The 72,089-nt window shown below is 41.1% G+C and overlaps 2 protein-coding genes and 1 pseudogene across 2 annotated transcripts; all 3 read right to left on the reverse strand.

The window, feature by feature from the left end:
- Nucleotides 1-21,549: 21,549 nt before the first annotated feature.
- Nucleotides 21,550-38,038, reverse strand: LOC113167108 (annotated as a pseudogene).
- A 9,881-nt stretch (nt 38,039-47,919) lies between these two features.
- On the reverse strand, nt 47,920-49,002 carry LOC113167109 (trace amine-associated receptor 13c-like; the record flags this gene model as incomplete). Its single annotated transcript, XM_033326078.1, has 2 exons — nt 47,920-48,730; nt 48,860-49,002. Coding segments are annotated over 2 exons (954 nt in total), but the record flags the coding sequence as incomplete, so codon positions are not given.
- A 3,684-nt stretch (nt 49,003-52,686) lies between these two features.
- Nucleotides 52,687-53,879, reverse strand: LOC117152879 (trace amine-associated receptor 13c-like). The gene is made up of 2 exons (XM_033326081.1): nt 53,707-53,879; nt 52,687-53,497 (listed from the first exon to the last, which is right to left on the reverse strand). Exons 1-2 carry the CDS (start codon nt 53,877-53,879, stop codon nt 52,687-52,689), a joined length of 984 nt encoding a protein of 327 aa, XP_033181972.1.
- Nucleotides 53,880-72,089: the final 18,210 nt, after the last annotated feature.

Raw genomic sequence — 72,089 nt, forward strand, 5'->3', positions numbered from 1 at the left:
TTTCTAGGAACATGATAATTTATATGACTTGGGGGGGTCGACTCATTCAGACAGACATATTCATGTTTGAACTATACTGTCACAGGTCAGTGGAGGAAAACAACCACAACACAGTAGTTCTTCTATTTATTTCCATATTACACATTATACTGTTACCGTTCTCGCTTCATCCCCGTTCAGTTGGTTTTGTTTTTGTTTTGTCACCTGGTCTCACCCCACTCCAGCCACTTCCTGTTTGCCCCTATTTGAACTTCCTCTCCCTCCACTCTCCAGCTTATTAATTATCGATTCATTTTACCACTGTGTCCTGTTTCTTTATAACCTCACCTCACTCCTCTGTTTCACTGCTGATTTGTTGGACTTTGCACGTTTGTTTGTGCGCCGACTGGATTGCACTTCCCTAAACGTTTGTTTGTTTCATTCATTGTTTGTTCGTTGGTTGGATTACTTTGGACTTCATTCCTCACATGGTTGTTCTCCTGCTTTTTCCAGTGATTTTTGTTCGTCACTTTGTATTATTGATTTGTATGTTAGTTTGTATTTTTGCCTGCAGTAGAGCAGCGTTTTCTCTTCATACTTTGTTCCACACCTTTTTTGAGGTCACTTTAAGTTGTCACTTTGTACTCACAACTGTTTTCTCCCGTCCTGATGGTTTCCAGAGTCCCCTGTTTTTGTACAGGCTTGAAATTAAATCTTTTTTTTTTGCCAACCTCTCGTCTAGTTAGTCGGTTTGTAACAGTATACTGTATCTACTCAAAACATAAGTCTTCTAAAAACCTGGGGTTTATCACTGATGATCGCCTAAGTTTTAACAACCACATCTCCTCTGTCTCTACATGCAGATATGACCTTCTTAACATCACAAAGATCAGACCCTACCTTCTGGACTATACAACACAACTCAATGTGCAGGTTCTGGTCATATCTTGACTCGACTGCTACAGCATCTCACTACCTCTCTGTTACCAGCTGCACCATCAAACCCCTGCAGATGATTCAAGATGCAGCAGCACGTCTTATTTTTGATAAGCTAACAAGGAAACTTTACACCACTCTTCAGCTCTCTGACTTCCTGTAGCTGCTGCATCAGGTTCAAAGCCCCGACCCCAAGTTACAAAGTGGTAAACTGAACAGTACCGGCCTATCTGAACTCCGTTATCCATGTCGACAATTTCTGCAAGTGAACAACGTCTTGTGGTCCCCTCTTCTCACCTCAAAAAATCGCAGGCAGAACTTTTAGCCCTGTGGTTCCACGGTGGTAGAAGACATACCAACCTCTGGACACTCAGCTGTCTCACTCTCATTTTTCAACAGTCTGAACTCTTCTGAATGTTTCACTGCACTTAAAAAAAACTTTACACTGATACCACACGAAACTGAAGCAGCTCTTTCTAGAGAACTTTACTTTAAAGTTTGTCTCCTTGTACCTCACTTGTAAGTCACTTTGAATAAAAGGGACAGATAAATAACTAAATGGATGTTTTCAATTTAATTATTATAACATCTAATTATTCAATATCTTCTCTGGTAGAAGGATAGATATAGTTTAAACTGTAATGTACATACAATATACTGTGTAGAATTCAACTTCCTTACTCTTTTTTTTATCTTTGTAATAAAAGACAAACTGCTGAAAAACAACTGGCTTACAGTAAAGTTCACAACTTTACAGACAATAGTATATTGTCTGTATGCATTTAAAATGATTGCAAAGAAAGGGAGTAGTTTCTTCTGGTGTTTTGATTATGACAGAGAGAAAACTAAATGTAGACGTTTCTGTATAAAAAAAAAATTTTATGGCAGAAACTCAGAGATTCTTCTGCAGAGATCAACTGGAGGACAGACCTGACCTGTCACATGCACAAAAATAAACAAGATCACAAAATAACATCACAGTGTATCTATAAAATGTCAGTACTCTTGTTCACATCTCTTTTCAGTCACTGAACAGTTTCTCTTTACAGCACATTAACTTCACAGGAGTTAGGCAGCAGAATCTGAAGGGTGAGAATAAGTTTAACACATTTTCTAAACCAGGGGTAAAAGAAGGCGTAGATCACAGGATTTAGACAGGAGTTAAAATATACAAGGAAAAGAATAAACAGGTTAGTTGAAGAACCCATTAAAATATCATAACCAGAGAAGGAAACACAATAACATGGACAGTAACAGATGAGAAACACAGCCACAACCACACCAAGAGTCCTGGCTGCTTTCAGCTCTGATTTCTTCACAGTTACAGTCACTGAACGCTGCAGTTTGACAGCTGCAATGTGGGAGCGCATGGAACGAGCCTGAGACACAGCCACCACAAACACTCTCATATACAGAATGATGATGGAGGAAATGGGAACGATAAAGAACATCACAATGTCAACAGCTCCATTTATATTAATCACACATTCTCCATAGCAGGAGTTATACCTGCCTGGTTGTTTCAGGTTATCAAATAAAATCATAAAGATGTAGAAAAAAGAATAAATCCAACACAGGAGAACAGAGATTCGAACTCTGTTTGCTGTGATCTTTGCAGAGTAACGCAGAGGGTCACAGATAGCAACATAACGATCGACTGATATCAGCACCATGTTTACTGCTGAGGCACAGACAGTGATGAGAGGGGAAAAATTAAACAGAACACAGACCAGGTCACCAAGAAACCAGCAGGGTTCTAATAACAGGATTTGAAACGGCATCACGATGAGACCAACAAGGAAGTCTGAGACAGCCAGAGAGAGAAGGAGGAGGTTGGTGGGAGTGTGGAGCTGCCTGGAGGGAGAGAAAATCATCACAGTGAATATTATAAACACTGAGAGATAGAAATATTAACTTTATAAAACCAGCTGTGACAGATGAAATTACATTATACAGTGTCTAATTAATAAACTAGGATGTTGAAAGCTCTGTTTATCTAAATAAGTCTTATTACAGCTCCAACATGTATCACAACAATGAATCATTAAAGCTAAAACATGTAACTGTGCCTGAAGTGGGAGATGGAGATGATGACCAGCAGGTTGAGAGACACAGTGAGCAGAGAGATGGAGGACAGCACAGTGTAAATGATCAATGACTCAGATTGAGGACGTTTGTGTTTCTTGCAGGAGGTGTTGAAGAGCTGTGGAAAACAGAGTTCAGCTTTTTTCAGTGTCTCCATCATCCCAGAGAGAAGGAAACACTGGTTTACTCTGTCAGCCTTCAGAGTTCAGTATCATCCAGTTTTCTCTTTCTTGTTTCCCCTCCTCTTTTACCTCCTGCCTGTTTTCCAGTCTCTCTCTCTTGGACACTAACTTCCCCCCTCCCTCCCTCGTCCTGTGCTTCATCCTCTTCATTTACATTTTCAAATCCCTTGGTCTGCTTCCCACAGTCAGTGAATCACCTGCACTTTGTTCTGCAGAACAATGCTGTAGTTTAGTGTCACTTGGTGTCATTGGTATTGAGGAGTGTGAGGTGTCCTAGGACTGTAGGAGGACATTGGATGAGACATTTTCTCACTCCACCATCTCGACAGTGGCAGAGATAAAAGTTTAAAGACCAAAGACCGTTCATTCTCTCTTACAGGACAGTTCCCCCTGGACAGTACCAAAAACTGCACCAAGTTTGAGTGAAATGGAGGAAAAAGAGATCCTCAGAAAGTCAACTAGTGACTATGCATCACCATTTGTACTTGTGTGGAGGAAGAATGGAGGCACCCCCTCCCTCACCAGGCCGACTGTCTAGCAGCACTTAAGGTAACTGTCTATTCAGCATGATGGATTTGACGTCTGGGTTCAACAACATGCCCCTCCATCAATAAGACTCGACCTTTTCTACCCTTGTCGCCTGTTTGAGTACAACCGTCTGCTTCAGGGCCTCTGTAATAGAACAGGGTATCATAGTTCCTCCCTTTGTCCCATTAGTTGGTTTTATTTTTGTGTGTCCCACTTCGTCCCACTCACTCCTCTGTTACTTCCTGTTTGGCCCTACATCGACTTCCTCTTCCTTCCTTTGCAGCTGATTGATTATGGATTAATAATTAATAATAATTTTTTCTTTAGAAGCTCCCCTCACTCCTTTTTTCGTTGCTGGTTTGATGCATCATACATGGAATTTTTCCACTTGTTTGTTTGTCGAACTTTGCCACATATTTAAATTGGATCAATCAGAAATTCCCCCCTTTGTTTAATCCCAGACTGCTCCTCTGTTTGTTGGAGTTCTATTTCACACACTACACCCTCCACGAGTCTGGTTTGTTTGTTCGTCCCTCCGTCAGTTGGTCAAATATGTTCTTATACGTTTGTTGATTCCTCTGGACTTTTTCTTTGTTTGTTGGACTTTATCCCTGTTTGTAAATTTGAATTTTTGCCTGTTATGGCATTGACTTTCAGTTTTTACTTTGTATGTCTAGTTTGTAGGTTAGTGTTTTTCATCTGGAATATGTTCTGGGTTCTTTAGTTTAGTTTTAGTAGTATTGTCTGTTGGCTATCATCCTAACCTTCTCAGGAATATGTGCACCTGTAGTCACAGGAACATCAAGCTGCTCGGAGATGGTCTTAAAGCCTTTAACTTTAACATGTTTGTCTTAGTGTGGTACACACAATAAAAAGCACAGTGACCACTTTTCACCCTTTATATAAACAGACTGACTGATTTACAAGTGTGAAGAAACCTGTGAAGCTTATTACAGGGACACAGCGACACTGTGGTTAAATTATTTAACAACTTTTCTAGGGGTCCTATCATTTCTATCTTGACCAGTTATTTTAATGTGTTCTTCAATGTCTGTTTTCATTAGTTAATTTTTATGTACACATAATTTATTTAGAATTCTTATGTATTATTAATATTTTAAGATTAAAGTTATTGAGTGTTTCTTTCTTTAACAGAAGAGAACAAATTATTTAGTCCAGAGGTGTACATGTATTTTTTTAACCTATAATTTTCAATTTTAATTATTGTTACTTGTTGTTATTTTCAATTATTTATTATATTGTCTGGCCCAGGACACATATCGTTACTGTGGAAGCTTCAAATTCCTTGCTCTTGATTTTATCTCTCCTTTTCACCTCTGCCTGTAATTAAAGGCAAACTGCCACAAAACTTGACAGAAATGTTAAAAAACTGACTCAGTTTACGACTTAACTAGAAAATTATTGTATAAATATAAAATGATTGTAAAGAAATTTTCTACTACGGTTTTGATCATAACAGACATGTTCCTGAGAAAATAAAACTTTAAAGTATATACATACATTTAAAATCTTTTTCTGGAAGAAACTTGATTCATTTTCAATGATTGTATAACATCACTGTGTACATAAAGTACTCGAGTCCACATATCTGAACATTTTCTCTCTACATTAAATTAAAGTTACAGGAGTTAGGCAGCAGAATCTGAAGTGTAAGAATAAGTTTAACACATTTTCTAAACCAGGGGTAAAAGAAGGCGTAGATCAAAGGGTTTAGACAGGAGTTAAAATATACAAGGAAAACAATGAAGAGGTTAACTGAAGAACCCATAACGATGTCATTCCCAGAAAAAGAGACACAGTATGATGGACAGTAACATATAAAAAACACAGCAACAACCACACCAAGAGTCCTGGCTGCTTTCAGCTCTGATTTCTTCACAGTTACAGTCACTGAACGCTGCAGTTTGACAGCTGCAATGTGGGAGCGCATGGAACGAGCCTGAGACACAGCAACCACAAACACTCTCATATACAGAATGATGATGGAGGAAATGGGAATGATAAAAGCTAAAACAAGGTCAATGGCTCCATTTATATTAATCACACATTCTCCATAGCAGGAGTTATACCTGCCTGGTTGTTTCAGGTTCTCTGGTAAAAACAGAAAACTGTAGAAAACAGAATAAATCCAACACAGGAGAACAGAGATTCGAACTCTTTTTGCTGTGAACTTTGCAGAGTAACGCAGAGGGTCACAGATAGCAACATAACGGTCGACTGATATCAGCACCATGTTCACTACTGAGGCACAGACAGTGATGAAGGGAGGAAAATTAAACAGAACACAGACCAGGTCACCAAGAAACCAGCAGGGTTCTAATAACAGGATTTGAAACGGCATCACGATGAGACCAACAAGGAAATCTGAGACAGCCAGAGAGAGAAGGAGGAGGTTGGTGGGAGTGTGGAGCTGCCTGGAGGGAGAGAAAATCATCACAGTGAATATTATAAACATCTATAGTTAGAAATAGAAGTAGATAGAATATTTCTGAGAAATTTGAAATTTATGAAACCAGCTGTGACAGATGAAATTACATGTACTGTATCTTAATAAGAAGCTGGGATGTTGAATGCTCAGTTTCTAAATAAAACAGTCTTACTACAGCTCCAGCATGTATCACAACAACGAATCATTAAAGTTAAACATGTAACTGTGCCTGAAGTGGGAGATGGAGATGATGACCAGCAGGTTGAGAGACACAGTGAGCAGAGAGATGGAGGACAGCACAGTGTAAATGATCATAGACTCAGATTGAGGACGTTTGTGTTTCTTGCAGGAGGTGTTGAAGAGCTGTGGAAAACAGAGTTCAGCTTTATTCAGTGTCTCCATCATCATCAGAGAGAAGGAAACTCTGGTTTACTCTGTCAGCCTTCAGTTCAGTATCATCCAGTTTTCTCTGTGTCTCTTGTTTCCCCTCCTCTTTTACCTCCTGCCTGTTTTCCAGTCTCTCTCTCTTGGACACTAACTTCCCCCCTCCCTCCCTCGTCCTGTGCGTCATCCTCTTCATTTACATCTTCACATCCCTTGGTCTGCTTCCCACAGTCAGTGAATCACCTGCACTTTGTTCTGCAGAACAATGCTGTAGTTTAGTGGCACTTGGTGTCATTGATATTGAGGAGTGTGAGGTGTCCTAGGACTGTAGGAGGACATTGGATGAGACATTTTCTCACTCCACCATCTCGACAGTGGCAGAGATAAAAGTTTAAAGACCAAAGACCGTTCATTCTCTCTTACAGGACAGTTCCCCCTGGACAGTACCAAAAACTGCACCAAGTTTGAGTGAAATGGAGGAAAAAGAGATCCTCAGAAAGTCAACGAGTGACTATGCATCACCATTTGTACTTGTGTGGAGGATGAATGGAGGCACCCCCTCCCTCACCAGGCCGACTGTCTAGCAGCGCTGTAAGGTAACTATCTATTCAGCATGATGGATTTGACAGCTCATTGTCCGGTGTTTCTGGCTTTAAAATAGTCAGCCTGCGGAAAGTTCAGTCACCCACTCAAGGGGCACAAATTTACTGTCTAGATCGACAACAACCCGCTGGCTCACATTCTGACAAAGCCAAAGCAGATTGTTGTAAACTATGCTGGGTAGAAAGGTTGGCGAGCTATGACTTTAAAACCTCTTGTCAGAGACAGTGTTTGTAGGGGGTTGCATGCTGAGCTCCATGATAGTTTTTCATCTGAAGTCAATGAGGTACCAGGTTATTGCCTTTCGCCGATCCAGCTGATAGATAAACCCAGTGCACACATATTGAATGGGAATCTGGTACGAGAGACAGAGCAGTAAGCACGCTACATGACCTTCACCAGTCAGTACCATCAGAACAGGGAACCTTACCTGCATTCACCGAAGCAGAGCTCTGTGATGAGCAGCTAAAAGAGAGGGTACTCTCTTGTGTCCTGTATTTTTTTGAGAGAGAGCTGAGGCCATCCAGGAGAGAAAGAATGAAGCAGTCCATCTCTATCACAGGATGCTTAAAGCACTGGGATACTGGGCTTTTTGTGAGACATGGTGTGTTGAGCTTCAAGGGACCATACATCTGGAGCAGTTTCTCTTTTGGACTCTAACGTACCTTCTCCCTCCCTCGTTCTGTGCGTCATCCTCTTCCTTTACATCGGTGCTTCACAATTATTTTCTGTTACGCCCACCCCCAGGAGGAACTACACATAGAAAACTACACATATGCGCCCCCCCTAACACAGTTAACCTACCATTTTGTCCTCGCTCACGACATAGCCAAGTCGAGCACTGCATATCCTTCATCATATTTCCTCGTCTTAGCTTTTGGCTGACATTCGTCTCTCGACTTTCTTTTCATCCCTGTCAAATATTTTTCCTTGGTGACTCTTAAGGGTTTGTTCACTACACTTCTTCAAACCTCACGCTTTCTGCAGTAAGTTTGCATACTCTGTGCAATAACACCATAGGGCTAATACTCTGTGCACACACTCTGACACTGGGAGCGCCATTGCCATCTACTGTGCTGGATGTGCCATTACACTATCTTCAAGTACGGTCAAAAAGCATGTTTCCTGGGGTCACACGCGGTGACTGCTGTCAGATGACAGATTTACCAGCTGCACCATTAAACCCCTCCAGATGATCCAAAATGCAGCAGCACGTCTCATTTTTAATCAGCTAAAAAGGACACGTTACACACCTCTTCAGCCCTCTGACTTCCTGTAGCTGCTGCATCACGTTCAATGCCCTGACCCTCATTTACAAAGTGATCAACTCAACAACAACGGCCTACCTGAACTCCCTTATCCAGGTCTAGAAGTGAATGAGGTCTTGTGGTCCTATTACATCAACTCAAAAGACCCAAGGCAAAACATTTCTGTTCTCTGGTTCTGCTTTTATGGCATTAATCTGAAGTAACTGTTTCTAGAAAACTAAACTTCAAAGTTTGTCTTTTTGACTTAGATATCTGCTTTGGATAAAGTGTCAAATAAATAACTGTTAATTTAAATGTACAACAGTAATGGGCATGTATTTATCATATTAATAATGTTTTCAAATGAATTTTTGTAACGTCTAATTATTTATTACATTGTCTGGTGCTTTAAAACATATAGTTCTGTCTGCTTTACACCTTTGCCTGTAATAAAACACAAACAGTAAACAACTTGAAACAAATGTAAAAGAAGACAGGCTAATTTAACAACTTTATTGACACTAGAGTGTTGGTGTATACATTTGAAATGATTATAAAGAAAAAGAGTAGTTTCTTCTGGTGTTTTGATTATGAAAAAAGAAAAAAAACTGTTCTTCTCTGTAAAGTTCAAATGTTTTCATTTGACTAAAAAACCCTTATGCAAACATTAACTGGGGGGGTTTGTGTGTCCAAAACCTGCACATAAAGAAGTCACATCACTGTGCATCAATAAAATACCAGTGCTCATTTTCATGTTCATCTCTTTTCAGTCACTGAACAGTTTCTCCTTACAGCACATTAGCTTCACATGAGTTAGGCAGCAGAATCTGAAATGTAAGAATAAGTTTCCCACATTTTCTAAACCAGGGGTAAAAGAAGGCGTAGATCACAGGATTTAGACAGGAGTTAAAATATAGAAGGAAAACAAAAAAGACGATAGTTGAGGAGCTCAGAAAAACCTCATACCCAGAGAGAGAGACACCATAATATGGACAGTAACATAAGATAAACACAGCAACAACCACACCAAGAGTCCTGGCTGCTTTCAGCTCTGATTTCTTCACAGTTACAGTCACTGAACGCTGCAGTTTGACAGCTGCAATGTGGGAACGCATGGAACGGGCCTGAGACACAGCCACCACAAACACTCTCATATACAGAATGATGATGGAGGAAATGGGGATGAGAAAACCTAAGACAAGATCAACAACTACATTTACACTGATTACACATTCTCCATAGCAGGAGTTATACCTGCCTGGTTGTTTGAAGTTGTCAGGTAAAAACAGAAAACTATAGAAAACAGAATAAATCCAACACAGGAGAACACAGATTCTGACAGTCTTTGAAGTGATCGTTGCAGGGTAACGCAGAGGGTCACAGATAGCAACATAACGGTCGACTGATATCAGCACCATGTTCACTACTGAGGTACTGACAGTGATGAAGAGAGGAAAATTAAACAGAACACAGACCAGGTCACCAAGAAACCAGCAGGGTTCTAATAACAGGATTTGAAACGGCATCACAATGAGACCAACAAGGAAGTCTGAGACAGCCAGAGAGAGGAGGAGGAGGTTGGTGGGAGTGTGGAGCTGTCTGGAGGGAGAGAAAATCATCACAGTGAATATTATAAACACCTCAGTTAGAAAAAGTAATTTTATAAAACCAGCTGTTACAGATGAAATTACATTATACTGTATCTAATATAAATAATAAATTAGGATGTTGAAAGCTCAGTTTATATTAAAAAAAGTCTTATCAAAGCACCACCATGTTTCACAACATTGCAATTAATAAAGTTAAACATGTATCTGTGCCTGAAGTGGGAGATGGAGATGATGACCAGCAGGTTGAGAGACACAGTGAGCAGAGAGATGGAGGACAGCACAGTGTAAATGATCATAGACTCAGATTGAGGACGTTTGTTTTTCTTGCAGGAGGTGTTGAAGAGCTGTGGAAAACAGAGTTCAGCTTTATTCAGTGTCTCCATCATCAGAGAGAGAAGGAAACACTGGTTTACTCTGTCAGCCTTCAGAGTTCAGTATCATCCAGTTTTCTTTATCTTTCTTGTTTCCCCTCCTCTTTCACCTCCTGCCTGTTTTCCAGTCTCTCTCTCTTGGACTCTAACTTACCCCCTCCCTCCCTCGTTCTGTGCGTCATCCTCTTCATTTACATCATCAACCCCTTGACTAGTCTTTTTCTTCTTGCTGTAACAGGTGGGTTTGGTTTTGTTTTGTTTGGTTCATGGACTCTAATGAGTTTTGGCTCTGGGAAAATATAAAAAACCGTCAGAGTTCAACGACTTTTTTCAAGTTGTGCCTGTATCAACTTGGACTCAGTGATGAACTGGGTAGATGTTGTTGGACAGAGGTCAAAGGTCATTTTCACCTCATGTTTATCCAATTCATGCATAAACTTATTAGATCATGAATCTAGAAAAACCTGTGTAAACTACAGTTTCACTGGTCAATAAATGAAAACAACGCAAACACAATACTTCTAATTCACTTGTGGAACTGGAGTTACTCACTCCAGTCATCATTTGAAGCTTTTTAGCACAAAAACTTCTCCCCACTGCAATAAACTCTGTGAATGCAGAAGTAGTATCTGTAGTGTAACAATTTGTTTGACAGATTTTCTAAACTAAATTCTGCTTCATACTTCAGTCTTCAGTACAATCACTTTTATGATTTCTAGTGACATGGTTGGTTTCTTAGGGCTACTGCATTTTCTTAGTGATGGTGTCTCCAGTTTCACCATCAAACCTTCTACATGATCCAAAATGCAGCAGCACATAATCCCCCATCCAGGTCTACAATCTCTGCAAATGGAAAACATCTTGTGGTCCCCCCTCACCACAAGACATGGTGTGTGAGAGGCTCTGAACACAGGCTTCAGAGTGAGGATGCATGACTTTCTTCCAGGATGTGTTGAGGAGTCAGGACAGAAACTACTGAACAGCTTTCTGAGCAAAGTTCTGTGTCACACAGTTAATTCCCTCTCCTCCTGTCTTTCAGTCTCTCTTTCAGACACTAATCTTCCTTCATAGTCTGCATCATAGTATTCACCTGCATCATTTGAGGTAATTACTAATATCAAGTGATTTAATCTAGACTCTAGCCGCAGGGGTTGCAAGCCAGTGACTTCTGTGCCGGTCCCAAGCCACCGATGCTGTTAACCTACAGGGTGCCAGTGGAAATTTGACTACTGTTGGTCAAAGAAAGAGGGGAGGCAGAAGAGTTCGTGGTCAGAGAGAGAAGGGAAAAGGCAGGAGCATAGATCTGAGAATTGGGACTCTTAACATTGGCACAATGACAGGGAAAGGCAGAGAGCTGGCAGACATGATTGAGAGAAGGAAGGTAGATGTACTGTGTGTGCAGGAGACGAGGTGGAAGGGCAGCAAGGCACGTAGTATTGGAGGAGGATACAAACTGTTCTACCATGGTGTGGATAGGAAGAGAAACGGGGTAGGAGTGATCTTGAAGGGGGAGTTTGTAAACAGTGTTCTAGACGTGAAAAGAGTCTCAGACAGGGTGATGAGCCTAAAGCTAGAAATTGAAGGGGTGATGGTGAATGTAGTCAGTGGGTATGCGCCACAGGTTGGCTGTGAGTTAGAAGAGAAGGAGAGATTCTGGAGTGAGTTTGATGAGGTCATAGAGAGTATCCCCAGAGGAGAGAGAGTTGTTGTTGGAGCAGACTTCAATGGGCATGTTGGTGAGGGCAACAGAGGTGATGAGGAGGTGATGGGCAGGTTTGGTGTAAAGGAAAGGAATCTGGAAGGACAGATTGTGGTGGACTTTGCTAAGAGGATGGAAATGGCTGTAGTCAACACTTACTTCCAGAAGAGAGGGAAGACAGAAAAGACGACCAAGTGGTGGAAGCCAAAGAATGAAGAAACATGTGAGGAATTCAGGCAGAAGTTGAGACAGGTTCTGGGTGGTCAGGATGAGCTTCCAGATGACTGGGAAACTACAGCAGAGGTTATCAGGGAAACAGGTAGGAAGGTGCTAGGTGTGTCATCTGGAAAGAGGAAAGAAGGTAAAGACACTTGGTGGTGGAATGAGGACGTACAAGAATGCATCCAGAGGAAGAGGTTGGCTAAAAGGAAGTGGGATGTAGAAAGGACTGAGGAAAGTAGACAGGAGTACAAGGAAGCGCAGCGTAGAGTGAAGAGGGAGGTGGCAAAGGCCAAACAGAAAGCTTACGATGAGCTGTATGACAGGTTAGACACAAAGGAAGGAGAGAAGGACTTGTACAGGCTAGCCAGACAGAGAGATAGAGATGGGAAGGATGTGCAACAGGTAAGGGTGATTAAGGACAGAGATGGAAAGGTGCTAACAACCCAGGAGAGTGTGCAGAAAAGATGGAAGGAGTATTTTGAGGAGCTGATGAACGAGGAAAATGACAGGGAAAGAAGGGAGGAAGATGTGGATGTTGTGGAGCAGGAAATAGCAGAGATTGGAAAGGATGAGGTTAGGAAGGCTCTGAAAAGGATGAAGAGTGGAAAGGCTGTTGGTCCTGATGACGTACCTGTGGAGGTTTGGAAGTGCTTAGGAGAGACAGCAGTGGAGTTTCTAACCAGTTTGTTCAATAGGATTCTAGAGAGTGAGAAGATGCCTGAGGAATGGAGGAGAAGCGTTCTGGTTCCTATCTTTAAGAACAAGTGTGACGCGCAGAACTGCAGCAACTATAGAGGAATAAAGTTGATGAGCCACACAATGAAGCTGTGGGAAAGAGTAGTGGAAGCCAGGCTTAGGAAGAAGGTGGAGATTTGTGAGCAGCAGTATGGTTTCATGCCCCGTAAGAGCACCACTGATGCTGTTTTTGCTTTGAGAATGTTGATGGAAAAGTACAGAGATGGTCAGAAGGAGCTGCATTGTGTCTTTGTGGATTTAGAGAAGGCGTATGACAGGGTGCCGAGGGAGGAGCTGTGGTACTGTATGAGGTTGTCTGGAGTGGGGGAGATGTATGTCAGACTAGTTCAGGACATGTATGAGAGAAGTATGACGGTGGTGAGATGTGATGTAGGTCACACAGAGGAGTACAAGGTGGAGGTGGGACTACACCAAGGATCAGCTTTGAGTCCCTTCTTGTTTGCTATGCTGATGGACAGGCTGACAGATGAGGTCAGACAGGAATCTCCCTGGACAATGATGTTTGCGGATGACATTGTAATTTGCAGTGAGAGTAGAGAGCAGGTAGAGGAACAGCTGGAAAGGTGGAGGTTTGCTCTGGAAAGAAGAGGCATGAAGGTCAGTCGTAGTAAGACAGAATACATGTGTCTGAACGAGAGGGATCAAGGTAGAAGTGTTAGGTTACAGAGGGCTGAGGTGAAGAAGGTGCAGGAGTTTAAGTTTATCTGACTGTGATCACAACTAACTGCCATCTCTCCTCTTCTTTTTCTCTCTATTTTCCCTCTTCCTGTCTCTCTGTCGAGCTTCACGTCATTCCACCCTCTGCCCTCTGGACCTGTCTGACTCGTCCTGATGCCCAACTTCTGGCTGGAGATCTCGTCGCCTTGATCCATGTTTGCCCTATGGGATGCGTGTGGAGAATGGAGTTGGTCACACACTACTCTAAAAGCGCTCTACAAATAAAATTGAATTGAATTGAAGTACTTGGGGTCAACAGTTCAGTGTGATGGGGAGTGTGGAAAAGAGGTGAAGAGACGAGTGCAGGCAGGTTGGAGCGGGTGGAGGAAAGTGTCAGGAGTGGTGTGTGACAGAAGAGTGTCAGCAAGACTCAAAGGAAAGGTGTACAAGACAGTGGTGAGACCAGCTCTGCTCTATGGGTTAGAGACGGTAGCAGTGAGACAGAGACAAGAGGCTGAGATGGAGGTAGCAGAGATGAAGATGTTGAGCTTCTCCTTAGGAGTGACCAGGTTAGACAGAATAAGGAACGAGTACATCAGAGGGACGGCTCACGTTGTCTGAGTTAGCAACAAAGTCAGAGAGGCCAAAGAGGAGATATATGGATGTTATAACAGAGGACATGAGGTTGGCTGGTGTTAGGGTGGAAGATGCCCATGATAGAATTAGGTTGAAAAGGATGATTCGCTGTGGCGACCCCTGATAGGAAAAACTGAAAGAAAAGAAAACTGCAATCAAGTGATTTCTGTAACTAAGAGACTTCTGCACGTCACACAACTCTCAATTGCTCCAGTTTTGCAGATGGCAAACGTCCACAGACGTTCAGGACTCACAGAAAGCCACTTCAGAACAGTCCAATCATTTATTCTCAGCCCTTCTTGGATGATTTTAGCAGTCTTTGGGTTATTATCCTGATGGAGGACCATGACAAAGACCAAGCCTTATGACACTGGGATGTACTTGGCCTTTGATTTTACCTCTAATCTATTTAGATTTTGCTCTGGTCTCTGGTCTCACGTCTAGGTAGTTTGGCCAACATCCTGTGAACCTTCAACCTCCAAATACAATGTGCAAGTCACAGTAACATCAAGCTGCTTTTAGATGGTCCTATAATCTTTAATTTTAAAAATGTTTGTCTATAATCACTGTGAATGCTGTGAAAGCTATGACTTTAATGAACCACTAGTGTGATCCAAGTGGACCCTTCAGCTTGTCGGACAGAATCTCGGACCAAATTCACCATTGGGGCTAATGGGAGAGCTGAGGGGGGACTCCCGTCACTCTGAGGCTCACAGAGAAAAAAACAATTTGTCTCTCAGCTTTCACAAATAACTTATCAGAATCAGGACAAGTTTACCTACTTTTCTGTGAAAGAATTATGTAAAAAGAGTGAAAATTGTGGCTGTGCTGACAGTTTATTGAGAACGATTCTGGTTTTAAAAAATCCGCCTCTCCACTCTAGCTGAACCAACATTCCATCATTCACTCACATTACAAAGTCCAAAATCAGTCATTATGGTAAAACCATAAAAGATATTTAAAAAACTGAATGGAAGATTAAAAGAGCTGAAAAAGCTGAACATTTTGTTACCTGAATGATTTCTGTAGCTGAAAGTATGCTGTAGTTAAAGTAGCTAAAGATGAAAGAAGAGGAAGTTGAAGAGTTTCTGAAGAGACTCTCCCAAAGAAATCCATTATAAAAAATTATTTAAAAAAGTTTAATATTATAAAAAGTATAAAAGTTATAAAAATTCTAAATGGAAGCACACTAGCCCTTAAAAAGCTGAAAATTTTGATACCTGAACGGTTTCTGTAGCTCAAAGTATAAAGGAGTAGTTGCAGCAGTAAAACGTACGGAAGAATAATAATAAAGATTTGGAAAACAATACTGTCAATACTAAACAGCATTCATAGTGATTAATTTATATAAACACATGTAAAATATTGGCTGAGGGCCACTATTGGCTACAGAACCTCCATTAGTTCTTTACCACAGGTACTGACTCCATAGTTGATATCCACCAGTCAAAACACAGCATGTGACTCAATGTTCAAAGTAATACTAACATCGCACTAAGTCCAAGCAGCCACCAGTTAAGACTGTACAACCAAATGTATGTGTAATAAAAGGAACAGAGAGAGTTTTAGTTTTTTCCCTTAATATTAGAGGATGGATCAGTGGAGGCAGAAAACTCTCGAACTGTTAAATGCAACGAAGAATTTAATGAAAAAGAAATTATGATTACGTGTATTGGATAAACTGATATGTAGAAGATGAGAATCACAGCAAATGTTTTGTCCATGCAGCTTTTCACTTGAGTGACTTTATTAAAAGGTCACAGCTCTTTTCATTCATTTAAAACTTTATCTCCACAGCACATCAGCTTCACATGAGTGAGGCTGCAGGATCTGAAGTGTAACAATGAGTTTAACAGATTTTCTAAACCAGGGGTATAAGAAGGCGTAGATCACAGGGTTTAGACAGGAGTTAAAATACACAAGAAAAACAATAAAGAGGTTAGATAAAGAACCTGTAATAACATCAAACCCAGAAAAAAAACACAAAGTTAGGTGGACAGAGACACATGAGAAACACAGCAACAACCACACCAAGAGTCCTGGCTGCTTTCAGCTCTGATTTCTTCACAGTTACAGTCACTGAACGCTGCAGTTTGACAGCTGCAATGTGGGAGCGCATGGAACGAGCCTGAGACACAGCAACTACAAACACTCTCATATACAGAATGATGATGGAGGAAATGGGGATGATAAAACCTAAGACAAGGTCAATAGCTCCATTTATATTAATCACACATTCTCCATAGCAGGAGTTATACCTGCCTGGTTGTTTCAGATTATCATTTAAAATCATAAAACTGAAGAAAACAGAATAAACCCAACACAGGAGAACAGAGATTCGAACTCTGTTTGCAGTGACCTTTGCAGAGTAATGCAGGGGGTCACAGATAGCAACATAACGATCGACTGATATCAGCACCATGTTTACTACTGAGGCACAGACAGTGATGAAGGGAGGAAAATTAAACAGAACACAGAGCAGGTCACCAAGAAACCAGCAGGGTTCTGATAACAGGATTTGAAACGGCATCACAAAGAGACCAACAAGGAAGTCTGAGACAGCCAGAGAGAGAAGGAGGAGGTTGGTGGGAGTGTGGAGCTGCCTGGAGGGAGAGAGAATCATCACAGTGAATATTATGAACACTTACAGTTAAAAATAGTAATTTTATAAAACCAAATGTGACAGATGAAATTACATTATAGTGTATCTACATAATAAATTAGGATGTTGAAAGCTCTGTTTATACATAGAAAAAGTCTTGAAAATGCACAAGCATGTATCTGGAGGGAGAGAAAATCATTACAGTGAATATAATAACACTGAGAGTTATTAGATGTTAAAAGCTCTGTTTATATTTTAAAAGTCTTACAGTTACAGAACCAGCATGTATCACAACAAAATATTATGAAAGTTAAACATATCTGTATCTGTGCCTGAAGTGGGAGATGGAGATGATGACCAGCAGGTTGAGAGACACAGTGAACAGAGAGATGGAGGACAGCAGAGTGTAAATGATCATAGACTCAGATTGAGGACGTTTGTGTTTCTTGCAGGAGGTGTTGAAGAGCTGTGGAAAACAGAGTTCAGCTTTTTTCAGTGTCTCCATCGTCATAGAGAGAAGGAAACACTCAATTCAATGTGTCAACAAAGAGTGACCAACCGAGGACTGAGGGGAGCTACAAAGGAAAGGTGAACATAGAAGAAGCTGATCCATAATTAGAGCTGAGGTGGTCCAAATATGGGCATCAGGAAGTGGCTGGAGAGCCGAGCCACAGAGTGAGACCAGGTGAGAACAGGAAGTACACAGAAAGAAAACCAACTGAACCGGGATGAGGCAGAAGTTGTAACAGTTCATGCTCATCAACTCTATATCTCAGGAAAAAAAGGAGAGGAATTTCTTACATCTCCCACAAACATCTGTTTGGACTGAAGCAGAAACTTATCAGATCCTGAATCTGGACAAAGTTTTTAAGTGTGTCCAACCTGGTGGACCTAATTTTTCTGGTGTTGTAGACCACTTTGCAGTCATCATTGGAACAGTTCACAGACTGGAATTAGAGGTTTACAGGAAACCCTCCTACACTGACCAGTTGCTTTTGTTTGACACATATCGCCCACTACAACACAAAAACTTGGCCTATTAAGGCAGAATCCTGTTCCAGACAAAAAAAACAAAAACAATGGAACAGATGGAGTCCCAGGTCCAACCCCAAAACCCTTACATGGCTGGGGTTTCACACAGCACAGCATACCCGTCTACTTTAAATCCACCAATACTCTCAGGCAGAAACTCGTCCACCCCAAAGACCGGAGTCCAAAACACAGAATGAGCAATATAGTGGATGCGGTCCAGTTTTAGCTGACAAGCCTATTCAGGCCAAGGGGTGGCGTGAAACCAAACCTGGAGTACAAATGTGTGGACTCCAACCAAGAAGCTACTTGATTAGTGGTCAAATGATTCAACCTAACAAGAAGGAAGTCCAGTTGCCATGACTCAACTTCCAGATTACAATATCAAAGGTTAGTGGAGGCAAACAACCACAACACAGTACTTCTAGTTCAACTGAGCAACTGGAGTTTTTTTCAAAGTCCCTTTGAATAAAAATAAATGATAACCAATTCTAAATGTACATAATTAATACATAGTTTACACTCTTCTGTTAAAGAAAGAAAATGTCACAAAGGTCACTAAAATATCTTGAAACTGACAAAAGTAATACATAAAAATTTACCAACAATTGACTCATAAAAATCAGACATTACTTTTAAGTTGTGGTTCAGGAGAGGCAAAAGTGAGGGTCACCTTAACTTAATATTCTTCTATTAAGTCCACTTTGGCTTAAACAGTGACTGATGGTGTGATCTGACTCTGATGTACCTTGACCTTGGATTTTACCTCTAATCTCTATGGAAGTTGTTCTGGGTTCTTTTGTGGTCAACACCACGATAAAAACAGCACAATAACACTTTTAAATAGACAGATCGACTGACTGCAAGTGTGAAGAAACCTGTGAAGCTAATTACAGGTCACACACTTCAGTTGAACATCTCCCAGTGGTGAAATTATTTTACATCTTTTCTGTGTGAAATGTGTGAATTTTATTAGTTAATGTTTAGTATTTGTTTTGTACTACTGACATTTAGACGTTATTTCAATGACTCTTGACCTTTTTTTTTTTTTTAATGAAGGGGGTACCAACAATTTGTTCCACGTGTTTACTTACTGTGCAAAGTTCTACTTCCTTACTCTTATCTTTTATCTCTGCTTTTAACCTCTACCTCTAATAAAAGGCAAACTGCAAAAAACTTGACACAAATCTTATAGAAAACTGGATTAGACTACGACTTTATTGACATTAAAATATAATATAGTTTATATGTTTTACACATATAAAATGATTATGAGGTAAAGGAGTAGATTCTTCTAGTGTTTTGATTATAACCGACATGTTACTGAGAAATCTTAATCTTGAAGTTTGTATATTTAAAATAATTTTATAGCAGAAACTGGGAGATTTTTCTACAAAGACTAACTGGAGGGCAGATCTGACCTGAAAGGAGTAACATCACTGTGCATCAAAAAAATAACAGTACTCATGTTCACATCTCTTTTCAGTCACTGAACAGTTTCTCTTTACAGCACATTAGCTTCACAGGAGTTAGGCAGCAGAATCTGAAGGGTAAGAATAAGTTTAACACATTTTCTAAACCAGGGGTAAAAGAAGGCGTAGATCACAGGATTTAGACAGGAGTTAAAATATACGAGGAAAACAATAAACAGGTTAGTTGAAGAACCCATTACAATATCATACCCAGAAAAACCGACACAGTATGATGGACAATAACACATGAGAAACACAGCAACAACCACACCAAGAGTCCTGGCTGCTTTCAGCTCTGATTTCTTCACAGTTACAGTCACTGAACGCTGCAGTTTGACAGCTGCAATGTGGGAGCGCATGGAACGAGCCTGAGACACAGCAACTACAAACACTCTCATATACAGAATGATGATGGATGAAATGGGGATAATAAAACCAAAGACAATGTCGATAGCTACATTTACACTGATTACACATTCTCCATAGCAGGAGTTATACCTGCCTGGTTGTTTCAGGTTGTCAGGTAAAAACAGAAAACTATAGAAAACAGAGTAAATCCAACACAGGAGAACACAGATTCTAATAGTCTTTGCTGTGATCTTTGCAGGGTAACGCAGAGGGTCACAGATAGCAACATAACGGTCGACTGAAATCAGCAACATGTTCACTACTGAGGCACAGACAGTGATAAAGGGGGAAAAATTAAACAGAACACAGACCAGGTCACCAAGAAACCAGCAGGGTTCTAATAACAGGATTTGAAACGGCATCACGATGAGACCAACAAGGAAGTCTGAGACAGCCAGAGAGAGAAGGAGGAGGTTGGTGGGAGTGTGGAGCTGCCTGGAGGGAGAGAGAATCATCACAGTGAATATTATAAATATCTACAGTTAGAAATAGTAACTTCACAATACCAGCTGTAACAGATGAAATTACATTATGCTGTATGGAAATGATAAATTAGGATGTTGAAACCTCAGTTTATATAAATGAGTCTTATTACAGGACCAACATACTTAGAACAAATAAAAATTAATATTAAAGTTAAACATGTATCTGTGCCTGAAGTGACAGATGGAGATGATGACCAGCAGGTTGAGAGACACAGTGAGCAGAGAGATGGAGGACAGCAGAGTGTAAATGATCAATGACTCAGATTGAGGACGTTTGTGTTTCTTGCAGGAGGTGTTGAGGAGCTGTGGAAAACAGAGTTCAACTTTTTTCAGTGTCTCCATCGTCACAGAGAGAAGGAAACACTGGTTTACTCTGTCAGCCTTCAGAGTTCAGTATCATCCAGTTTTTTCTCTCTCGTTTCCCCTCCTCTTTCACCTCCTGCCTGTTTTCCAGTCTCTCTCTCTTGGACACTAACGTCCCTCCTTTCTCCCTCGTTCTGTACTTCATCCTCTTCATTTACATCATCAACCCCTTGACTAGTCTTTTTTTTCCCTTTGCTGTAACAGGTGGGTTTGGTTTTGTTTTGTTTGGGTTCATGGACTCTAGTGAGTTATGGTCTTGGGAGTATGAATGCAGACTCAGTATCTAATTAAAATGACTAAAACTTAACTCATAAAATTAGACATTGCTTTTAAGTGGTGCTTCAACATAACATGAATAAAAAGAAACTAATGAAACTGAACAAACATGATGGTCTCCTTAACTTATTTTTTGTTTTAACATGGTTAAAAGTAAAAATTTACATTCCTGATTTAAAATTTTATTCGTTTTCACTGAGATCTATGTTGCTGCACATAGCCTTGTTAGTACCGTCTAAGGTTGCTTAACACCTAAACGTTTAGTTTGATTAAGTTGGACTCAAGTTTGTTTTTCCTCTTGGTGTGGTTTGTTTTGTCTGGTGTGAAAAAGGCACTTGCACTCGAGTGTGCACTCACAGGCCGACCATACAAAGTAACAAACCATGAAAAAGCAGGAGAACGTTAACAAACATACAAACCAAACAATAGAAAGTATCAACTAAAAGGCACTGCAAATGGCAGGCAAAAAGAAATGCAAACTTAAAAACGGGAAAACAAAGGAAGAGTCAAAGGTTATCCAGCAAACAGACATGACCTGACTGACTAATTGACAGACAAACAAACAAACTGGAGTCATGGAGGGTGTAGAGTATACGTCACCAGGAGCGAGGACAGGATGGCTGCAGCAGCTGGATCGAGGGCAGTAGCCGAAGCAATTGCTCTGACCGGCACTGGAGTTGTGACAGGAACCGGAGCCAGGGCGGCTACGGTGAAAGGAACTGAAAGCGTGACTGGAACCGGAGAGGATACAGTGACAGGAACTGGAACTGGAGTCATGGCAATGACAAGAGCCAAGACAGTGGAAGTGGCCGCAACCAGAACTGGAGCAGCTGACGTAGCTGGAGTGGAGGCGGCTGTGCCCATGAGACTAAGGGCTAGATCTGTGGCCTGTGGACTCTGATGGAAAAATATAAAATGAAGCTAATTGCCTAAAGCTTGCTCAAATGGGATTGTTTTCTCTATATTTTTTTTTGTACAAATATTTTCTCTAAGGTCTTAAACCTTGTACTGTAAAGTGCCTTGAAATAACTTCTGTTGTGAATTGGCGCTATACACATAAAACTGAATTGAATTGAAATTGAATGCAACTGGCAAGACAAGCGTAGTCTCTGAACCCTAGCAAGCCTTGACCTGGGCCCAATGACCTTTTGGCAGGTCAATCTGTGACTTGTGATTCTGAAGCTGTGGGTGGATCGGCTGCTGATTAACCTTCTGATGTTGCCTTTAGGCACTGTGCTTGGCTATGTGCAAAAGTCAAACAACAGTGGAAGGACGACTTCGGGCTTCAACCGGAAAACATGAAAGGTCGGGAGGATCCGAAGGAGTCTGCAGGCACAGACGGACTGTCACCAGGTTGATGGGGAAAGGGCCAATGAATGTAGGAGCGAACTTACGATTCTCCACTTGCCATGGGATATCCTTGGAGGAGAGCCACACTCGCTGGCCGAGTCTGTAGGCTGGAGCCTGTCTACATCGCCGTTTTTTGTCCAATGAGGGTGGTGCAGGCACTCCTCCAGGCTATGTGACAGCTCCTCACTGATTCCCATGTAGCTGGAACTAATGATACCTTCTCCTGAACATCAAATAGAGGCTGGTACGTATAAACCACCTGGAATGGAGTCAACCCAGTGTCAGCCGTTCTGTCTGACCATTGAACTGAGGCTGGAATCCAGAGGACATATTGACAGAGATCCCCAAAAAAACGATAGAACTCAGTCCAGAAGCGAGCGGTGAAGTGGGGTCCTCTGTCCGATACAATGTCTCTAGGAAGGCCATGGAGACGGAACACATGTTGCACCAGCAGGTCCGCCGTCTCCTTAGCTGATGGGAGTCTGGCCAGAGGGACAAAGTGAACCAATTTAGAAAACTGATCTATCACAGTCAGGACGCTATTTAAGCCTTTCGACAAAGGAAGTTCAGTAACACTGATATGTGGGACCATGGCAGATGATGGATGGAGAGAGGATGAAGGTATCATGCAGGTGAGGCGAGAGGAGTGGCACCAGTCTAAAGCGGAGATTGTCCAGAACGTACAGTTTGTTAGGAGGACAGGCGAAAGGTGAAGGAGTGTGTGCATTCAGTACCTCATTCTCTATGTAGGAAGAATGAAGTCAGGTGAATCAGGGGTTTCCATGTGTTCAAAATGTTGTGACAAAGGGTTTGGTGTTGAGGTTGTCTAGACGATAGGAAAAGGAGGAGTTGAAACGACTGAAGAATTCCTCTCCCTCTCTCTGGACTTCACCCACCAGCCACTTCTCTCCCTCTGCTCCCAGTCACTGATTGCATATTGGCTCCACCTGTGCTCCTGTCTCTACAAAAACTCTCCTCAGTCATCTCCCTTCTGTCAGATCGTCATCATTACCCTGCCAGCTACATAACCCACCTGCTAGAACCTGCTTGCTAAAGCCTGCCTGCTCTCAGCCCGCCTGCTCTCAGCCCGCCTGCTCTCAGCCCGTTTTCAGCCCTGCTCCTGGCCATCTTCCTCAGCCCTGTTTTCTTCACCCCTTCAATCATCTGGACTTAGCCCCTCTGAACTTTGAACATTCGTTACTTGGTTTTCTGAGAGTGTTTTCCTGTCATTGAGCAGTGGTTTTCTTTTGTACTTTGGTTTTTGGTATGTTACTTCGTACCCCTTTTTGTTCTTTGTCTTAGTGATTCTGGTAGTTTTTTGTAGTGTCTGTTGACACCCCCCCTTAGTTTCCCCTTAATTAATGACAGTTGTCAGTAGAAAGATGAACAAGATCTGAGAGCTGAATAGGGATAAATTATATGGCCGAACAGGTGCTTTTACCTGCATAGGTTGTGAGGATTGAGTTGAAAACCCAGGTTAGTTGCCAGTTGTTGGTCCATGAACTTGAAATCCGCCCAAGAGTCAATGAAGGCCAGGATGGTGATCGCCTTATCTTGAGGCTGCAGTGAATGTCCGTGAGAGGAGGAGCCTGGCTTTCAGTGGACATGAGGCTACCCGATGTGATTAACCTCCGCATTACAAACACTGGTTGTTCTTTAGGTGTCTCTGCCGCTCCTCCACACTAATCCGGGTCAATCCGATGTGCATTGGTACTGAGGAGTTGCTGCAGGAACTAGTGGAGGGACAGTTATGAGGAAAAGATCCATGAGGTGGTGAACTGCGAGAAGTAGGGTGTGTTTTAAAGCGCTCTCCGACTAGTTCTTTAATCCTATGATCTATGCGAATAGAGACATCGATTAACCCATCTAGTTTCTCTTGGAAATAATGGGCCGCCAATTCGTCTTTCACTTTCTCACTCAATCCTTTATAAAACATGGTAAATAATGCAGTGTCATTCCAATCACAAAGAGTGGCAAGCTTTCCGAACTCAATGGAGTATTCAGCTACTGACCCGGCGTCCTGTTTAATCTCCACCAGCTTGATAGGCGCCTCCTTGTTTGGTTTTGTAGGATTTAATATATTGATTCGTTCATCTGAAAGGCTCTAAAAAAGGAACAGGTGGCTGCGGCACAGCTCCACTCCGCCATAGCCAAGGCTCTTGCGGGTCCGGTGAGTAGTGAGATTACAAACCCCCACTTTGACTGAAAAACAGAGGGTTGAAAACTGAAGTTGATCGTACATTGGGTGGGAAAGGGTCTGCAGTTTTCAGGATCCCCGTTATAAGGTGGAGGCTTGTTTAGAACCAGTTCAAAAGAAGGAGAGAACCAACCAGCTCTGGACCTGGAGGTAGTTGGGATTCCTGGGAAGTCAGCATACGGTAATTTTTCTCCCACGCCCTGAATAGCCTCAGAAAAAGTCTCTAAATGACTGCCAGTGTCCGTAAGAGCTCCTTCTACCTGGCCTTTCCATGCCTGGTTTCTATCAGAGAATGGGGTTTGTTGCCAGATAGTTCTATCATATGATCCGACTCCATTGCCAGAGACCGCACACACAACACGAGTAAGACAAGGAAGGCTTATTCACAATGATAATGCAGTGTATGAATGTGAGGAAGCAGCAGCCAAACTGAGCTGTCGTGAGTATGGTGGTCTAGTCTTGGTGGGCGGTGATCGAGAGGCAGGGATGAGTGAACCAATGAGGAGACAGGAGTTGTAGATTGTTAAGTGGTGAAGGCTAATAGTAGTGAATATGGTGGACTTTCTAAGACAGCCGACAGCAGAATGAAGCACATTTAGACTGGGAGCAGAGGAGGAATGATATGTTCTGAGGAAAGAGCTATGATTCAAACACAATGGGTTAATGAAAAACTAATTACGAAGTAACAGTTTACAGTTCTCTAGAAATCCCAGGTGCAAAGTTAGAAACCCAGGTCATACACAGGAAAATACTCACGGTACCAAAGGGCAGAGCAGAGGCAGGCTCAGATCAGGCAGGTTCAATCACAAGAAGTCAGTCCGAATGAATGCTGGATAGTTTGTCTCCTCATGTTGATGTGAGACTATCTAGCAAGGCTGGGAGGCACATGGACCTGCTCCAGTAGGAGTGGCACAGGTGTGGAGAATTAGTAATCAGTAGTGAAGGAGAGAGTGGAAAATTCAGAAAAAGACAAGCAGGCAGGTTATCAATGATGATCAACTTAGCTTTACTGACCACATCTCCTCTGTCTATGCATCATTCAGATTTCAGAAATCCACTGAAAACAGAACGTATCTGAAGCTTTCTCTGAACTTCTACCCCATGAAACACAAACAGCAGTTTCTAGAGCACTACACTTCAAAGATTGTCTCTGTGACTTAGATGTTTGCTTTTTACCTCACTTGTAAGTTGCTTTGGATAAAGTGTTTGATAAATAACTGTAAATGCAAATGTACATCATTGATGTCTATGTCTATGTCATTTTGTTTTCATTTTAATGATTATCATCACATCTACTTATTCATTATAGTATCAGGAGACATATAGTTTGTGTTTCAACTTCTGTGTTCTTTTTCATCTCTGCTTTTCACATCTGCCTGTAATAAAGGGCAAAATGCTAAAAACTTGACCCAAATGTAAAAGAAAACTGGCTAAGTCTATGACTTTATTGACATTAGAATATTTGTGTATACATTTAAATTTATTATATATATATTATATTTAAGAAAGAGAGTAGATTCTTCTGGTGTTAGTCGAGGCAAAAAAACACTAGTTAAGTCTTCTAGTTCACTTGAGCAACTGGAGTTACTCGCATCATAAGCAGCTTTTTAACAACAAAAATTTCTCCACTGTAATAAAGTCTGTGAATGCAGAACTGGTATCTGTTGTGTAGCAATGTGTTTAAAAGATTTTCTAAACTAAATGCTGCTTCGTACTTCAGTTGGCGGTGTCGCAGATCATGTGAAATTGAAGCAGCTGTTTCTAGAGCACTTCACTTTAAAGTTTGTCTACTTGACTTAGATATACCTGTCTGTACCTCACTTCTAAGTTGTTTTGCAAAAAAGTGTCTGACACTTAAATGTAAATTTACGTAAATAATGTGTCAGAGTTTAAGGTAAAGGGGCGAGGCAGGTATGAACTAAAACAGGGTTTATTTACAGGAACTACACAAAACAGGGAGCTAAGGGGGGGCAGACACTACAAAAGCAGGCAGAAAACATGAAGACAAACTAACAACATAAAACTACCAGTGAGGCAGGGAACAAAGTATCAAAGCAAGAAACCAAAGTACAAAAGAAAACCACTGCTCAATGGAAGGCAGACTACTTACAAAATGTCCAGAGTTCAGAGGAGCTTAGTCCAGAGGACTCAAAAGGGGGAGAAACATGGCTGGGGAAGATGGCTAGGAGCATGACTGATAGCAGGAGCAGGGCTGATAGCAGGCTGGGAGCAGGTTCGGTAGCAGACAATTAGCAGGCAGGAGAATGACAATCTGACAGAAAGGAGATGACTGATGAGAGTTTTTGCAGGGAGAGGGGGACACAGGCAAAGCCAATGTGCAATTAATTTCTGGGAGTAGAGTGAGAGAAGTGGCCTGTGGGTGGAGCCAGAGAAAGAGAGGAGGAAAACAATATGTACATGGACAGAACAGTCCTTTCCATGTACATATGGATAAACTGAAAAACTCAGCCATTTTTCTAGGCAGCACTAAGATGACAGAGCTTGTGTCATCCTGTTCTACTCCTGTTTTGGTAGCAAGGATAATATTGATAAGAAGAGATGTGCTTGTGTAAAGCTGCTTTGGGACAATGTCAATTGTAAAAAGTAAAATGAATTGAATTGAATGTGGGGGAGTTCTAGTAAAGCTGGTTAATATTTCTGCCAGACCTGTGCTCTTGAGACACAATGGCTGATGTTTACCCCTGCATGTCTGTGGTGGACATGAATGTTGCTGAACAGCCACAAAATCCCTTGGTCTGCTGCCCACAGTCAGTGAATCACCTGCTGTTTATTCTGCAGAAGATTAGTGTAGTTTAGTGGCACTTGGTGACATTGATATTGAGTAGTGTGAGGTGTCAGAGGGCTGTAGAAGGAGATTGGCTGAGACATTTTCTTACACCACCATCTTGACTGTGGCAAAGCTAAAGGTTTACACCTATCAGACAAAAGACTGTTCATGTGGGAGTGGTACTTCTTGGATTTTTGGAGAGTATTCACAGTGACAAGGGTGCCAATTTTGAGAGTCAGACTTGTCAGGCTGGTAACCAGTAGCTGGACTGAGAGATGTCATCCATATATATGCAGCCATTACAGTTGCACAACCTTTTGAACCCTTTTGATCACTGGAAGCAAGCGATTTCTGTAACTAACTAACTAACTAACTTTATTATCCTGTTGAAGGACTATGACCTGTGACAAAGACCAAACTTTCTGACACTAGGCAACACATTTTGCTCTAGAATGCCTGCACAGATTTAAGAAACCATGTACCAGAGAAGGTGCAGAGTTCCTTTCTTTGTATTCCTTATTCCTTATGTCTGTGAACATAGAGCTGATGTGACTTGACAAAAAGTTCCATCTTATCTGACCAAGACCGTTCTCCCAGAAGCTTTGTAGTTTGTCAATATGCTAATTATATTGCATCGACTTTGATGGTGAAATCTGACTCTGTTGTACCTTGACCTTGGATTTAACCTATAATCTATGGAATATGTTCTGGGTTCTTTAGTTACCATTTGAATTCTCTGTTGGCATTACTTCTCAGTAATATGTGCACCTGTAGTCACAGGAACATCAAGCTGCTCAGAGATGGTCTTAAAGCCTTTACCTTTAACATGTTTGTCTTAGTGTGGTACACACAATAAAAAGCACAGTGACCACTTTTCACCCTTTATATAAACAGACTGACTGATTTACAAGTGTGAAGAAACCTGTGAAGCTTATTACAGGGACACAGCGACACTGTGGTTAAATTATTTAACAACTTTTCTAGGGGTCCAATCATTTCTATCTTGACCAGTTATTTTAATGTGTTCTTCAATGTCTGTTTTCATTAGTTAATTTTTATGTACACATAATTTATTTAGAATTCTTATGTATGATTAATATTAAGTTTAAAGTTATTGAGTGTTTCTTTCTTTAACAGAAGAGAACAAATTATTTAGTCCAGAGGTGTACATGTATTTTTTTAACCTATAATTTTCAATTTTAATTATTGTTACTTGTTGTTATTTTCAATTATTCATTATATTGTCTGGCCCAGGAGACATATCGTTACTGTGGAAACTTCAAATTCCTTACTCTTGATTTTATCTCTCCTTTTCACCTCTGCCTGTAATTAAAGGCAAACTGCCACAAAACTTGACAGAAATGTTAAAAAACTGACTCAGTTTACGACTTAACTAGAAAATTATTGTATAAATATAAAATGATTGTAAAGAAATTTTCTACTACGGTTTTGATCATAACAGACATGTTCCTGAGAAAATAAAACTTTAAAGTATATACATACATATAAATACAATAAAATACATATAAAATCTTTTTCTGGAAGAAACTTGATTCATTTTCAATGATTGAATAACATCACTGTGTACATAAAGTACTCGAGTCCACATATCTGAACATTTTCTCTCTACATTAAATTAAAGTTACAGGAGTTAGGCAGCAGAATCTGAAGTGTAAGAATAAGTTTAACACATTTTCTAAACCAGGGGTAAAAGAAGGCGTAGATCAAAGGGTTTAGACAGGAGTTAAAATATACGAGGAAAACAATGAAGAGGTTACCTGAAGAACCCATTACGATGTCATTCCCAGAAAAAGAGACACAGTAAGATGGACAGTAACATATAAAAAACACAGCAACAACCACACCAAGAGTCCTGGCTGCGTTCAGCTCTGATTTCTTCACAGTTACAGTCACTGAACGCTGCAGTTTGACAGCTGCAACGTGGGAGCGCATGGAACGAGCCTGAGACACAGCAACTACAAACACTCTCATATACATAATGGTGATGGAGGAAATGGGGATGATAAAGAACATCACAATGTCAACAGCTCCATTTATATTAATCACATATTCTCCATAGCAGGAGTTATACCTGCCTGGTTGTTTCAGGTTATAAAATTAAAACAGAAAACTGTAGAAAAATAAATGAATCCAACATAGGAGAGTAATCTTTGCAGGGTAACGCAGAGGGTCACAGATAGCATCATAACGATTGACTCATATCAGCAACATGTTTACTACTGAGGCACAGACAGTGATGAAGGTTATTAAATGATACAGAACACAAACTAGGTCACCAAGAAACCAGCAGGGTTCTAATAACAGGATCTGAAACGACATCACGAAGAGACCCACAAGGAAGTCTGAGACAGCCAGAGAGAGAAGGAGGAGGTTGGTGGAGGTGTGGAGCTGCCTGGAGGGAGAGAAAATCATCACTGTGAATATTATAACACTGAGAGATAGAAATATTAACTTTATAAAACCAGCTGTGGCAGATAAAATTACATTATACTGTATCTAATTAATAAATTAGGATGTTGAAACCTCTGTTTATTTAAAAAAGTCTTATTATAGCACCAGCATGTATCACAACATTAAAATTAATTGAAGATGGAGGACAGCAGAGTGTAAATGATCATAGACTCAGATTGAGGACGTTTGTGTTTCTTGCACGAGGTGTTGAAGAGCTGTGGAAAACAGAGTTCAGCTTTATTCAGTGTCTCCATCATCACAGAGAGAAGGAAACACTGGTTTACTCTGTCAGCCTTCAGAGTTCAGTGTCATCCAGTTTTCTTTATCTCTCTTGTTTCTCCTCCTCTTTCACCTCCTGCCTGTTTTCCAGTCTCTCTTGGACTCTAATGTCCCCCCTCCCTCCCTCGTTCTGTGCGTCATCCTCTTCATTTACATCATCAACCCCTTGACTAGTCTTTTTCTTCTTGCTGTAAAAGGTGGGTTTGGTTTTGTTTTGGTTCATGGACTCTAGTGAGTTTTGGCCTTGGGAAAATATAATAAACCGTCAGAGTTCAACGACTTTTTTCAAGTTGTGCTTGTTCAAATTTAGCACAAATGTCAACTTGGACTCAGTGATGAACTGGGTAGATGTTGGTGGCCAGAGGTCAATGGTCACGATCGCCTCATGTTCTTCTAATTCAGGCATAAACTTATTAGATCATGAATCTGGACAAACACAGCATATCTATTTTCAATTTCATTCAATTTAGTTTTATTTGTATAGGGCCAATACAGAACAGAAGTTATCTCAAGGCACTTTACAGTGTAAAGTTTAAGACCTTACAGAGAATAATTATACGAATCTAGCCACAGGGGTTGCAAGCCAGTGATTTCTGTGCCGGTCCCAAGCCCGGATAAATAGAGAGGGTTGCGTCAGGAAGGGCATCCGGCGTAAAAATTGCCAAAATAACCATGCGAATCATCCACAAGACTTTCATACCGGATCGGTCGTGGCCCGGGTTAACAACGACCGCCACCGATGCTGTTAACCTACAGGGTGTCGGTGGAAATTTGACTACTGTTGGTCGAAGAAAGAGGGGAGGCAGAAGGGTTCGTGGTCAGAGAGAGAAGGGAAAAGGCAGGAACATAGATCTGAGAATAGGGACTCTTAACGTTGGCACAATGACAGGGAAAGGCAGAGAGCTGGCAGACATGATGGAGAGAAGGAAGGTAGATGTACTGTGCGTGCAGGAGACAAGGTGGAAGGGCAGCAAGGCACGTAGTATTGGAGGAGGATACAAACTGTTCTACCATGGTGTGGATAGGAAGAGAAACGGGGTAGGAGTGATCCTGAAGGGGGAGTTTGTAAACAATGTTCTAGAGGTGAAAAGAGTCTCAGACAGGGTGATGAGCCTAAAGCTAGAAATTGAAGGGGTGATGATGAATGTAGTCAGTGGGTATGCTCCACAGGTTGGCTGTGAGTTAGAAGAGAAGGAGAGATTCTGGAGTGAGTTTGATGAGGTCATAGGGAGTATCCCCAGAGGAGAGAGAGTTGTTGTTGGAGCAGACTTCAATGGGCATGTTGGTGAGGGCAACAGAGGTGATGAGGAGGTGATGGGCAGGTTTGGTGTGAGGTAGGACTACGCAGGTGGACTACATCCTATGTAGACGAGGTCATTTGAGAGAGGTTAGTGACTGCAAAGTGGTGGTAGGAGAGAGTGTAGCCAGACAGCACCGCATGGTGGTGTGTAAGATGACTCTGGAGGTCAGGAAGAAGAAGAGAGGGAAGACAGAAAAGAAGACCAAGTGGTGGAAGTTAAAGAATGAAGAAACTTGTGAAGAATTCAGACAGAAGTTGAGACAGGTTCTTGGTGGTCAGGATGAGCTTCCAGATGACTGGGAAACCACAGCAGAAGTTATCAGGGAAACAGGTAGGAAGGTACTAGGTGTGTCATCTGGAAAGAGGAAAGAAGGTAAAGACACTTGGTGGTGGAATGAGGAAGTACAGGAATGCATCCAGAGGAAGAGGTTAGCTAGAAAGAAGTGGGATGTAGAAAGGACTGAGGAAAGTAGACAGGAGTACAAGGAAGCGCAGCGTAGAGTGAAGAGGGAGGTGGCAAAGGCCAAACAGAAAGCTTACGATGAGCTGTATCACAGGTTAGACACAAAGGAAGGAGAGAAGGACTTGTACAGGCTAGCCAGACAGAGAGATAGAGATGGGAAGGATGTGTAACAGGTAAGGGTGATTAAGGACAGAGATGGAAAGGTACTAACAACCCAGGAGAGTGTGCAGAAAAGATGGAAGGAGTATTTTGAGGAGCTGATGAACGAGGAAAATGACAGGGAAAGAAGGGAGGAAGATGTGGATGTTGTGGAGCAGGAAATAGCAGAGATTGGAACGGATGAGGTTAGGAAGGCTCTGAAAAGGATGAAGAGTGGAAAGGCTGTTGGTCCTGATGACGTACCTGTGGAGGTGTGGAAGTGCTTAGGAGAAGCAGCAGTGGAGTTTCTAACCAGTTTGTTCAATAGGATTCTAGAGAGTGAGAAGATGCCTGAGGAATGGAGGAGAAGTGTTCTGGTTCCGATCTTTAAGAACAAGGGTGACACGCAGAACTGCAGCAACTATAGAGGAATAAAGTTGATGAGCCACACAATGAAGCTGTGGGAAAGAGTAGTGGAAGCCAGGCTTAGGAAGAAGGTGGAGATTTGTGAGCAGCAGTATGGTTTCATGCCCCGTAAGAGCACCACTGATGCCATTTTTGCTTTGAGAATGGTGATGATGGTCAGAAGGAGCTGCATTGTGTCTTTGTGGATTTAGAGAAGGCGTATGACAGGGTGCCGAGGAAGGAGCTGTGGTACTGTATGAGGTCGCCGGGAGTGGCAGAGAAGTACGTCAGACTAGTTCAGGACATGTATGAGAGAAGTATGACGGTGGTGAGATGTGCTGTAGGTCAGACAGAGGAGTTCAAGGTGGAGGTGGGACTACACCAAGGATCAGCTTTGAGTCCCTTCTTGTTTGCTATGTTGATGGACAGGCTGACAGATGAGGTCAGACAGGAATCACCCTGGACAATGATGTTTGCGGATGACATTGTGATTTGCAGTGAGAGTAGAGAGCAGGTGGAGGAACAGCTGGAAAGGTGGAGGTTTGCTCTGGAAAGAAGAGGCATGAAGGTCAGTCGTAGTAAGACAGAATACATGTGTCTGAACGAGAGGGATCCAGGTAGAAATGTTAGGTTACAGGGGGCTGAGGTGAAGAAGGTGCAGGAGTTTAAGTACTTGGGGTCAACAGTTCAGTGTGATGGGGAGTGTGGAAAAGAGGTGAAGAGGCGAGTGCAGGCAGGTTGGAGCGGGTGGAGGAAAGTGTCAGGAGTGTTGTGTGACAGAAGAGTGTCAGCAAGACTCAAAGGAAAGTTGTACAAGACAGTGGTGAGACCAGCTCTGCTCTATGGGTTAGAGACGGTAGCAGTGAGACAGAGACAAGAGGCTGAGATGGAGGTAGCAGAGATGAAGATGTTGAGGTTCTCCTTAGGAGTGACCAGGTTAGACAGAATAAGGAACGAGTACATCAGAGGGACGGCTAACGTTGCCTGTGTTAGCAACAAAGTCAGAGAGGCCGGACTGAGGTGGTTCGGACATGTTCAGAGGAGGGATAGTGAGTATATTGGTAGAAGGATGTTGGAGATGGAGCTGCCAGGCAGGAGGGCAAGAGGACGGCCAAAGAGGAGATATATGGATGTCTTAACAGAGGACATGAGGTTGGCTAATGTTAGGGTAGAAGATGCCCATGATAGAGTTAGGTGGAGAAGGATGATTCGCTGTGGCGACCCCTGATGGGAAAAGCCGAAAGAAGAAGAAGAAGAGAATAATTATACGAAAAATGATACAGAAAAACCAACACTCCCATTTGAGCAAGTATTAGGCAACAGTGGAGACGAAAAAATCCCTTTAAAGGAAGAAACCTCCAGCAGCAACAAAAACAACAACAAGCAGCAAGAACATTGGGCAGGTCAACTGGATTCTGGAGATGTACAGCTCCAGGCCGAGGATTCCTGCAGAAAAGTACAGAGAGAGGGAGACAGAGAGGAGGAAACACAACTACAGGAGAGAAAAGACACCAAGTTAATGATGTGCAATGGTGGCATTTGCATTGATATAGGAGAAAGGAGAGAGGAGCTCAGTTTACTGATAGAGTTCCCCCAGCTGATGGAACCTATAGCAGCATATTTAAGAGATGGTTCATAGTCACCTGAAAGGCTCTGCCTCCCATTCTACATTTGGAAACTCAAGTAAACCTGCAGTTTGAGAATGTAGAGTTCTGCTTGAAAGATATGGAACTATAAGTTCTTTAAGATAAGATGGAGCCTGATTATTAAGGGATTTATAAGTGAGGAAAAGAATTTTAAATTCAATTCTGGATTTAACAGGGAGCCAATGGAGAGAAGCTAACATAAAAGAAATATGATCTCTCTTACTAATTCCAGTCAGAACTCTGGCTGCAGCATTTTGGATTAACTGCAGGCTTTTTAATGAGTTATTGAGACATCCTATTAATAATTCAATTTTTATTTGTAGAGCGCTTTTTACAATTGACATTGTCACAAAGCAGCTTTACACAACCAAAGAACAGTACATGAACAGTGAATGTGTATGAATCATAATAATCAGATTGTCCCTGATGAACAAGCCGAGGGCGACAGTGGCAAGGGAAAACTCCCTGAGAAGGCAACAGGAAGAAACCTTGAGAGGAACCAGACATAACAGGGAACCCATCCTCATATGGGTGATTACATGCTATGTAGGCAGCAGGCAGTCCAGTATAACAGTTAATGTGGAGTCCAGACAGGAAGAGGGAAACAGAGAGGTAGAGATAGAGAGAGATTGCAGTTAGTTGTATTCACAGTTAGATAAAGTTTGAGGTGAATGTATATGTAGAATAGTGCAGCAGGGACTCCGGCAGGACTAGTTATGACAGCCTAACTAAGAGGGTGGGCCAGAAGGAAACACAGACATGAGGGCTCACTGGGATGTAGAGCAACCAATCACTTCACCATCAACAAACCTGAGTGATCAGTGAGAGTTGGGAAGACAGCGTCTAAACATACCAGTTCACCATAATGCTCTACGTCCATGAGTCCTTCCCAAATCTATTTACTCAAATGCTTGACTAAATAGGTAGGTTTTCAGCCTAGACTTAAACACAGAGACTGTGTCTGAGTCTCGAACGCTATTTGGAAGGCTATTCCATAACTTTGGGGCTTTGTAAGAAAAGGCTCTGCCCCCAGCTGTAGTTTTTATGATACAAGGTGCTGACAGTAGGTGTGGTGGATCATAAGACACTAGCAGTTCACTTAGATACTGCGGCGCAAGACCATTTAATGATTTAAATGTCAAAAGTAGTATTTTAAAAATCAATGCGAAATTTCACGGGGAGCCAATGAAGTGTAGATAAGATAGGCGTGATATCTAGGTAGCTCTTATCTTCTGGTTCTAGTGAGGACTCTCGCTGCTGCATTCTGAACTAACTGAAGCTTGTTTATGCACCTGGTTGAACAGCCAGACAGTAAGGCATTACAGTTGTCCAAGCTAGAGGTGAGGTTAATAATGAATTACAATAGTCCAGTCTGGAAGTAACAAATGCATTAACTAGTTTTTCAGCATCACTTTGGGACAGGATGCTCCTAATTTTAACAATGTTTCTCAGGTGAAAAAAGGCAGTTCTAGAGATATCTTTGATGTATGAAGTGAAGGAGATATCCTGGTCATGTCACAAATAGGTGCGTGTACCCAAAAGCGCAAGCTGATGCAGGCTAGAGAGCAAGTGTCTTTTATTTAGCATGTGGTAAATATATAGACAAAGAGATGAACGGAGTAAACTAAGCACACTGCACTAACCGGCAGGAGTTTAGGAAAATGGATAACTAAAATCAGCTGCTCTAGCGGGCAGGAAGACAGACATACATACAGTCCAGGATTAAGGGCTCAGAGAATCTTTTTAGTTGAGCTGGTTTCAGGCAGACAGGTGTGGTCTTTCCAGAGAAGGTGACAAACTGAAAGGGGAGCAGAGTTGTGGAGTGGGTTATATAGCAATGGGGCAGAGATAATGACACAGGTGAACCAGATGAGTGTTAATAAGGTGCCTGGAGGTATAGGAGCGGGAACATGCAGGGTATCTGAAATGAGAAAGGGGACCACAAATGAGTACAGAAAGGAATGGCGATAGGTCGAAGATAACTCCGAGATTTCTTACAGTATTACTTGAGGCCAATATTAAGTCATCAAGTGTAAGAATGTGATTGGACATAGTGTCTCTGAGATTTTTTGGTCCAAATAAAATAACCTGTCTTGTCTGGATTTACGAGAAGGAAATTGAAGGACAACTAGGCCAGGGGTGACTGTGGCTTAATAGGTAGAGCAGTTGACTGCCAATCACAGGATTGGTGGTTTGATTCCCAGCTACCACGTCACATGACAAACTGTCCTTGGGCAAGATACTGAATCCCTAGTTGCCCCCGGGGAGTCAGGTCAGCTGCTGCATAGCAGCTCTACCATCGGCATGTGTGTGTGTGTGTGTGTGTGTGTGTGTGTGTGTGTGAGTGAATGGGTGAATGAGATGCAATGTAAAGCGCTTTGAGTACCAGCTAGGTAGGAAAGCACTATGTAAGTGCTGACCATTTACAATTTATGTCTTTTAAGCAGCTTGAAGTTTGACTAATTGATTAGTTTCTTCTGGTTTCTGTCACAGTTTAAGGAGGGGGACGAGGCAGGAATGAACTTAAACAGGATTTATTACTGAAAACTACAAAATCAAGGGAAACTAAGGAGGGTGTCAACAGACACTACAAAAACAGGCAGAAACACGAGAACAAAGTAACAACTCAGGGATCTAAGGACAAAACAAAAACCACTGCACAAGGGCAGGAAAACACTCACGGGAAACAGGTAACAAAGTCTAAGGTCCAGAGGGGGAAAACAAGTCCAGGGAATCCAGGGGGGAAGCAGACAGGGCTGAGGAGGACAGGCAGGAACAGGCAGGTTTAGCAGGCACGGGAAACACAGACTGGAGACTGGTTGGGGAACGACGACGAACTGACAGAGGGGAAAAGGGCTGAGGAGAGTTTTGTAGGGGAAAGTGGGCACAGGTGAGTCCAATGTTCAGCTGATTGCTGTGAGCAGAGGGAGAGAATGGGCTGGTGGGCGGAGTCCAGAGGGAGAGTGAGGTGGAGCAGTGAGGGAAATCCTCAGCTTGGCCTGATGCCAGGCCGAAACGGTGACAGTTTCATTGATAGGTATAGCTGGGTATCATCTTCATAACAATGGAAATTGCTGTGTTTGAGTGTTTGCTAATAATATTGCCTGAGGGGGGTATGTATAAAGTGAAAAGAATCGGTCCAAGCACAGATCTCTGTGGAACTCCATAGCTAACTTTGCTTAGCTGTGCATGGAAGATTTATCATTAACATGTACAAACTGAAATCTCTCTGATAGATACGATTTAAATCCCAATGACCCAATGACCACGTGACCTTAATGACATGTTCCAGTCTGTTTAATAAAATGTTGTGATCTAAAGTGTTGAATGCAGCACTAAGATCTAACAAGACGAGTACAGAGAGTAGACCACTGTCTGATGCTAATAGAAGATCATTAGTGACCTTTACCAGAGCTGTATCTGTACTATGATGTACTCTCAATCCTGACTGGAAATCTTCATACAAGTTATTGCTGCGCAGATTGGATATTGGTCTATAAAATATATCTACTAAAACCCCTGAGTCTAGAGTAGGCTTTTTGAGTAGGGGTTTGACTACAGAAACCTTAAAAGCCTGTGGTACATAGCCTATTTGTAAAGATAGATTGATCTGATCTAATATGGACGTGCTGATCAAAGGTAAGACATCCTTGAGGAGTCTAGTCGGGATGGGATCTAAGAGACATGTTGATGGTTTAGGAATTAATTACTGAAATTAATTCAGAATGATCTACGGGGAGGAAGCAGTCTAAGTACGAGTGTGGTCTTGCATATGAATCTCGAGTTGTTGTACAATCCATGCTGTATGCAGGGAGGATCTGATAATTTTTTCTCTAGTTGTTATAATTTTATTTGTAAAGAAATTCATAAAATCATTGCTGCTGAGAGTTGAGGGAATACTAGGCTCAACAGAGCTATGACTCTTTGTCAGCCTGGCTACAGTGCTGAAAAGAAACCTGGGATTGTTCTTATTTGCCTCTATTAATGAGGAGTAATATGAGGCTCTAGCTTTACGGAGGGTTTTTTTTTATACATCATTAAACCGTCTTTTAGGCAATATTCTAAATTGGTGAAAATAGCCTAACCCTAACCCTCCTTTCCAGGTTACGTGATTTCTGCTTTAAGCTGCAGATTTGTGGATTGTACACAACTGTTTTCTCCCGTCCTGTTGGTTTCCCGAGTTCCCCTTTTTTTGGACAGAGTTGAAATTAAATCCTTTTTGTTTGCCAAACTTTTAACAACCACATCTCCTCTGTCTCTACATCATGCAGATATGACCTTCTTAACATCACAAAGATCAGACCCTACCTTTTGGACTATACAACAGAACTCAATGTGCAGGTTCTGGTCATATCTTGACTCAACTGCTACAGCATCTCACTACCTCTCTGTTACCAGCTGCACCATCAAACCCCTGCAGATGATTCAAAATGCAGCAGCACGTCTTATTTTTGATAAGCTAACAAGGACACTTTACACCACTCTTCAGCTCTCTGACCTACTCAACAACACCGGCCTACCTGAACTCTCTCATCCGTGGCGACAATTTTTGGAAGCGAACAACATCTTGTGGTCTCCTCTTCTCACCTCAAAAGATTGCAGGCAGAACTTTTAGCCCTGTGGTTCCACGAAGACCTACCTACCTCTGGACACTCAGGTGTCTCACTCTCATTTTTCAACAATCAGAACTCTTCTGAATGTTTCACTGCACTTAAAAAAAGCTTTGGTCCAATACCACACGAAACTGAAGCTGCTCTTTCTAGAGAACTTTACTTTAAAGTTTATCTCCTTCTACCTCACTTGTAAGTCGCTTTGAATAAAAGTGTCTGATAAATAACTAACTGGAAATTCATTTTTCATTATATTGTTTGCAATTGTATTATTATAACGTAATTATTCAATATATTGTCTGGTAGAAGGATAGATATAGTTTAAACTGCAATGTACATAAAATATCTTCTTCTCTTTCGGCTTTTCCCATCAGGGGTTGCCACAGGGAATCATCCTTTTCCACCTTACAATATCATGGGCATCTTCTGCCCTCACATGAGCCAACCTCATGTCCTCACTTTTTTTTTTTTTTTTTTATCTCTGCCTGTAATAAAAGACAAACTGCTGAAAAAAATGTTAAAAAACCACTGGCTTACAGTAAAGTTCACAACTTTAATGACACTACTATATTGCTGAATTAATTTAAAATGATTACATAGAAAAGGGAGTAGTTCTGGTGTTTTGACTATGACACAAAGAAAACTAAATGTTGAAGTTTATGAATTAAAAATCATTTTATGGCAGAAAATCAGAGATTCTTCTGCAGAGATCAACTGGAGGACAGACCTGACCTGTCACATGCACAAAAATAAACAAGATCACAAAATAACATCACTGTATATCTATAAAATGTCAGTACTCTTGTTCACATCTCTTTTCAGTCAATGATCAGTTTCTCTTTACAGCACATTAACTTCACAAGAGTTAGGCAGCAGAATCTGTAGTGTAAGAATAAGTTTAACACATTTTCTAAACCAGGGGTAAAAGAAGGCGTAGATCACAGGATTTAGACAGGAGTTAAAATATACGAGGAAAACAATAAACAGGTTAGTTGAAGAGCCCAGAAAAACCTCATAACCAGAAAAAGAAACACAATAAGGTGGAGAGTAACACATGAGAAACACAGCAACAACCACACCAAGAGTCCTGGCTGCTTTCAGCTCTGATTTCTTCACAGTTACAGTCACTGAACGCTGCAGTTTGACAGCTGCAATGTGGGAGCGCATGGAACGAGCCTGAGACACAGCAACTACAAACACTCTCATATACAGAATGATGATGGCTGAAATGGGGATGATAAAGAACATCACAATGTCGACAGCTCCATTTATATTAATCACACATTCTCCATAGCAGGAGTTATACCTGCCTGGTTGTTTCAGGTTATCAAATAAAATCATAAAGATGTAGAAAAAAGAATATATCCAACACAGGAGAACAGAGATTCGAACTCTGTTTGCAGTGATCCTTGCAGGGTAACGCAGAGGGTCACAGATAGCAACATAACGATCGACTGATATCAGCACCATGTTTACTACTGAGGCACAGACAGTGATGAAGGGAGGAAAATTAAGCAGGACACAGACCAGGTCACCAGGAAACCAGCAGGGTTCTAATAACAGGATTTGAAACGGCATCACAAAGAGACCAACAAGGAAGTCTGAGACAGCCAGAGAGATAAGGAGGAGGTTGGTGGGAGTGTGGAGCTGCCTGGAGGGAGAGAAAATCATCACAGTGAATATTATAAACACTGAGAGATAGAAATATTAACTTTATAAAACCAGCTGTGACAGATAAAATAACATTATACTGTATCTAATCTAAATATTGAATTAGGATGTTGAAACCTCTGTTTATTTAAAAAAGTCTCATTTAAGCACCAGCATGTTTCACAACATTACAATTAATAAAGTTAAACATGTAACTGTGCCTGAAGTGGGAGATGGAGATGATGACCAGCAGGTTGAGAGACACAGTGAGCAGAGAGATGGAGGACAGCAGAGAGTAAATGAACATAGACTCAGATTGAGGACGTTTGTGTTTCTTGCAGGAGGTGTTGAAGAACTGTGGAAAACAGAGTTCAGCTTTATTCAGTGTCTCCATCATCAGAGAGAAGGAAACACTGGTTTACTCTGTCAGCCTTCAGAGTTTAGTATCATCCAGTTTTCTTTATCTCTCTTGTTTCCCCTCCTCTTTCACCTCCTGCCTGTTTTCCAGTCTCTCTCTCTTGGACACTAACTTCCCCCCTCCCTCCCTCGTTCTGTGCGTCATCCTCTTCATTTACATCATCAACCCCTTGACTAGTTTTTTTCTTCTTTGCTGTAACAGGTGGGTTTGGTTTTGTTTTGGTTCATGGACTCTAGTGAGTTATGACCTTGGGAAAATATAATAAACCGTCAGAGTTCAACAACTTTTTAAAGTTGTGCTTGATTAAATTTAGCACAAATGTTAACTTGGACTCAGTGACGAACTGGGTAGATATTGGTGGCCAGAGGTCAAAGGTTATTTTCACCTCATGTTCATCTAATTCAGGTATTAGATCATGAAAGTGGACAAACTTGTGTAAACTACAGCTTCAGTGGTCAGTGAAGGAAAACAACCACAACACAATCGTTCTAGTTCACTTGAGCATCTGGAGTTCCTCATATCATCTGAAGCTTTTTAACACAACAACAATCTCCCCACTTCAACAAAGTTTGTGATTGCAGATTCTGTATCTGTAGTTTAACAAAGAGTTCAACAGCTTTTCTAAGCTAAGGGTAGAGAAAGGAAAAGATCAGTAATTTCTATTGAGAGTGTGACTCACAGTGAGTCACAGATAAGTGTGAGTTTCAGTGTAAGTCTTTCATGAGCTGCATGAAGGACTCCACGGCCAGAGACATGGCAGGACAGGACTGAGTATTCAATCTATATTTACAGCAACAGAACAATAGTAAATCAATGGATACAAGAGTGACTAGATGCGAAGAGATGACGTTGGGCGAGTGTGGTGGTCTGGGTGAAAACCGGAAGTGACGTCACAACCAAGATGGTCGACCAACGGAAAGCACATAGACAGAATGGAGGACAATGGAGAAAGTTCAGGACAGTAACACAAGTGTCACACAAGCACCACGGAAATATAGTTCGCACAATAATCCACAGGGCTGAACTCAAAGGTCAAGGGTAATCCAGGTCATGCACGGTTAGGCAGTTCTGAGACAAGTCCGACTGGCAAAATCCACAACAGAAAGACAATCCAGGTCGACACACAGGGAGATCCAAACAGAAACCGAGCAGGGAAAGGAACAATGAGGGAGAAAAGAGATCAGAGGGAAAACTCACTGAACCAGAGGGGTAGATGGGAAGCAGGGTCAGGTCAGGCTGGTCCGGGGGAATCCAAGGTAGACAGGGTAAAAGGGGTACAGGTCTGGGAAAGGGAATCAGGCAGGTCCAGATAAAGCTGTGGTACCGTGAGAAGGGGGGATTGACAGTTTTGGGGAAATACTATTAACTGATCAACTTCCACATCGTATGTCAGAATAAGATCAAGGGTGTGATTAAAACAGTGGATCAGGGTTTATGTACATTTAGAGTCTAATAGTGTATTAAATGCAGTGTTGAGGCAGTTATCATCTTCATCTACATGGATATTAAAGTCACCCACTATAATGACTTTATCTGCACTAAGAACTAAATCAGATAAAAGTCTGAGAATTCAGTTAAAAACTCAGAGTAAGGGACAGGAGGACGGTACACAATAACAAACAGGACTGGGTCTGAGAGGCTAAGAGTGAGGCTCTCAAATGAATTAAAACTATGTTTAGGTCTGGGGTTGTTTAATAAACTTGCTGCTACTCCTCCACCCCGACCTGTGTTTCTAGGAACATGATAATTTATATGACTTGAGGGGGTCGACTCATTCAGACAGACATATTCATATGTGAACTATACTGTCACAGGTCAGTGGAGGAAAACAACCACAACACAGTAGTTCTTCTATTTATTTTTCTATATTACACATTATACTGTCACAGTTCATCCCTTCATCCCCATTCATTTATTTTTGTTTTGTCACCTGGTCTCACCCCACTCCAGCCACTTCAAGTTATTTGAACTTCCTCTCCCTCCACTCTCCAGCTCACTAATTATCGATTCATTTTCCCACTATGTCCTGTTTCTTTATAACCTCACCTCACTCCTCTGTTCACTGCTGGTTTTCTGGACTTGCTGACTGGATTGCACTTCCCTAAACATTTCTTTGTTTATTTGTTCCTTTGTTTGTTGGTTAGATTACTTTGGACTTATTTCATTTCATAGTTGGTGTGTTTGTTTCACCCTGGTTGTGTTCTTAGTTTTCTGGAATTTGTTTTTACCCTTTTGTGAGTTGTTCTCCTGCTTTTTCCAGTGATTTTTATTTGTTAATTTGTGTTGTTGATTTGTATGTTAGTTTGTATTTTTGCCTGCAGTAGAGCAGAGTTTTCTGTTCATACTTTGTTCCACATCTTTTTTGAGGTCACTTTAAGTTGTCACTTTGTACTCACAACTGTTTTCTCCCGTCCTGATGGTTCCCAGAGTCCCCTGTTTCTGTACCGAGTTGAAATTAAATCTTTTTTTTTTTTACCAAACTCTCGTCTAGTTAGTCGGTTTGTAACAGAATACTATATCTACTCATAAAAACATAAGTCTTCAAAAAACCTGGGGTTTATCAGTGATGATCGCCTAAGTTTTAACGACCACATCACACGACCTCACTACCTCTCTGTTACCAGCTGCACCATCAAACCCCTGCAGATGATTGAAAATGCAGCAGCACGTCTTATTTTTGATCAGCTAAAAAGGACACTTTACACCACTCTTCAGCTCTCTGACTTCCTGTATCTGCTGCATCAGGTTCACAGCCCCGACCCCCAGTTACAAAGGGGTCAACTCAACAGCACCGGTCTACCTGAACTCCCTCATCCATGTCGACAATTTCTGGAAGCGAACAACATCTTGTGGTCCCCTCTTCTCACCTCAAAAGATCCAAGGGAGAACTTTTAGCCCTGTGGTTCCACGATGGTAGAAGACATACCAACCTCTGGACACTCAGCTGTCTCACTCTCATTTTTCAACAGTCTGAACTCTTCTGAATGTTTCACTGCACTTAAAAAAAACTTTACACTGATACCACACGAAACTGAAGCAGCTCTTTCTAGAGAACTTTACTTTAAAGTTTGTCTCCTTCTACCTCACTTGTAAGTCGCTTTGAATAAAATTGTCTGATAAATAACTAAATGGAAATTCATTTTTCATTATATTGTTTTCAATTGTATTATTGGAACATCTAATTATTCAATATATTGTCTGGTAGAAGGATAGATATAGTTTAAACTGCTATCTACATACAATATACTGTGTAGAATTCAACTTTTTTACTCTATTTTTTTTAATCTCTGCGTGTAATAAAAGGCAAACCGCTGAAAGAAATGTTGAAAAAAATAAAACTGGCTTACAGTAAAGTTCACAACTTTATTGACACTAGTATATTGATGCATGCATTTAAAATGATTATATAGAAAGGGAGTAGTTTCTTCTGGTGTTTTGATTATGACAGAGAAAAAACAAAATGATGAAGTTTGTGTATTAACAAACATTTTATGGCAGAAACTCAGAGATTCTTTGACAGAGATTAACTGGAGGACAGACCTGACCTGTCACATGCACAAAAATAAACAAGATCACAAAATAACATCACTGTGTATCTATAAAATAACAGTACTCATGTTCACATCTCTTTTCAGTTACTGAACAGTTTCTCTTTACAGCACATTAACTTCACAGGAGTTAGGCAGCAGTATCTGAAGGGTGACAATAAGTTTAATACATTTTCTAAACCAGGGGTAAAAGAAGGCGTAGATCACAGGATTTAGACAGGAGTTAAAATATACGAGGAAAACAATAAACAGGTTAGTTGAAGAGCCCAGAAAAACCTCATACCCAGAGAGAGAGAGACCATAAAATGGACAGTAACAGATGAGAAACACAGCAACAACCACACCAAGAGTCCTGGCTGCTTTCAGCTCTGATTTCTTCACAGTTACAGTCACTGAACGCTGCAGTTTGACAGCTGCAATGTGGGAGCGCATGGAACGAGCCTGAGACACAGCAACTACAAACACTCTCATATACAGAATGATGATGGAGGAAATGGGGAGGATAAAGAACATCACAATGTCAACAGCTCCATTTACACTGATTACACATTGTCCATAGCAGGAGTTATACCTGCCTGGTTGTTTCAGGTTATCAAATAAAATCATAAAGATGTAGAAAACAGAGTAAATCCAACACAGGAGAACAGAGATTCGAACTCTGTTTGCTGTGATCTTTGCAGAGTAACGCAGAGGGTCACAGATAGCAACATAACGGTCGACTGATATCAGCACCATGTTTACTACTGAGGCACAGACAGTGATGAAGGGAGGAAAATTTAGCAGAACACAGACCAGGTCACCAAGAAACCAGCAGGGTTCTAATAACATGATTTGAAACGGCATCACAAAGAGACCAACAAGGAAGTCTGAGACAGCCAGAGAGAGAAGGAGGAGGTTGGTGGGAGTGTGGAGCTGCCTGGAGGGAGAGAAAATCATCACAGTGAATATTATAAACATTGAGAGATAGAAATATTAACTTTATAAAACCAGCTGGAACAGATGAAATTACATCATACTGTATCTAAATATTCAATTAGGATGTTGAAAGCGCTGTTTATATTAAAAAGTATTATCAAAGCACCAGCATGTATCACAACATTAAAATTAATTGAGTTAAACATGTAACTGTGCCTGAAGTGACAGATGGAGATGATGACAAGCAGGTTGAGAGACACAGTGAGCAGAGAGATGGAGGACAGCACAGTGTAAATGATCATAGACTCAGATTGAGGACGTTTGTGTTTCTTGCAGGAGGTGTTGAAGAGCTGTGGAAAACAGAGTTCAGCTTTTTTCAGTGTCTCCATCATCAGAGAGAAGGAAACACTGGTTTACTCTGTCAGCCTTCAGAGTTCAGTGTCATCCAGTTTTCTTTATCTCTCTTGTTTCCCCTCCTCTTTCACCTCCTGCCTGTTTTCCAGTCTCTCCCTCTTGGACACTAATTTCCCCCCTCCCTCCCTCGTTCTGTGCGTCATCCTCTTCATTTACATCATCAACCCCTTGACTAGTTCTTCTTCTTTGGTGTAACAGGTGGGTTTGGTTTTGTTATTTTTTTGGCTCTGGGAAAATAATAAACCGTCAGGTTTCAACGCGTTTTTTCAAGTTGTGTTTGTTCAAATTTTGCACAAATGTCAACTTGGACTAAGTGATGAACTGGGTAGATGTTAGTGGCCAGAGCTCAAAGGTCACCATCACCTCATGTTCCTCCAATTTAGGCATAAACTGATTAAAACATGAATCTGGACAAATGTGTGTGAAGTACAGTGTCACAGGTTAGGGGAGGAAAACAACCACAACACATTAGTTCTTCTATTTATTTCCATATTACACATTATACTGTTACCGTTCTCGCTTCATCCCCGTTCAGTTGGTTTTGTTTTTGTTTTGTCACATGGTCTCACCCCACTCAACCACTTCCTGTTTGCCCCTATTTGAACTTCCTCTCCCTCCACTCTCCAGCTCACTAATTATCGATTCATTTTACCTCTGTGTCCCGTTTCTTTATAACCTCCCCTCACTCCTTTGTTTACTGCTGGTTTGTTGGACTTTGCACATGTTTGTTTGTGCATCGACTGGATTGCACTTCCCTAAACGTTTGTTTGTTTCATTGTTTGTTCGTTGGTTGGATTACTTTGGACATTCCTCACATGGTTGTTCTCCTGCTTTTTCCAGTGATTTTTGTTCGTCACTTTGTATTATTGATTTGTATGTTAGTTTGTATTTTTGCCTGCAGTAGAGCAGCGTTTTCTGTTCATACTTTGTTCAACACCGTTTTTGAGGTCACTTTAAGTTGTCACTTTGTACTCACCACTAGTTTATTGTATGTTTGTTTTCTCCCGTCCTGATGGTTTCCAGAGTCCCCTGTTTTTGGACAGAGTTGAAATTAAATCATTTTTGACGCCAAACTCTCGTCTAGTTTGCAGGTTCCTGTACCTACTCCGAAAAACGTAAGTCTGCAAGAAACCTGGGGTTTATCATTGATAGTCGCCTAAGTTTTAACGACCACATCTCCTCTGTCTCTACATCATGCAGATTTGACCTTCTTAACATCACAAAGACCTTTTGGACTATACAACACAACTCAATGTGCAGGTTCTGGTCATATCTTGACTCGACTGCTACAGCATCTCACTACCTCTCTGTTACCAGCTGCACCATCAAACCCCTGCAGATGATTCAAAATGCAGCAGCACGTCTTATTTTTGATCAGCTAAAAAGGAAACGTTACACTACTCTTCAGCTCTCTGACTTCCTGTAGCTGCTGCATCAGGTTCACAGCCCCGACCCCCAGTTACAAAGGGGTCAACTCAACAGCACCGGTCTACCTGAACTCCCTCATCCATGTCAACAATTTCTGGAAGCGAACAACATCTTGTGGTCTCCTCTTCTCACCTCAAAAGACTGCAGGCAGAACTTTTAGCCCTGTTGTTCCACGGTGGTAGAAGACCTATCAACCTCTGGACACTCAGGTGTCTCACTCTCATTTTTCAACAGTCTGAACTCTTCTGAAAGTCTCACTGCACTTAAAAAAAGCTTTGGTCTAATACCACACGAAACTGAAGCAGCTCTTTCTAGAGAACTTTACTTTAAAGTTTGTCTCCTTCTACCTCACTTGTAAGTCGCTTTGAATAAAAGTGTCTGATAAATAAATAAAAGGAAATTCATTTTTCATTATATTGTTTGCAATTGTATTATTATAACATCTAATTATTCAATATATTGTCTGGTACAAGGATAGATATAGTTTAAACTGCAATGTACATACAATATACTGTGTAGAATTCAACTTCCTTACTCTTTTTTTTTTTTTTTATTTCTGCCTGTAATAAAAGGCAAACCGCTGAAAGAAATGTTGAAAAAAATAAAACTGGCTTACAGTAAAGTTCACAACTTTATTGACACTAGTATATTGATGCATGCATTTAAAATGATCATATAGAAAGGGGGTAGTTTCTTCTGGTGTTTTGATTATGACACAGAGGAAACAAAATGTTGAAGCTTGTGTATTAAAAAACATTTTATGGCAGAAACTCAGAGATTCTTCGACAGAGATCAACTGGAGGACAGACCTGACCTGTCACATGCACAAAAATAAACAAGATCACAAAATAACATCACTGTGTATCTATAAAATGTCAGTACTCTTGTTCACATCTCTTTTCAGTCACTGAACAGTTTCTCTTTACAGCACATTAACTTCACAGGAGTAAGGCAGCAGAATCTGAAGGGTGAGAATAAGTTTAACACATTTTCGAAACCAGGGGTAAAAGAAGGCGTAGATCACAGGATTTAGACAAGAGTTAAAATATAGAATGAAAACAAAAAAGAGGTTAGTTGACGAGTCCAGAAAAACCTCATAACCAGAGAAGGAAACACAATAACATGGACAGTAACAGATGAGAAACACAGCAACAACCACACCAAGAGTCCTGGCTGCTTTCAGCTCTGATTTCTTCACAGTTACAGTCACTGAACGCTGCAGTTTGACAGCTGCAATGTGGGAGTGCATGGAACGAGCCTGAGACACAGCAACTACAAACACTCTCATATACAGAATGATGATGGAGGAAATGGGGATGATAAAGAACATCACAATGTCAACAGCTCCATTTATATTAATTACACATTCTCCATAGCAGGAGTTATACCTGCCTGGTTGTTTCAGGTTATCAAATAAAATCATAAAACTGTAGAAAACAGAATAAACCCAACACAGGAGAACAGAGATTTGAACTCTGTTTGCAGTGATCTTTGCAGAGTAACGCAGAGGGTCACAGATAGCAACATAACGATCGACTGATATCAGCACCATGTTTACTACTGAGGCACAGACAGTGATGAAGGGGGAAAAATTAAACAGAACACAGACCAGGTCACCAAGAAACCAGCAGGGTTCTAATAACAGGATCTGAAACGGCATCACAATGAGACCAACAAGGAAGTCTGAGACAGCCAGAGAGAGAAGGAGGAGGTTGGTGGGAGTGTGAAGCTGCCTGGAGGGGGAGAAAAATGGTCACTGGTAAAATTTGGATTGCAAGCTCAGTTTATAAATAAAAAAGTCTTATTACAGCACTAGCATGTATCACACAACAAAATATTAAAGCTAAAACATGTATCTGTGCCTGAAGTGGGAGATGGAGATGATGACCAGCAGGTTGAGAGACACAGTGAGCAGAGAGATGGAGGACAGCACAGTGTAAATGATCATAGACTCAGATTGAGGACGTTTGTGTTTCTTGCAGGAGGTGTTGAAGAGCTGTGGAAAACAGAGTTCAGCTTTTTTCAGTGTCTCCATCATCAGAGAGAAGGAAACACTGGTTTACTCTGTCAGCCTTCAGAGTTCAGTGTCATCCAGTTTTCTTTATCTCTGTTGTTTCCCCTCCTCTTTCACCTCCTGCCTGTTTTCCAGTCTCTCTCTCTTGGACTCTAACTTCCCCCCTCCCTCCCTCGTTCTGTGCGTCATCCTCTTCATTTACATCATCAACCCCTTGACTGTTTTTTTCTTCTTTGCTGTAACAGGTGGGTTTTGGTTTTGTTTTGGTTCATGGACTCTCGTGAGTTTTGGCTCTGGGAAAATATAATAAACCGTCAGAGTGTAATTAATTTTTTCAAGTTGTGCTTGTTCAAATTCAACACAAATGTCAACTTGGACTCAGTGATGAACTGGGTAGATGTTGTGGGCAGAGGTCAAAGGTCATTGTCACCTCACATTCATCCAATTCTGAATGTGATTTCTCAACAATACCCTGTACAAAAAGGGACAAATATTAATTTACGTTGAAGGCTGAAATGGTGGTGAAAGATCATACAACCTCTATACTTTTCTATTACAAACTGACAAACAGGAGACATGTCTAAAAAACAAAAATATTTCATTTCAACCGACTCTCAAAAATAGAAGAAGCTGATCCATAATTAGAGCTGAGGTGGTTCAAATATGTGCATCAGGAAGTGGCTGGAGAGCCGAGCCACAGAGTGAGACCAGGTGAGAACAGAAAGTACACAGAAAGAAAACCAACTGAACCGAGGCAGAAGTCGTAACAGTTCATGCTCATCAACTCTATATCTCAGGAAAAAAAGGAGAGGAATTTCTTACATCTCCCACAAACATCTGTTTGGACTGAAGCAGAAACTTATCAGATCCTGGATCTGGAAAAACTTGTGTAAACTACAATGTCACAGGTATGACGGTGAAGATTTTCAGTCATCCAGGTAAAGTTATCTGGAGGTTGAGTCACGGCAGCTGGACTTCTTTCTTGTTAGGTTGAAATATTCCGCTACTCATCCAAGTAGCTTCTTTAGAATGAAGATGGTTGGTTGGAGCCCACAAATTTGTACTTGAGGTTTCCTTTCACTCCACCCCTTGGCTTGAACAGGCTCATTATGTGAAACAACGGAAGGGGGGACATGAAGGATGTAATAGTCACACCTCTACAAACCACTTACAACACATAAAATGGGTTGTTAAGTGTGTCCAACCTGGTGGACCTAATTTTTCTGGTGTTGTAGACCACTTTGCAGTCATCATTGGAACAGTTCGCAGACTGGAATTAGAGGTTTACAGGAAACCCTCCTACACTGACCAGTAGCTTTGTTTGACACATATCGCCCACTACAACACAAAAACTAAGACTCACCAGGACCTTGAACCATGGAGAACAAAACAACCTCCACAGAAGCGCAAATGAAAGAAGACAGGCATCTCAAGACAGCTCTAAAGACCTGTGGATACCCCAAGTGGGTCTTGGCCTATTAAGGCAGAATCCTGTTCCAGACAAAAAAAAACAAAAAACAATGGAACAGATGGAGTCCCAGGTCCAACCCCAAAACCCTTACATGGCTGGGGTTTCACACAGCACAGCATACCCGTCTACTTTAAACCCACCAACACTCTCAGGAAGAAACTCGTCCACCCCAAAGACCGGAGTCCAAAACACAGAATGAGCAATATAGTGGATGCGGTCCTATTCAGGCCAAGGGGTGGCGTGAAACCAAACCTGGAGTACAAATGTGTGGACTCCAACCAAGAAGCTACTTGATTAGTGGTCAAATGATTCAACCTAACAAGAAGGAAGTCCAGTTGCCATGACTCAACTTCCAGATTACAATATCAAAGGTTAGTGGAGGCAAACAACCACAACACAGTACTTCTAGTTCAACTGAGCAACTGGAGTTTTTTTCAAAGTCCCTTTGAATAAAAATAAATGATAACTAATTCTAAATGTACATAATTAATACATAGTTTACACTCTTCTGTTAAAGAAAGAAAATGTCACAAAGGTCACTAAAATATCTTGAAACTGACAAAAGTAATACATAAAAATTTACCAACAATTGACTCATAAAAATCAGACATTACTTTTAAGTTGTGGTTCAGGAGAGGCAAAAGTGAGGGTCACCTTAACTTAATATTTTGTTTCACACAATTATGAATCAACCACTGGAAACAAGCAGTTCTCAACTCTCAATGAGACTTTTGCACCTGTCGACAGGTATTTTGATTCACTCCTCACATGCAAACTGCTCCAGCTGCCCAGGTTTGAAAGGTGGCTTCTTTAGATTACATGTTTTAGCTCTTTCCACAGATGTTCAATGTGATTTATACCAAGCTACTCTAGTTTCATCCAGTGATTTGTTCTTTGCCTTTATTGGGTGTTTTTATGTGTCTTTTGATTTAGTATGGAGTATTTAGTATGTTGGAGGACTACGACCTTTGACAAAGACCAAACTTTCTGACACTGGGCAGCACATTTTGCTCCAGAATGCTTTGATATTTCATGTACTCTGCACAAATTTAAGAAACCCAGTACCAGATGCAGCAAAGCAGTCCCAGAACATAACCAAACCTCCTCCATGTTTCACAGTTGGTAAAGTATTCCACAGGACATTCTTCCAGAAGCTTTGTGGTTTGTCAATATGTGTTTCCTATTTATTAATTTTTTTATTAGGATTTGCTTTCATCAGTGGAGTCCTCTTCAGTCATCTTCTATTGCATCTACTTTGGCTTAAACAGTGACTGATGGTGTGATCTGACTCTAATGTACCTTGACCTTGGATTTAACCTCTAATCTATGGAAGTTGTTCTGGGTTCTTTCTTTACCATTTGTATTTTCTGTTGGCTATAGTCCCATTGTGATGTGCAACTGTAGTCAAAGGAACATTAAGCTGCTTGGAGATGGTCTTACACCCTTTACCTTTGACACGTTTGTCTATCATTTTTATCATTTTTAGTTTTTTAGAAAACTCTTTCTTAAGTTTTCTGTGGTTCATGTTAAATGTGGTTCACACCATCATACCAGACAGCACAGTATCACATTTAAATAGACAGATCGACTGACTGCAAGTGTGAAGAAACCTGTGAAGCTATTTAAACACACTTCAGTGGAACATGTCCCTGTGGTCAAATTATTTGACATCTTTTCTAGGGGTACCATCTTCTATGAATATTATTAGTTAATGTTTTGTATTTTTGTAATTTTTAAGTTATTTCAATGACCTTGTGGGTTTTTTTTTCTTAGGAAAGGGTACCAAAAATTGTCTGTGACTAGGAAACAGTTTGTACATACAGTACACTGGGCAAAATTCTACTTCCTTACTCTTATCTTTTATCTCTGCTTTTCACCTCTGCCCCTAATAAAAGGCAAACTGCAAAAAACTTGACACAGATGTTGAAAATAAAACTGGCTTAGACAACGACTCTATTGACATTAGAATATTGATGTATAAATTTATAATAATATAAAGAAAGTGAGTAGTTTCTTCTGGTGTTTTGATTATTACGGACGTATTGAACTTTGTATATTTAAAAGGTTTTTATTGCAGGAACTGGATTTTTCTACAAAGACTAACTAGAGGGCAGATCTGACTTGAAAGAAGTAACATCACTGTGTATCTATAAAATGTCAGTACTTATGGTCATATCTCTTTTCAGTCAATGATCAGTTTCTCTTTACAGCACATTAACTTCACAGGAGTTAGGCAGCAGAATATGAAGTGTGAGAAGAAGTCTAACACATTTTCTAAACCAGGGGTAAAAGAAGGCGTAGATCACAGGATTTAGACAGGAGTTAAAATATACTAGAAAAAAAATGAAGAGGTTAACTGAAGAACCCATTACGATATCATACCCAGAAAAAGAAACACAGTATGATGGACAGTAACACATGAGAAACACAGCAACAACCACACCAAGAGTCCTGGCTGCTTTCAGCTCTGATTTCTTCACAGTTACAGTCTTTGAACGCTGCAGTTTGACAGCTGCAATGTGGGAGCGCATGGAACGAGCCTGAGACACAGCAACCACAAACACTCTCATATACAGAATGATGATGGATGAAATGGGGATGAGAAAACCAAAGACAATGTCGAGAGCTACATTTACACTGATTACACATTCTCCATAGCAGGAGTTATATTTGCCTGGTTGTTTCAGGTTGTCAGGTAAAAACAGACAACTGTAGAAAACAGAATAAATCCAACACAGGAGAACACAGATTCTGACAGTCTTTGCAGTGATCTTTGCAGAGTAACGCAGAGGGTCACAGATAGCAACATAACGATCGACTGAAATCAGCAACATGTTTACTACTGAGGCACAGACAGTGATGAAGGTTATTAAATGATACAGAACACAGACCAGGTCACCAAGAAACCAGCAGGGTTCTAATAACAGGATTTGAAACGGCATCACGATGAGACCAACAAGGAAGTCTGAGACAGCCAGAGAGAGAAGGAGGAGGTTGGTGGGAGTGTGGAGCTGCCTGGAGGAAGAAAATAATGAGTTTGAATTTTATAAACACTGAGAGTTAGAAATAGTAACTTTATAAAACCAGCTGTGACAAATGAAATTACATCATACTGTATCTAAATAATAAATTAGTTGAAAGCGCTGTTTATATTAAAAAGTATTATCAAAGCACCAGCATGTATCACAACATTAAAATTTATTGAGTTAAACATGTATCTGTGCCTGAAGTGGGAGATGGAGATGATGACCAGCAGGTTGAGAGACACAGTGAGCAGAGAGATGGAGGACAGCAGAGTGTAAATGATCATAGACTCAGATTGAGGACGTTTGTGTTTCTTGCAGGAGGTGTTGAAGAGCTGTGGAAAACAGAGCTCAGCTTTTTTCAATGTCTCCATCAGCACAGAGAGAGAAGGAAACACTGGTTTACTCTGTCAGCCTTCAGAGTTCAGTGTCATGCAGGTTTTTTTTTTGTCTCGTTTCCCCTCCTCTTTCACCTTTTGCCTGTTTTCCAATCTCTCTCTTGGACACTAACGTCCCACCTTTCTCCCTCGTTCTGTACATCATCCTCTTCATTTACATCATCAACCCCTTGACTAGTCTTTTTTTTTTTTTCTTCCTGCTGTAACAGGTGGGTTTGGTTTTGTTTTGTTTTGTTTGGTCCATGGACTCTAGTGAGTTTTGGTCCTGGGAGTATGTGAATGCAGACTCAGAAATTAGACATTGCTTTTAAGTTTTGCTTCAATAGAACATAAATAAAAATAAACTAATGAAACTGACCAACCATGATGGTCTCCTTAACTTATTTTTTGTTTTATCATGGTTAAAAGTAAAAATTTACATTCCTGATTCAAAATGTTATTCGTTTCCACTGAGATCTATGTTGCTGCACATAGCCTTGTTAGTGCCTTCTAAGGTTGCTTAACACCTAAACGATTTAGTTGGACTGAAGTTTGTTTTCCCTCTTGGTGTGGTTAGTTTTGTCTGGTGTGAAAAAGGCAAACCATGAAAAAGCGGGAAAACGTTAACAAACATACAAACCAAACAACAGAAATTATCAACTAAAAGGCACTGCAAATGGCAGGCAAAAAGAAATGCAAACTTAAAAACGGGAAAACAAAGGAAGAGTCAAAGGTTATCCAGCAAACAGACATGACTTGACTGACTAATTGACAGACGTACAAAGAAAATGGAGTCATGGAGGGTGTAGAGTATACGTGACCAGGAGCGAGGACAGGATGGCTGCAGCAGCTGGATCGAGGGCAGTAGCCGAAGCAATTGCTCTGACCGGCACTGGAGCCATGACAGGAACCGGAGCCAGGGCGGCTACGGTGAAAGGAACTTGAGGCGTGACTGGAACAGGGGAGGCTACAGTGACAGGAACTGGAACTGGAGTCATGGCAATGACAAGAGCCAAGACAGTGGAAGTGGCCGCAACCGGAACTGGAGCAGCTGACGTAGCTTGAGCGAAGGCGGCTGTGCAGCAGGTGGAGCAGAGCCTGACGTTTATGTACAACTGCAGCCCATAAGACTAAGGGCTAGATCTGGAGCCTGTGGAATGTAATAGAAAAAAATATAGAATGGTTTGCACAGTTGGCTGTGCCAAGTCAGTCTAGAATGCATGCAACGTTAGCTTCTCTCCATTGGCTCCCTGTAAAATCCAGAATTGAATTTTAAATTTTTTCTCCTCACTTATAAATCATTTAATAATCAGGCTTCATCTTATCTTAAAGAACTCATAGTTCCATATCTTCCAAGCAGAACTCTCCATTCTCAGACTGCAGGTTTACTTTTGGTTCCTAGAGTTTCCAAATGTACAATGGGAGGCAGAGCCTTTAGCTATCAAGCCCCTCTCCTGTGGAACCAGCTCCCAGTTCAGGTTTTGGAGGCAGACACCCTCTCTACATTTAAGACTAGACTTAAAACTTTCCATTTTTATAAACCTTATAGTTAGAGATGGATCAGGTGACTCTGAACCATCTCTTAGTTCTGCTGACATAGCTTAGTCTGCTGGGGGAACTCTTTGGGGTGGCTGTGGCTCAAAAGGTTGAGCAGTTGACTGATTGGTGGTTCGATTCCCGGCTGCCACATCACAAGCCAAAGTGTCCTTGGGCAAGATGCTGAACCCCTAGTTGCCCCCGGTGAGTCAGGTCACCTGCATAGCAGCTCTGCCATCGGTGTGTGTGAATGGGTGAATGAGGCGCAGTGTAAAGTGCTTTGAGTACCAGATAGGTAGAAAAGCGCTATATAAGTGCAGACCATTTACTGATAAACTGAGCTTCTCTCCTTTCTCCTCTATCCATTCAAATTCTACCATTTCATGTCATTAACTTTGTGTCTTCTCTCTCCTGTAGTTGTGTTTCCTCCTCTCTGTCTCCCTCTCTCTGTACTTTTCTGCAGGTATCCGTGGTCTGTAATGCCTAAACCTTGTACTGTAAAGTGCATTAAGATAACTTCTGTTGTGAATTGGCGCTATACAAATAAAACTGAATTGAATTGAATTGAAATTGAATGCTACTGGCAAGACAAATGTAGTCTCTGAACCCTAGCAAGCTTGACCTTGGCCCAAGGACCTTGTGGCAGGTCAATCTGTGACTTGTAATTCTGAAGCTGTGGGTGTATCGGCTGCTGATTAACCTTCAGATGTTGCTTTCAGGCACTTTGCTTGGTTATGTGCAACAGTCAAACAACAGTGGACGGACGACTTTGGGCTTTACCCGGAAAACATGAAAGGTCGGGAGGATCCAAAGGGGTCTGCAGGCACAGACGGACTGTCACCGGGTTGATTACTTTGGTGTTGGTGAAAGGGCCAATGAATGTAGGAGCCAACTTACAATTCTCCACCCGCCATGGAATGTCCTTGGAGGAGAGCCACACCCATTGGCCGAGTCTGTAGGCTGGAGCCGGTCTACGTCACAGTTTTTTGTCCAATGAGGGTGGTGCAGGCACTCCTCCAAGCCATGTGACAGCTCGTCACCGGTTCCCATGTAGCTGGAACCAATGATACCTTCTCCTGAACATCAAATAGCGGAGACTGGTATGTATAAACCACCTGGAATGGAGTCAACCCAGTGTCTGAAGACGTAGGGATATTCAACCCAGACCACCTTCGTCAGCCAAGATGAGGCCGACTGATTTACCACAGTCAGGATGGTATTTAAGTCTTTTGACAAAGGAAGGGATGAGGCAGGTATAAACTGAAACAGGATTTATTTACAGAAAACTACACAAAACAGGGAGCTAAGGGGGGCAGACACTACAAAAGCAGGCAGAAAACATGAAGACAAATTAACAACATAAAACTACCAGTGAGGCAGGAAACAAAGTAACAAAGCAAGAAACCAAAGTACAAAAGAAAACCACTGCTCAATGGCAGCAGGCTACTTACAAAATGTCCAGAGTTCAGAGGAGCTTAGTCCAGATGATTCAGAGAGGGAGAAAACAGGGCTGAGGAGGATGGCTAGGAGCACGACTGATAGCAGGAGCAGGGCTGATAGCAGGCTGGGAGCAGGTTCAGTAGCAGGCAATTAGCAGGCAAGAGAATGACAATCTGACAGAGGGGTGATGACTGAGGAGAGTTTTTGTAGGGAGAGGGGGACACAGGCAAAGCCAATGTGCAAATATTGCTAAGAGAAGAGGGAGAGAAGTGGCTTGTGGGTGGGGCCTGAGGAAGAGAGGAGGAAAACAATATGTACATGGACAGAACAGTCCTTTCCATGTACATATGGATAAACTGAAAAACTCTGCACTGCCTTCTATATCTTGTCTGGGGAAAACTCCCCCAAAACACAGCCATTTTTCTAGGCAGCACTAAGATGACAGAGCCCGTGTCATCCTGTTCTACTCCTGGTTTGGTAGCAAGGAGAATATTGATAAGAAGAGATGTGCTTGTGTAAAGCTGCTTTGTGACTATGTCAATTGTAAAAAGTGCTATACAAATAATTGAATTGAATGTGGGGGAGTTCCAGTAAAGCTGGTTAATATTTCTGCCAGAACTGTGCTCTTGAGACACAGTTCAAAGCTGGCAGATGTTTACCCATGCATGTCTGTGGAGGACATAAATGTTGCTGAACAGCCACCGAATCCCTTGGTCTGCTGCCCACAGTCAGTGAATCACCTGCTGTTTATTCTGCAGAAGATTAGTGTAGTTTAGTGGCACTTGGTGACATTGATATTGAGTAGTGTGAGGTGTCAGAGGGCACCATCTTGACTGTGGCAAAGATAAAAGTTTACACCTATCAGACGAAAGACTGTTCATGTGGGATTGGTACTTGTTGGATTTTTGGAGAGTATTCACAGTGACCAGGGTGCCAATTTTGAGAGTCAGCTGATATATGAGCTTTTTCAGGTCTCCGGAGTCAGAAAATCTCCTACCATCTGATGGGAAACGGGGGTAGTGGAGAGCTTTAATCAGACCTCGGGTAGCATGATCCGTGTATTATCACCTGAAGCAAAAGCTGACTGGCCATGGTAAATGCAGACCCTGATCTTTATGTATAACTGCACAGCCCATTAGACTACGGGCTGCCCCCCTTCAGGCACTGTGCTTGGCTGTGTGACACAGTCAAACAACAAAACACATGCTTTACATCTAGATATTTCAGGCACACCAAACCAGATCAGGTCTAGATTTGTCAGACTTGACAGGCTGGTTAATAAACTGATAGCCAGTAGCTGGACTGAGAGATGTCATCCATATATGTGCCATTATAGTTGCACAACCTTTTGAACCCTTTGATCACTGGAAGCAAGCGATTTCTGTAACTAACCTAACTAACTAACTTTATTATCCTGTTGAAGGACTATGACCTGTGACAAAGACCAAACTTTCTGACACTAGGCAACACATTTTGCTCCAGAATGCCTGCACACAATTAAGAAACCATGTACCAGAGAAGGTGCAGAGTTCCTTTCTTTGTATTCCTTATTCCTTATGTCTGTGAACATAGAGCTGATGTAACTTGACAAAAAGTTCCATCTTATCTGACCAAGAACCTTCTCCCAGAAGCTTTGTAGTTTGTCAATATGCTAATTATATTGCCTCGACTTTGACTGATGGTGTGATCTGACTCTGTTGTACTTTGACCTTGGATTTAACCTATAATCAATGGAAGATTCAAGATTCAAAAAAATGTATTAATCCCAGAGGGAAATTATTTTGCCTCATTACCATTGTTCTCAAAAAAGACAGAACGGAAAGGAACCACAACCAAGAAAGATCCAACACCAACATAAATACACAATAACATCAATACAGAAAAGCTCAATATAAATACAGAATATGTAAAATAGATAAATGAAATTGGGTCAAAATATATAGATTCACAGCAAGTATATGATGTTCGGGGTTCTTTAGTTACCATTTGAATTCCCTGTTGGCTGTCATCCAAACCTTCTCAGTAATATGTGCACCTGTAGTCACAGGAACATCAAGCTGCTCGGAGATGGTCTTAAAGCCTTTACATTTAACATGTTTGTCTTAGTGTGGTACACACAATAAACAGCACAGTGACCACTTTTCACCCTTTATATAAACAGACTGACTGATTTACAAGTGTGAAGAAACCTGTGAAGCTTATTACAGGGACACAGCGACACTGTGGTTAAATTATTTAACAACTTTTCTAGGGGTCCAATCATTTCTATCTTGACCAGTTACTTTAGTTTGTTTTTTAAAAGACTTATGTTGAACCACAACTCAAATACAATGTATGTCATTTTTTAATGCATAATTTCTGCAAAATTTAGTTATTTGATAATTTTTCTTTTATTTAATGAAAGAGAACAATTATTTTTTCAACATGTTATTTTCAATTTTAATTATTACTTGTAGTTATTGTCAATTATTAATTATATTGTCTGGCCCAGGAGACATATCGTTACTGTGGAAACTTTCTAAACGCTTTTTTTATCTCTCCTTTTTCACTCTGTTGTTATCTCTCTACAGTGCATTAAAGTCACTTGAATTAGGCAGCAGAATTTTAATTGTAAGAATAAGTTTAACAGATTTTCTAAACCAGGGATAAAAGAAGGCGTAGGATTTAAACAGTAGTTAGTTGTTGTTGTCTAGTTGTTCCAGGTTATCGAATAAAAACAGAAAACTGTAGAAAACTGAATATATCCAACACAGGACAACAGAGATTCTAACTCTGTTTGCTGTGATCTTTGCAGGGTAATGCAGAGGGTCACAGATAGCAACATAACGATCGACTGATATCAGCACCATGTTTACTACTGAGGCACAAACAGTGATGAAGAGAGGAAAGTTAATTAATTATAAACACTGAGAGTTAGAAACATGAACTTTATAAAACCAGCTGTGACAGATGAAATTACATTATATTGTATGTAAATTAGAAATTATGAGGTTGAAACCTCTGTTTATGAGAAAAGTGTTATCCAAGCAATAGCATGTAATTTCTGAGAAGTCACTTATTTCAAGGACATCATCACCACAAAAAATGATTAAAGCCAAGACATGGATCTGTGCCTGAAGTGGGAGATGGAGATGATGACCAGCAGGTTGAGAGACACAGTGAGCAGAGAGATGGAGGACAGCACAGTGTAAATGATCATAGACTCAGATTGAGGACGTTTGTGTTTCTTGCAGGAGGTGTTGAAGAGCTGTGGAAAACAGAGTTCAGCTTTATTCAGTGTCTCCATCGTCACAGAGAGAAGGAAACACTGGTTTACTCTGTCAGCCTTCAGAGTTCAGCGTCATCCAGTTTTCTCTGTCTCTCTTGTTTCCCCTCCTCTTTCACCTCCTGCCTGTTTTCCAGTCTCTCTTGACACTAACGTCCTCCCTCCCTCCTTCTTCATGTCATCGTCTTCATGTACATCATCAACCCCTTGACTAGTTTTTTTTCTTCTTTGCTGTAAAAGGTGGGTTTGGTTTTGTTTTGGTTCATGGACTCTAGTGAGTTTTAGCCCTGGGAACATAAACTTTAAAACTAATAATAATAATAATAATAATAATAATAATAATAATACAATTTCTTTTAAAGCTTTCTTCAGAACACTCAAGGACACTGTACAATCAACAATAAATCAACACAAGACAAAACGGACCATACAAGCACAAATGCAGAGGACAGTAGGTGGGCAAGAGTTTGAGTTTGGATTTGATGATAGGATGAGAGTCAATGTTACGAATGTCCTGTGGTAATGAATACCAACGAGTAGGGGAGCTGAAAGCGCTGCTCCCCATGGTGCTAAGACAGGCAGGGGGGACATTGAGGTGGATGGTGGAAGAAGATCTGTGTGAGCGAGAGAAGGCGGCAATGTGGAGGAAATCGGACAGACTTGGATGGGCGCAGTTGGGAGTAGCCTTAAAGGCATACAAGAGGATTTTAAGGTCTAATCTGTATTTAAACGGAAGGCAATGACGTTGTAGAATAGAGGTGTTGTGTATGGATGTGGTGGTTTTGGTGATGATGATAGCGGCTGAGTTTAAAACAGTTGGAGCTTATGAAGCAATGTTTTGGAGAGGCTGTGGAGAAGTGAGTCGTAATAGTCAATTTGAAAGATGACAAGGCTATGAACAAGGATGGAAGTCGTGTGGGAGGTGAAGGAGGGACGGAGAGGATTTATGTTCTGTAAATTAAAGTAAGCAGACCTGGTGATATTGTTGATGCTGGATTGGAGTGATAACGAGGTAACAAGGATGACACCAAGAGTCTCAACCTGGGTTGTGGGGGAAACAGGAAAACTGTCGATATACAGGGTAAAATTGTCAACTTTGGAAAGTGAGGATTTTGTGCCCACAAGGAGGAGTTTAGTTTTATCACTTTTTAATTCAAATTAAGTTGAGTTTAATTTCAGCCAAGCAGTCGATAAGGGAGATGGAGGGGAGTGTAGAATTTGACTTAATATAGAGGTAGAGTTGGGCGTCATCAGCGTAGCAATGGAAGTGTACATTGTATTTGTGAAAGATATTGCCTAAGGGAAGAAGGTAGATGATGAAGATTATGGGCCCAAGCACAGAGCCCTGGGGAACACCGGTAGCAACAGGGATTGGCAGGGAGAGCATTTTCTGTACTGTAATTTTTCTAGCATTTTGGCAAGCAATGGTAAGTTGCAGATAGAGCCGAGGTTATTGTAGTTATTGGGACAATGGCAAGGTAACAATGTGTATAACAGATCCTCTAAACTAAATGCTTCCTTCTTCAGATCAATCACTTTTGATGATTTCTAATAACACTATAGTTTCATATGTCCATATTACATTGTATCCTGCACTGAAGTATAAGAACACAAGTCTTCCAGAAACCTGAGTTATCCTTGATGATCAACTGACCTTAGCCGACCACATCTTCTCTGTCTATACATCATTAGATCGGCCCTTTTCAACAAAGCAAAGATCAGATCCTACCTTTCAGATTATACAAAACAACTCATAGTGAACCTTCCAGTCATACATTATCTTAACTGCTGCAGAGTCTTTTTGACAGATTTACCAGCTGCACTATTAAACCTCTCCAAATGATCCTAAATGCAGCAGCATGTCTGATTGTAGATTAGCCACGTTCCACAACTCTTCACCCCTCCGACATCCTGTAGCTTTTGCATCGGGTTCAAAGCCCTGACCCTCAGTTACATAGAGGTCTACTCTACAACACCGGCCTACCTGAACTCCCTCATCCAGGTCTAGCTTCTCTGCCAGTGAATGAGCTCTTGTGGTTCTATAGAACCACCTCTGGACACTCAGCTGTGTCACTTTCATTTTTCTTAATTTTATTTTTGCTGAAAACAGAAATGATCTGAATCTTTCTCTGCACTTCTACCACATGAACCTGAAGCAGCTGTTTCTACAGCACTATACATCAAACTTGTCTCCTTGACTTAAATATTTGCTTTTTACCTCACTTGAAAATTGCTTTGGATGAAATGTCTGATTAAAAACTGTAAATTTAAATGTACATAACTGAACCGGATGTATTTTTTTTTTTTTTTTTTGTGTTTATCGCATCCAATTATTTCTTGCATTGTCTGGTATTAGGAAAAATGTAGTTTGACCGGTTATGTAAAATAAGTTACTGTTGGAAATCCAACTTCTTTATTTTTTACTTTTCTCTCTGCTTTTCACCTCTGCCTGAAATAAAACGCAAACAGCCAAAAACTTGACACAAATGTAAAACAAAACTGGCTAATTTTACAACTTTATTGACATTAAAATATTGGTGTTTACTTTTAAAATGATCATAAAGAAAGACATTAGTTTCTTCTCGGCTTTTGACTATAACAGAGAAAAAACTAAATGTTGAAATTTGAAAATTTCCAATGTTTTCATGAAACTGAAAAAATTCTTCTGTAAAAGATTAACTGGCTGCAATGTGTCCATGATCTACATATAATGAAATAACATCACTGTGTGTCTATAAAATACCAGCACTCATGTTCATATCTCTTTTCAGTCACTGAACAGTTTCTCTTTACAGCACATTAACTTCACAAGAGTTAGGCAGCAAAATCTGAAACGTAAGAATAAGTTTAACACATTTTCTAAACCAGGGGTAAAAGAAGGCGTAGATCAAAGGGTTTAGACAGGAGTTAAAATATATCAGGAAAACAATAAACAGGTTAGTTGAAGAGCCCAGAAAAACCTCATACTTAGAGAGAGATATTCCATAATATGGACAGTAACACATGAGAAACACAGCCACAACCACACCAAGAGTCCTGGCTGCTTTCAGCTCTGATTTCTTCACAGTTACAGTCACTGAACGCTGCAGTTTGACAGCTGCAATGTGGGAGCGCATGGAACGAGCCTGAGACACAGCCACCACAAACACTCTCGAATACAGAATGATGATGGAGGAAATGGGGATGATAAAACCAAAGACAAGGTCAACAGCTCCATTTATATTAATCACACATTCTCCATAGCAGGAGTTATACCTGCCTGGTTGTTTCAGGTTTTCAAATAAAAACAGAAAACTGTAGAAAACTGAATAAATCCAACACAGGAGAACAGAGATTCTAATAGTCTTTGCTGTGATCTTTGCAGGGTAATGCAGAGGGTCACAGATAGCAACATAACGGTCGACTGATATCAGCACCATGTTTACTATTGAGGCGTAGACAGTGATGAACAGGGGAAAATTAAGCAGAACACAGACCAGGTCACCAAGAAACCAGCAGGGTTCTAATAACAGAATTTGAAATGGCATCACGATGAGGCCCACAAGAAAGTCTGAGACAGCCAGAGAGAGAAGGAGGAGGTTGGTGGGAGTGTGGAGCTGCCTGGAGGGAGAGAAAATCATCACAGTGAATATTATGAACACTGAGAGTTAGATATAGTAACTTTATAAAAGCAGCTGTGACACATGAAAGTACATTATACTGTATCTACATAATAAATTAGGATGTTGAAAGCTCTGTTTATTTAAAACAAGTCTTATTATAGCACCAGCATGTATCACAACAATAAATTAATAAAGTTAAACATGTTTCTGTGCCTGAAGTGGGAGATGGAGATGATGACCAGCAGGTTGAGAACCACAGTGAGCAGAGAGATGGAGGACAGCACAGTGTAAATGATCATAGACTCAGATTGAGGACGTTTGTGTTTCTTGCAGGAGGTGTTGAAGAGCTGTGGAAAACAGAGCTTGGCTTTATTCAGTGTCTCCATCATCAGAGAGAAGGAAACACTGGTTTACTCTGTCAGCCTTCAGAGTTCAGCGTCATCCAGTTTTCTCTTTCTTGTTTCCCCTCCTCTTTCACCTCCTGCCTGTTTTCCAGTCTCTCTATCTTGGACACCAACTTCCCTACCTCCCTGTGCGTCATCCTCTTCATTTACATCATCAACCCCTTGACTAGTTTTTTTCTTCTTTGCTGTAACAGGTGGGTTTGGTTTTGATTTGTTTTGTTCATGGACTCTAGTGAGTTTTGGCTCTGGAAAATATAATAAACCGTCAGAGTTCAACAACTTTTTTCAAGTATTGCTTGTTCAAATTTAGCACAAATGTCAACTTGGGCTTTTGATGAACTGGGTACATGTTGGTAGCCAGAGGTCAAAGATCATTGTGACCACATGTTCCTCAAATTCATTCATTAACCTATTAGATCCTGAATTTGGACAAACTTGTGTAAACTACAGTGTCACTGGTTAGTGGAGGCAAACAACCCAATGATATTACTCCTAGTTCACTTGTGGAACTGGTTACTCACATCACTTGAAGCTTTTTAGCACAACAAAAATCTCTCCACTGCAATAAAGTGTGTGAATGCAGAAGTAGTATCTGTAGTGTAACAATGTGCTAAACGGAATTTCTAAGCTACATGCTTCTTTACAGGCGGTGTAAAGCTCATAACACATGACACTGAAGCATCTCTTTTTAGAGCACTTCACTTTAAAGTTTGTCTACTTGACTTAGATATAGCCTTCCTGTCACTTGTAAGTTTTTTTGCAAAAAAGTACCTGATGCCTAAATGTAAATGTACGTATATAATATATGTGTCACAGTTTAAGGTAAAGGGACGAGGCAGGTATGAACCGAAACAGGATTTACTTACAGAAAACTACACAAAACAGGGAACTAAGGGGGGGCAGACACTACAAAAGCAGGCAGAAAACACAAAGACAAATCAACAACATAAAAATACCAGTGAGGCAGGAAACAAAGTAACAAAGCAAGAAACCAGTGTACAAAAGAAAACCACTGCTCAATGGAAGGTAAACTCCCCACAAAAAGGCCAGAGTTCAGATGAGCCTAGTCCAGAGGATTTAGAGAGGGAGAAAAAAGGGCTGAAGAGGATTGCTTGGAGCACGCCTGAGAGCTGGCTGGGGCAGGGCTGGTAGCAGGCTGGGAGCAGGGCTGGTAGCAGGCTGGGAGCAGGGATGATAGCAGGGCTGGTAGCAGGCTGGGAGCAGGGCTGGTAGCAGGCTTGCAACTGTCGAAAGAGAGATGTCTTACTCAAAAGATTGATATTTTTCACGGAATGATGGAGAAAATGCAGCAGTGCAATGCCCCTCATCCATCACGAGCTGGAAGATCCCAGAGCATCCATCATGGAATATGACCCAGAGAGAAAAGTTTTAGGGTTTGTAATGAATCAAGCCTCTCCACTATTTCGCTAAGCATGTCAGAGACTTTGTTTGGATGTCTTGCCCCAGGCTAAACAAAACTACATCGTCCAGTCAATGGTTCCTCTCAATCTGATTCTGAGGGAAACTAACAGACCTATATTAGGGGAGCAGCAGTAAAGGTCTTGACAATGACTGCCATGCAGACGGTAATTCTGCATCTGCAAAAAGACTCATGACATGTATCTGAAGTTGTTTTGCAAAATATTCATAAGGTTAGCAATAGTGAAAGCCTTTTCTACACTACTGTGATTGTGGGTAGGAAACTGTACATTGGTGGCATGTTAGACAGTGGTTCCATTGCCTGCACAATTAATGAAATGGCTAAAATGAAAAGTGATAGTTGACTGATGTAGTCTGAGATGTAGTCTTGAATGTGGCATACTTCAAGTTGAGCCCAAGTGTGTGTCTCATGTGGAAAAGGAAGAGTATGGTTGTTAGATGTTGGTCCCCATACTGGTTATTCACGGTCAGGATAGTAAACTGATGTTAGGGACCAAATTTATAAAACATGTACAACATCAATCCAAGTTGTGTGAGTGCTATTGAAGGTTTGGTGTTATGCCACTGCTGAATCAGAGACCCCAGAAACTATTCTGGTCATGCTCTCAGGTCTGAACCTCTGGAAAGGTCACGAAACTCCTGATAAAGTTATGACTTTCAGGTGTAACCCCGCTACCTGCCTTGAACATCTTGTCTGGGGAAAATTCCCAAAAACACAACCATTTTTCTAGGCAGCACTAGGATGATGGAGCCCATGTCATCCTGTTCTACTCCCAGATGGGTATTGGTAGCAAGGATGATAATATAATATAAGCTGGTTAATATTTCTGCCAGACCTGTGCTCTTGAGACACAAGGCAAAGCTGGCTGATGTTTATCCCTGAATGTCAGTTGAGGACATGAATGTCGCTGAACAGCCACAGAATCCCTTGGTCTGCTGCCCAGAGTCAGTGAATCACCTGCTGTTTGTTCTGCAGAACAATGCTGTAGTTTAGTGGCACTTGGTGACATTGATATTGAGTAGTGTGAGGTGTCCGAGGGCTGTAGGACGACATTGTGAGAGACTGTGTGTTTGGTTCACTGTTGTGCATTTACTTTGTAGGTACTTTGTATTTTGGATAGGTTTGTTAGTTAGTTTGTTGGTTTACATTTTGATTGTGTCAGAGCTATTATTTTTTTACTTTGTCTGTATGGTTAGCGTGTGTTTAGTTTGTAATATGTCTACATTAAAGCTTTGATTTTCATTGATTCTTTGTACATCTAGTCTAGTTTATTTAGTTTGTATTTTTGCCTTTTTTGTATTTTTTCCTGCGTTACAGCAGCTTTTTCCGTTGTTACTTTGTTTGTCTGGTTCATGGGATATTTGGTATTGTCACCTGCGTAAGTTAATTGTATTTTGTGTTGTTACTTTGTTCTAACTTTGTTACTTTTTTCATTACTGTGTTGTTTTGGGCTTGTTTTGATAGTGTTTGTTAGTTCCTGTGTCCCCTGTTGGGACCAATTAAGCAGCACCAATTCGAGCAGTCTTCACGCCCAGTCTACACCCAGTGAACACATATTGAATAGGAATCTGCAGACCCTGATAATTTTCATCTCTGCCTGTGAAAAAAGGCAAACTGCAACACAACCTGACACATATGGCTAGGTTTATGTCACTAGAATATTGGTGTATACATATTAAATGATTATAAAGAAATGGAGTGGTTTCTTCTACTGTTTTACAGCAGACATGTAACAAAGAAAACTACATTTTGATATGTATATACTCGAGTACACATCTCATTTAAGTCACTGAACATTTTCTCTCCACAATACATTAAAATTACAGGAGTTATGCTGCAGAATCTGAAGTGTAAGAATAAGTTTTACACATTTTCTAAACCAGGGGTAAAAGAAGGCATAGATCAAAGGGTTTAGACAGGAGTTAAAATACACAAGAAAAACAATAAATAGGTTAACTGAAGAACCCATTACAATATCATACCCAGAAAAAGAGACACAGTAAGATGGACAGTAACACATGAGAAACACAGCAACAACCACACCAAGAGTCCTGGCTGCTTTCAGGTCGGATTTCTTCACAGTTACAGTCACTGAACGCTGCAGTTTGACAGCTGCAATGTGGGAGCGCATGGAACGAGCCTGAGACACAGCCACCACAAACACTCTCGAATACAGAATGATGATGGAGGAAATGGGGATGATAAAACCTAAGACAAGATCGACAGCTCCATTTATGTTTATCACACATTCTCCATAACAAGAGTTATACCTGCCTGGTTGTTTCAGGTTATCAGGTAAAAACAAAAAGCTGTAGAAAACTGAATAAATCCAACACAGAAGAACAGAGATTCTAGCTCTGTTTGCAGTGATCTTTGCAGGGTAACGCAGAGGGTCACAGATAGCAACATAACGGTCGACTGATATCAGCAACATGTTCACTACTGAGGCACAGACAGTGATGAAGGGGGAAAAATTAAACAGAACACAGACCAGGTCACCAAGAAACCAGCAGGGTTCTAATAACAGGATCTGAAACGGCATCACGATGAGACCAACAAGGAAATCTGAGACAGCCAGAGAGAGAAGGAGGAGGTTGGTGGGAGTGTGGAGCTGCCTGGAGGAAGAAAATAATGAGTTTGAATATTATAAACACTGAGAGTTAGAAATAGTAACTGTGACAGATGCAATATCAATATTCTGTATCTAAATAAAGAAATTTGGATGTTGAAAGCTCAGTTTACATAAAAAAGTCTAATTTGAGCACCAGCATGTGTCACAACAACAAATTATTAAAGCTAAAACATTTCTCTGTGCCTGAAGTGGGAGATGGAGATGATGACCAGCAGGTTGAGAGACACAGTGAGCAGAGAGATGGAGGACAGCACAGTGTAAATGATCATAGACTCAGATTGAGGACGTTTGTGTTTCTTGCAGGAGGTGTTGAAGAGCTGTGGAAAACAGAGTTCAGCTTTTTTCAGTGTCTCCATCATCACAGAGAGAAGGAAACACTGGTTTACTCTGTCAGCCTTCAGAGTTCAGTATCATCCAGTTTTCTTTATCTTTCTTGTTTCCCCTCCTCTTTCACCTCCTGCCTGTTTTCCAGTCTCTCTATCTTGGACACTAACTTCCCCCCTCCCTCCCTCGTTCTGTGCGTCATCCTCTTCATTTACATCATCAACCCCTTGACTATTTTTTTTTCTTCCTTGCTGTAACAGGTGGGTTCATGGACTCTAGTGAGTTTTGGCCCGAGGAAAATAAACTTATTAAATAATGAACTTAAACAAATAATAATAATAATGATTATAATAATAACAACAATACAATTTCTTTAAAAGCTCCCTTCAGAACACTCAAGGACACTGTACAATCAACAATAAATCAACACAAGACAAAATGGACCATACAAGCACAAATGCAGAGGACAGTAAGTGGACAATCTTAAACAGGTAGGACTTGAGTTTGGATTTGATGATAGGATGAGAGTCAATGTTATGGATGTCCTGTGGTAATGAATTCCAACGAGTAGGGGAGCTGAAAGCGCTGCTCCCCATGGTGCTAAGACAGGCAGGGGGGACATTGAGGTGGATGGTGGAAGAAGATCTGAGTGAGCGAGAGAAGGCGGCAATGTGGAGGAAATCAGACAGACTTGGTGGGGTGCGGTTGGGAGTAGCATTAAAGGCATACAAGAGGATTTTAAGGTCTAATCTATATTTGAACGGATGCCAGTGTAGTTGTTTTAGCATTGGGGTGTTGTGCATGGATGTGGTGGTTTTGGTGATGATGCGAGCAGCTGAGTTTTGGAGCAGTTTGAGCTTATGCAGCAATTTTATGGCGAGGCTGAGAAGAAGTGAGTTGCAATAGTCAATTTGAACAAGGATGGAAGTCGTATGGGAAGTGAAGGAGGGATGGAGATGAATTATGTTCCTTAAATTAAAGTAAGCAGACCTGGTGATGTGGGATTGGAATGATAATGAGAAGAAGAAGAAGAAATGCCTTTATTTGTCAAATTTACATGTTACAGATGAAATTGGTCCTCTGCATTTAACCCATCCCCCTGGGGGGAGCAGTGGGCAGCTACATACAGCGCCCGGGGAGCTAGCGTGGAGTGTCTTGCTCAAGGACACACCTGGTGTCTGTAACGGGGTTTGAACCCCAAACCTTCTGTATCTCAAGCTAATGATCTACTCATTGAGCCACAAGGCCGCTTTTTAAATAAAGTATACTTTATTTATCCCGTTGGACCACTGCCAGACAGCGCTACTAGGAGATTTCAGTGTTTTGCCCAAGGACAGCTCAGGAAGTAGGTAGGAGGAACCGGGAATCAAACTACTCACCCTGGGGTTCATAGGCGACTGCTCTACCACCTGAGCTACTGCCGCCCCAGGTAGCTATAAGTGATGAGTGTCACAAGCTGGATGAAGGACCCCATGGCCAGAGATAAACAGGACAGGACTGAGTTGTCAATCTTTATTTATCAACAGAACAACTGTAGATCAGAGAATTCAACAGTCACTAGATGGGAGAAGCAGATGTAGGGTGAGACCAGAGTTGAGAACAGACTATCTGGGATGGGAGAAAAGTGAGCAGGTCAGTATATATAGTGGGGGGAAAACCAGGTTTAATCATTTAGGTGAGTGAAGGTAATGAGACTGGGAGGAGAAAACAGGAAGTTGTCAAAATAAGAGCATGGGGGAAATACAGGCAGCAATGAGGCTGGAATCATGACAGATGACAGCAAGACTTTTAACCTGGGGGGTGTGGAAAACAGGAAAGTTGTCGATAAAAAGGGAAAAACTGTGAACTTTGTAAAATGTGGCCTTTTGTGCCCACAAAGAGGAGTTCAGTTTCATCAGTGTTTAATTCAAGGAAGTTTAACATAATCGAGTTTAATTTCAGCCAAGCAATCGATAAGGCACATGGGAGGGAGTGTAGAATTTGCCTTAATAAAGAGGTAGAGTTGGGTGTCATCAGCGTAGCAATGGAAGTGTATATTGTATTTGTGAAAGATATTGCCTAGGGCAAGAAGGTAGTTGACGAAGATTATGGGCCCAAGGACAGAGCCCTGGGGCACATCGGTAGCAACAGGGGTTGGCTGGGACAGCAGTTTCTGTACTGTGGGGCGGGCGAAAACCGGACTGGAAAGGGTCATAGAGAGAAGTGTTGGTTAGGTGAGAATGAAGTTGAAAAGCAACTATTTTTTCTAGCATTTTGTCAAGCAACAGTAAGTTGGAGATAGAGCCGAGGTTATTGTAGTTATTGGGATAATGGCAAGGATTTTTCCACAGTGGTTTGACAGCTGCAGTTTTCAAGAATGTGGGAACGATTCCAGTGGTGAGTGAGAAGTGTATGAGGGCAAATATGTGGGTAAACAGAGAGTAGAGGCAGGATTTGGTCTCAGCTCTGACTAAGGGATCTAGCTAACATTTACTTGGCTTGGATTTAAAGATAAGGTGTGAGATTTCTGTAGTGAGTCAGAAGCTTGTGAATGGCTGGCAGTGTTGTGTTAACCACAATGTCAAAGGTTAGTGGAGGCAAATAACCACAACACTGGAACTGGAGTTATTCACATCATTTGAAGCTTTATAACGTAACAACAATCTCCCCACTGCAATAATGTCTGTGAATGCAGAAGTAGTATCTGTAGTGTAACAATGTGTCTAACAGATTTTCTAAAGTAAATTCATCATAGTTAATATACTTAAGACATACTTAACCGACCAACTCTCCTGTGTCCATACATTATTAGATTGGCCCTTTTCGACAAAGCAAAGATCAGACCCTACATTTCAGACTACACAACATAACTCATAGTGCAGGTTATGATCATACCTCGTCTTGACTGCTGCAGAGTCTTTTTGACAGATTTACCAGCTGCACTATTAAACCCCTCCAGATGATCCAAAATGCAGCAGCATGTCTGATTTGAGATTAGCCACAAATGTTACGTTACACCACTCTTCAGCTCTCTGACTTCCTGTAGCTGCTGCATCAGGTTCAAAGCCATGACCCTCAGTTACAAATGGTCTACTCCACAACACCAGCCTACCTGAACTCCCTCATGCAAGTCTAGCATCTCTGCAAACGAATGAGGTCGTGTGGTTCTATCAAACCACCTCTGGGCACTTAGCTGTCTCACTCTCATTTTTCTTCTGAAAACAGAACTTATCTAAATCTATCTCTGCACTTCTACCACATGAACCTGAAGCAGCTGTTTCTACAGCACTATACATCAAAAGTTGTCTCCTTGACTTAAATATTTGCTTTTTAACTCACTTGAAAATTGCTTTGAATGAAGTGTCTGATTAAAAACTGTAAATTTAAATGTACACAAGTGAACCAGATGTATTTTTTTATCATATTGTTTTCAACTGAATTTTTATTAAATCTAATTATTTATTACATTGTCCGGTATTAGGAAAAATGTAGTTTGAACGGTTATGTAAAATAAGTTACTGTGGGAGATCCAACTTCCTTAGTTTTTGCTTTTCTGTCTGATTATCATCTCTGCCTGAAATAAA

The sequence above is a fragment of the Anabas testudineus genome, chromosome 7 (assembly GCF_900324465.2).
Source record: "Anabas testudineus chromosome 7, fAnaTes1.2, whole genome shotgun sequence".
NCBI classification, from domain to species: domain Eukaryota; kingdom Metazoa; phylum Chordata; class Actinopteri; order Anabantiformes; family Anabantidae; genus Anabas; species Anabas testudineus.

Excerpts from the sequence above, each read along its gene's own strand:
- LOC117152879 (XM_033326081.1), bottom strand. The coding sequence starts at position 53,879 with ATGGAGACATTGAAAAAAGCTGAGCTCTGTTTTCCACAGCTCTTCAAC. Across the intron at positions 53,498-53,706 it reads ATCTCCATCTCCCACTTCAG|GCAGCTCCACACTCCCACCA; the intron begins GCACAGATACAT and ends TTCTTCCTCCAG.